Source organism: Macaca mulatta, chromosome 3 (genome assembly GCF_049350105.2).
Source record: "Macaca mulatta isolate MMU2019108-1 chromosome 3, T2T-MMU8v2.0, whole genome shotgun sequence".
Classification (NCBI taxonomy): Eukaryota; Metazoa; Chordata; class Mammalia; order Primates; family Cercopithecidae; genus Macaca; species Macaca mulatta.
This window is the reverse complement of record NC_133408.1, coordinates 43,130,048-43,190,995: the sequence shown is the minus strand read 5'-3', so window position 1 is coordinate 43,190,995 and position 60,948 is coordinate 43,130,048. Positions and strand designations below refer to the sequence as shown.

At 49.8% G+C, this 60,948-nt stretch overlaps 1 protein-coding gene across 1 annotated transcript; it reads left to right on the top strand.

Annotated features, from left to right (window-relative positions):
* The first annotated feature begins 4,825 nt into the window (after positions 1-4,825).
* On the top strand, positions 4,826-55,531 carry MMD2 (monocyte to macrophage differentiation associated 2). Its single transcript, XM_028845530.2, has 7 exons — positions 4,826-5,068; positions 37,726-37,807; positions 41,347-41,507; positions 45,631-45,705; positions 50,244-50,345; positions 51,536-51,605; positions 53,921-55,531. Exons 1-7 carry the CDS (start codon positions 5,022-5,024, stop codon positions 54,122-54,124), a joined length of 741 nt encoding a protein of 246 aa, XP_028701363.2. The 5' UTR covers positions 4,826-5,021; the 3' UTR covers positions 54,125-55,531.
* Positions 55,532-60,948: the final 5,417 nt, after the last annotated feature.

Here is a 60,948-nt window from a genome sequence, read left to right as displayed (position 1 = left end):
GATCTGCTTGCCTCAGCCTCCCAAAGTGCTGGGATTACAGGTGTGAGCCACTGTGCCTGGCCTTTAAATTAATTTTTTTAGAGACAGGGTCTTGCTCTGCTGCCCAGGATGGAGTGTGGTGGCACGACTGTAGCTCACTGCAGCCTCAAACTCCTGGGTTCAAGTGATCCTACTTCAGCTTTCCAAGTAGCTGGGACTACAGGTGTGCACCACCACATCTAGCTAATTTTTAATTTTTTGCAGAGATGGGGCGCCACTATGCTGCTGGTCTTGAACTCCTGGCCTCAAGTGAATTCTCCCACCTTGGCCTCCCCATGTGCTAGGATTATTGGTGTGAGCCACCATGCCCAGCAAACCTGCAAAACTTTCAGCTGCCATCAACCTGGCCCTGGTGGCTACTGGTGCTACCTTGAGACGGAGAGCAGGGATGGAGGGAGGGTTTTGGCCAGATGAGTTTGATGGAGCTGATCTACTCAGTGTGAGTTGCCCCTGAGGCAGGGGCCTCGGTTTTCACCTGGAAATGAAGGCATGGTCACCCACTCCCAGAGGTAGTGGAGAGAGAAGCTGAGGTGACCAGGCTGGGCCAAGCTGGAGCCCTCAGAAGTGGCAGGAGGTGAGTGTGGCTAAAGGGAGACAGGGTCATTAGGAACACAGTCAGGTAAGCACAATCAGGAGAGCAGAGGGGGAGACTTCTGTCTGGAGGGGCAGACCTGCCGCCTGCCGCAGGCTTGTCCCCCAGCTAGTGCCGGCCCCGAGCCCCATCCCTGCCTTCTCCCTCATCACACTCCAACCTCGCCTCCTCCTGAGCAGGAGTCAGGCTCTCAGTTGCCATAACAACTGGATCCCGGCAGTAAAAATAGTAACTAATTTTTTATTCAACTTCTTTTGCTCTTGGAGAAAAAGAAAATCCATTTCTAGGCTTGAGTTTCACTTCGGGGGTCCCCTCTGGGGCCCTAAAGATTCCACTGCCAAGGTCTGCTTGAAGGTCAACAGCAGGCTGGGGCCAGGAAGAGGGCGGCAGGCCGTGGACGCTGGACAGGCCCAGCCCCAGCCTCCTGGGAGCTGTGGGTACCAGTGGCTGCCTGGACCTGGCTGGGGCAGAGGTGTCGCTGGTACCTGGGGACAGGTGTGTCCCGGTGCAGTGGACAGTGAGGTCTGGACCTGCGGGGTCAGAGCAAGGGCCATAGAGGTCAAGGTCAGGGCAGACGCCATGGTATGCAGGATTTGACTTTGCTTACTACTTCTGTTTGACTTCCATCTCCTGGAGGTCTGAGAAATCACCAGAGCAGGAGTTCTGTGTCGGGAAATCAGCCCAGAGCCCAGGTGGGCTCCAGGGCAGTCCTGCCCCCACAGGCCCTGTGACCTTGGGAAGGTCCCCAGACCATGAGCCTCAGTTTCCCTCATTGGCAGGAGGGGATAGGAGGCACCTGTCTGTCCTACCCCAGGTCTCACTTGTTTCGTGACTTGTGATGCACAGCATCCCAGCTGGGACACGAAAATGCAGATGCCAGACGCACAGCGGAAACAGGGCTTAAAGAATGTGACTCCTCCTCACTATGCACCAATGCCTAAAAAGTCATTTCTTCTGTTTCATTTCCCTCCTCCTCCTCTTCCTCCTCCTCCTCCTCTTCCTCCTCCTCCTCCTCCTCTTCCTCCTCTTCCTCCTCCTCCTCTTCCTCCTCCTCCTCCTCTTCCTCCTCCTCCTCTTCCTCCTCCTCCTCTTCCTCTTCCTCCTCCTCCTCTTCCTCCTCCTCCTCTTCCTTTTCCTTCTCCTCCTCCTCTTCCTCCTCTTCCTCTTCCTCCTCTTCTTCTTCCTCCTCCTCCTCTTCCTCTTTCTCCTCCTCCTCTTCCTCCTCTTTTGCTTCTTCTTCTTTCTTCTTCTGTTTTTCTTTTTGAGACAGAGTCTTGCTCTATCACCCAGGCTAGAGGACAGTGGCACAATCACTGCAGCCTTCACCTCCCTGGTTCAAGCGATTCTTATGCCTCAGCCTCCCAAACAGTTGGGATTACAGGTGTGTACCACCACCCCCAGCTCATTTGTTTTATTTTTAATAGAGATGGGGTTTCACCATGTTGGCCAGGCTGGTCTGAATCTCCTGACCTCAGGTGATCCACTTGCTTTGGCCTCCCAAAGTGTTGGGATTACAGGCGTGAGCCACTGCGCCTGGCCCTTGTCTTTTTTTTTTTTTTTTTTTGAGACAGAGTCTCACTCTGTCACCTAGGCTGGAATGCAGTGGTGCCATCATAGCTCATTGCAGCCTCCAACTACTGGGCTCAAGCGATCTTCCTGCTTCAGCCTCCTGAGGAGCTGGGACTATAGGCACATGTCACCATGCCTGGCCAATTTTAAAATTTTTTGTATAGATGGGGTTTCACCATGTTGCCAAGGTTGGTGTTGAATTCTTGGCCTCAAGCAATCCTTCTGCTTTGGCCTCCCAAAATGCTGAGATTACAGGCATGAGCAGTGGCTTGCCCTGACTGGCTTAAAAAAATAGATAGGTAGATACATCGATAGATAGATAGATATGTGAGGCTGGGACGGAGGCTGAGATTCTGGAGGCAGAGGTTGGAAAACCTGGAGTTCTCATGTCCCAGGGTGGAAGAGTGTCTCGGCTCCAGGAGAGAAAGAGACCATTTACCACTTTCTTTCTTTCTTTTTAGATGGAGTGTCACTCTGTCACCCAGGCTAGAGTGCAGTGGTGTGATCTTGGCTCACTGCAACCTCCGCCTCCCGGGTTCAAGTGATTCACCTGCCCCAGCCTCCTGAGTAGCTGGGACTTATAGTCCCACAATGGTCTCAATCTCCTGACCTCGTGATCCGCCTGCCTCGGCCTCCCAAAGTGCTGGGATTACAGGCGTGAGCCACCACGCCTGGCTGCATCTGCCACTTCTAATCCATCATCAGGGTGGTCTGGTGGGCTTTGCCTCCTAAGCATTCCTGACCCCTCTTCTGGTCCCCAGCTCAGCCATCCCCCATCCCACCCCTAGCCCTCAGCCCTGCCGTGGCCTCTGAAGGCATCTACTTATAACCCTCTGGTCCTCCCCAGCGGGAATACCAAAATAAATTAGATGGAGTCAGCAACACCTGTAATCTCCACACTTTGGGAGGCTGAGGCTGGCGGATCACCTGAGGTCAAGGGGTTAGAGACCAGCCTGGCCAATATGGTGAAACGCCATCCCTACTAAAAATACAAAAATTAGTTGGGCATGGTGGTGCATGCCTGTAGTCCCAGCTACTTGGGAGGCTGATGCACGAGAATCGCTTGAACCTGAGAGGCAGAGGTTGTAGTGAGCTGAGATGGCGCCACTGCACTCCAGCCTGGGTGACAGAGTAAGACCCCATCTCAAAAAAAAGAAAACAAGATGAAGTCCTTTGTCTTTTTCCCACTTCTGGTCCTAGCTCCCTGGGGGCAGGGGGAGTGGGTGGGGTTATCTTCTGAATGTTCAGCAAGATCTCAAATAAAGCATTGCTATATTAATAAAAAGGAACAGGGGCTGGGGCTTGGGAAGGAGGGTGAAGTGTGCGTGCAAAGGAAGGGCCTTCAATCTGTGGACCAATCCTTGGGTTCCCCAGGTGTGGCTGGCATGTCTTTGGCATGGAAGGCTTCTTCCCTTCATCAGCCCCCAAGGGTTCCAAGCCTCCCATAGGGTGACTGGTTTTCCAAAACCTAGAACCTGGCCCAGGTCTCCTAAGGGAGAAAGTTGCAAATGACCCTGTCGGGGGGGTCACCAGGGTCCTCAGAATCATGAAGTCTTGGGGGAAGAGGGTTTTCCTGGAGCCCCTGACCCCTTCCTGGGCAGGTCCCATAGGGTCCCTCGCGCCTCGCAGGGACATGGCAATAGGGAGCGGGGTGGTGGGGGGAGCAAGCAAGCCACAGGTAGGCGGTAGGTGGGGGCCCAGCTACACTGGGGACAATGGGCGCAGTGTCCCCTGTCCCTCCAGCCCAGCCGGGGCCAGCAGCCCTTCTAGCCCTGGAGGCCTTTTTCTTCTCACTGGAAAAAGTACTGGTGGAGGACAGCCGGGGGAAAAAGGGGCTGGATTGGGAAGTCCCCTATCCACTTCCCACTCCCTCCACCCCCTACTGACCCCACTTTCCAGTCCCCCTACCCTCAGGTCCCCCACTCCCCACCAACCCTCTCACTTCCCACTCCCTCCACCCCCAGGCCACCCCGCTCCACCCAACACCCCCACTTCCCACTCCCCTAACCTCCAAGTCTCCCTCTACCCACCAACCCCCGACTCCTCCCCAACCTCCCACTTCCCACTCCCCCACCCGCACTCCCCACCAACCCCCCTACTTCCCACTCGTCCCACATCCATTCCCACTCTCCTTACCCCCGACTTCCCACTTCCCCCAACCCCTCCAGCACCCTCAGTTCCCACTCCCGTCCCCTTCCCCCTCCCCCACTCCCTCAGCCCCCCAACTTTGCATTCCACCCCCCACACCCCCTTCCCAATCCTTCCCGCTCCCCCTACTACCACTTCCGGCTCCCTACCCCACAACCCCCTCTTGCCCGCTTCCAGCAAGGGCACGGGGGAAAGGGGCCGGGGCCAGGGCCGCCCAAGGCCTGGGCGATGGGCGGCTCGCGCGCACGGCCAGGACCCCCCGCCCCGCCCCCCCTCCTTACGCCCACTTCCTCACCCCCACCTCTCCCATCCCCCATCTCCCCACGACCCTCCTCCACCCCAGCGGAGGCGGCGGGGTCGCGGGAGGGAGGGGGCCGGGCCCAGGCGATTGGCGGCGCGTGCCCCGGAGCCCCCCCCTCCGCGCCCCCGTCATCCCGCCCGCCCGCCCGCAGGCCCGCCCCGCCCCCGCCACCATCTGCTTTGGCTTTGGCGTCGGCGGCTCCCGGCGCCTCCAGCTCCAGCTCGGGCTTGGGCTCCGGCTCCGGGCGCGGACCAGGTCCCCTTGGCCCCCGCCGCGCGCCCTCCAACCTGCTGCTGCGGCCGCCGCGCCCCCCAGGCTCTGCCAGCTGCCAGCTCTCTGAGCTCGAGGCCGGATTCCCATGGAAGCGCCGCGATGTTCGCCCCCAGGCTGCTGGATTTCCAGAAGACGAAGTACGCTAGGTGAGCGGCGGCTGCGGGGGTCCGCGGGGAGGTAGGGAGGGGCGCGCGGCGGCGGGGACCGCGGGAGCCACCTTGGTACTCGGGCCGCGCCGCCCGGAGCACTCGAGGGGATCAGCGGACCCCTGACCCCGCCCGAGAAAACCAGGACCCAGGCAGCCTCGTCTTGGCGCTGGGATGGAGTAACCGGGATGCCCGCGCCTCCTCGCTGGGTGCTGTTGGACAAGTCGCTTCACTTATCTGAACCTCATTTCCACGTTTGCAAAACGGGGATTATGCGAGTCCCCGTGTCCTGGGTCCCCGTGAGGATTAAGCGAGCTGGCACTTGCAAAGCACTTTGCACAGCGCCTGGAGCCCAGCCAAGTTACGCTCGGGCAGTTACGCTGGGTCTCTCTTGGGCACTCTTGTTCATGGCAAAAGGCATTGGTACCACCTCTGTCCACCCTTCCAGCAAGTCGGAGGAAAGAGTAAGTGCTCTTTTCAGATGAAGAAACTGAGGCTCAGGAGGGGAGGGGGCACCTGTACATCCAAGTCTTTTCATAGTGTGAACTCCGTGGTCCCCTCAGAACCTCGGTCTCTTCTGTAAAATGGTGATAGCAGCAACTGTGAGAGCTGAATAGAAGTTAGGCTCCTGTTGCTCGAAATTCCAGTGAAGAAGGTGGGTGTGGGGAGGGGGTTTCTCCTTATTACATATCTTTAAGATTTTTTTGGGCAGTGTGCTTGCCTGGAAGCTGGCATGAAAAACCCCTCCTAAAGTTGCTCCTCGGTCCCCAGTGGTCTTTGGGGAGCACAGACTGTTCTGGTGGGAGCAGCCCCCGGGGCCTCTTTGGAGGGGGCACCAGGCTGTCCTCCAGGTCACCTTTCCCCCTCTGCCACCGAGGGTCTCCTGCCTTCGTGAACAGAGGGGCCTGGTGTGTGCTGAGGCTCCAGTGGATGGTGAGTGGGAGATGGGTTGGCAGTATTTTTCCTACTCACATCAGTGTGGCTTATTACTTGCAACTGGTTGTTGAGAGTCCCCTGGTGCCCCTGAAGTCTCTATGAGTTCTGGTCGGATTGAGCACAGCTTAACAACAGAAGCTCAGGGCTAGAATGGTGTCCAGGGTAGGGAAGGCTAGGGGACAGGATGGAGCCCTTCCTTCCCCCTCAGTCTCACCCTCTCTTTCCCCCAGGGGACATGATGAGTCTATCTTTCCTAAACTTGGGGAATCCCACCCGGGGAGGTGATGCACTTGGGAAGGACTTGAGGATGAGTTCCTGCAGATTTGCTGTTGGCCAGGTTGTGGGACTGGACTGGACTTACCTTTTTTTTTTGAGATGGAGTCTCCCTCTTGTTGCCAAGGCTGGAGTGCAATGGCATGATCTCGACCCACTGAAACCTCTGCCTCCTGGTTTCAAGCGATTCTCCTGCCTTAGCCTCCCGAGCAGCTGGGACTACAGGCACCTGCCACCATGCCTGGCTAATTGTTTGTATTTTTAGTAAAGATGGGGTTTCACGGTGTTAGCCAGGATGGTCTCAATCTCCTGACCTTGTGATCCGCCCGCCTTGGCCTCCCAAAATTCTGGGATTACAGGCGTGACCCACTGCCTCCCGCCTTTGTTTTTCTTTCTTTGAGACAGGGTCTCTCTCTCTCACCCAGACTAAGGCTGGAGTGCAGTGGCACAGTCATGGTTCACTACGGCCTCAAATTCCTGGGCTTGAGCGATCCTCCTGCCTCAGCCTCCAGAGTAGCTAGGACTCCAGGTGTGGACCACCACCATACCCAGATAATTTTTGTATATACATATTTTTTTTTGAGACGGAGTCTCACTCTGTTGCCCACTCTGGAGTGCAGTGGCATGATCTCAGCTCACTGCAACCTCCGCTTCCCAGGTTCAAGTGATTCACCTGCCTCAGTCTTCTGAGTAGCTGGGACTACAGGCGCCCGCCACCACGCCTGGCTAATTTTTGTATTTTTAGTAGAGGCGGGGTCTTGCCATGTTGCCCAAACTGGTCTTGAATTCCTAGGCTGAAGAGATCCTCTCACCTCGGCCTCCCACAGTGGATACTTGGACTTGTAAAGGCTGACTCCAGGGAATTTTGTGAGACGTAAGTTGGTGAACTGTTCACGGGAAAGGGAGAAACCCTGGGTTGAAGGCTGCTGACATGGACACGAAGGGAAGGAACTCTGAAGTCTCAGCAACCAGCCCGGTCCTGTCCCACACCTGCTGTGTGACCTTGGTAGATGTCTCAACCTCTCTTGACCCCAGTAGGTTGATTTGTAAAGTCAGGAGAGCTGGTCTAAATGGTCTCTAGATTTGGACACTTATGCTGGCTGCTCTGGAATTAGAATAGGGATCTGGAGCTGGTCAGTCTTTCACGCTTGGGCCAATGCAGCTTCTATGGGTGATGGGACCAGGAAGAAAATGGATTGCGTGGATTAGTTCTATTTCTGTTCCCTTCCTCATTGTGCAGTCCTTACAACTGTACGGTCTGCAAATTAGGTCCGTAATAAAGGCTTATTGATTAAGTGATTTTTTTTTTTTTTAAAGATAGGATCTTACTCTTTTGCCCGGGCTAGAATATAGTGGTGTGATCATAGCTCACTGCAGCCTCAAACTCCTAGGCAAACATGATTCTCCTGTCTCAGCCTCCTGAGTAACTGGGACTACGGGTGTGTACCACCATGCCTGGCTAATTAAAAAAAAAAGTATTTGTACAGATGGGGTCTCACTATGTTGCCCAGGCTGGTCTTGAACTCCTAGGCTCAAGTGATCCTCCTGCCTTAGCCTCTGGAAGTGTTGGGATTATAGGCATGAACCCCTGCACCCAGCTGATTGAATGAATTTAATGACATAATCCAGGGCTGTCCATGAGAAATATACAAGCCACAGATGTGGCTTTATTTTATTTATTTAGTTTTGAGATGGAGTCTCACTCTGTCACCCAGGCTGGAGTGCAATGGCACAATCTCAGCTCACTGCAACCTCCACCTCCCAGGTTTAAGCGATTCTCCTGCCTCAGCCTCCCAAGTAGCTGGAATTACAGGCACCCACCACCACGCCCAGCTAATTTTTGTATTTTTAGTAGAGGTAGGGTTTCACCATATTGACCAGGCTGGTCTCGAACTCCTCACCTCAAATGACCCACCCACCTCGGCCTCCCAAAGTGCTGGGATTACAGGTGTGAGCCACTATGCCCGGCCAGCTTTAAATTTTCTAGTAGACACTCAGTTTAATGTGTGCTTGATATTCTATCTTGTTATAAGAAGGTAAAAATAAACAGGTGAAATTATTATAATTTTTAGAATATATTTTAGTTTACTCTTTATATGCAAAGCATTATTATATCAACATGCAATGAATATGAACACATTATTTATGAGATATTTTACATTTTTTCACCACAAGTCTTCAGCATCTAATGTGCATTTTATACTTACAGCCAGTCTGAATTTGGACTAGTCAATTCCAAGTACTCAGTAACCACATGTGGATTGTGTCTACCATATTGGTATCTTCTGTGGTGAGAGATGAGTATTCCAAATTAAATGCTGTGTGACATTGTAAAAAATGCTCTCTTCTTGGAGTCTCTGTTTCTCAGTGGATGGTAGGGCCAGCTAACCCCTAGGTTCTAACCTAGAGTCTTTGATGTAAGTAACCACCTGGTCACCTGGAATGGTTTTTGTACACCAAGAAACATTCGTATCATAAAGCTGTAAGAATTAAGACAGTATCGTGTTGGTGCATGGTCGGGCCAATTGACCAGTGGATAAGAATAAAGAGGCCTGAAATAGATTTATGCATGTAAAGGCATTTTAAGCTATATGTGGTAGCACATGCCTGTAATCCCAGCTACACCTGAGGCCAAGGCTGGAGGATCACTTGAGGCCAGGAGATTGAGAACACTCTGGGCAACATAGCAAGACCCCATCTCAACTTTTAAAAAGGTATTTTATTTTTACCAAAGATGGTGTTGCTGATAAACCTAGGCAAGGATGGTCTATTGGATAAATGGTACTGAGACAATTCACTATTCAGATGACAACAGTGGAACAGGAACCCTACCTCACACCATACAGAAAAGGCACTTTCAGAGGGATGAAAGATGTAAACGTGAAATAAATAAAAAAGTTGAAAACTTTGAGAATCTGTAAAAGAATAACTTTTGAACTTTGGGGTAAGTAAAGGTTTCTGAAGGCACATAAAGTACAAATCATAAAAACAAATTGATGAACTTGGCTACATTAAAAATTAAGTTTCAGCCTGGGCAAGGTGGTTTATGCCTATAATCCCAACATTTTGGGAGGCCGAGGTGGGAGGAGCGCTTGAGTCCAGGAGTTCAAGACCAGTTTGGGCAACATGGTGAAACCCCATCTCTACAAAAAAATACAATTAGCTGGGCATGGTGGAGTGCGCCTGTAGTCCCAGTTACTCAGGAGGCTAAGGTGGGAGGCTTGCTTGAGCCTGGGGATCGAGGCTGCAAATGAGCTGAGACTGAGCCCCTACACTCCAGCCTGGGTGACAGAGGGAGACCCCGTCTCAAAAAAAGAAAAAAAAATTAAGTTTCTGTTAATCAAAAATGCCATGAAGAAAGTAGAAGACAAGTCACAGTGTGAAGGACATATTTGCAACACATTTAACCAACAAGTAATTAATATCCAAAATATAGAGAGAATAAGAAATAGCAAAAGACAACCCAATAGAAAGTGTAAAAGACATGGACAGGGATTTCTTGGAAGAGAACACAGGTGAGCATGTGAAGAACTGCTCCCTCTCAGTGGTAACCAAGACAATGTCAAATGAGATACCACTTTCATATCCAGTGCATAAGAAGCCTAACTGTCTGGGTGCAGTGACTCATGCCTGTAACCCCAGTGCTTTGGGAGGCTGAGATGGGAGGATCTCTGGAGTCCAGGAGTTTGAGACGAGCCTCGGCAACAAAGTGAGATCCCTGCCTCTACAATAAGAAAAAAATTAGCTGGGCATGGTTGTGTGCCTGCGGTCCCAGCTACTCAGGAGGCTGAGGTAGGAGGATCCCTTGAGCCCAGGAGTTCAAGGCTGCAGTGAGCTATGACCGCGCCACTGCACTCAAGCCTGGGTGATAGAACAACTCCATCTCTAAAAAATACAATAAAATAAAAGGCAAAATGTAAATGTAAGATGAATAACTATAAAAATTTAAAGTCCAAAGTAGTTCAGTAAAACCGAAATATTTTATGAAAATGAGATTGAGGCCAGGTGCGGCGCCCCATGCCTGTAATTCCAGCACTTTGAGAGGCCAAGGCAGGTGGATCACCTAAGGTCAGGAGTTTGAGACCAGCTTGACCAACATGGCAAAACCCTGTCTCTACTAAAAATACAAAAATTAGCCAGGTGTGGTGGCAGGCGCCTGTAGTCCCAGTTACTGGAGAGGCTGAGGCAGGAGAATTGCTTGAACTCGGGAGGCAGAGGTTGCAGTGAGCCAAGATCTTGCCACTGCACTGCTCCAGTCTGAGTGACAGAGTGAGACTCCGTCTTAAAAAAGAGAGAGAGAGAGAGAGACTGAATCGCACGAAAATGAAACCACTCAGGCCGAGGGTTCAATGTCCATCTAGTTGCCAGCGTAAAGAATTGGAATCTGGTTTTATACAAGTCAAGTGTTGCCCAACACCTGCAGGAGTTCAGGAGTTGTAGGAATGTGTTGATATTGATGGTGTTTCCAGCTGCCGTGTGCACCTGTTGGAAGTAGCCAAGGTGGTGCTGACCAAGACAATTCCCCGCCCTCCTGGAGCCACATTCTTCTGTGGGAAGCATACAACAGATAATAACTATGTGATAACACTTCAGATAAGAATATGGCCAGCTGAGGTGGGGAGCTGTAGGGATTGAGGAAACAGGGATTAAGATGCCTTCTTTGGCTGGGTATGGTGTCTCATGACTGTAATCCCGGTGCATTACTTGAGGCCAGGAGTTCAAGACCACCCTGATCATTATATCAAGACCATGTCTCTAAAAAACCAACCAACCAAGCAAAAAAACAAACAAAAAAAGGCCAGGTGTGGTGGCTCAGGGCTGTAATACCAACACTTTGGGAGGCTGAAGTGGGCAGATCACTTGAGGCCAGGAGTTCAAGACCAGCCTGGCCAGCATGGTGAAACCCTTCTCTACTAAAAATACAAAAATTAGCCAGGTGTGGTGGTGGGTGTCTGTAATCCAAGCTACTTGGGAGGCTGAGGCAGGAGAATTGCTTGAACCCAGGACGCGGAGGCTGCGGTGATCCGGGATTGTGCCACTGCACTCCAGCCTGGGCGACAGAGCACGACTGTCTCAAAAAAAAAAAAAAAAAAAGATTCTCGTACAGAGCACGCAACCAAGATCCCCATATGTACAGTTCACAATAGGGTTCATGCTCCTATGAGAATCTAAAAAACAAACAAACAAAAAAGGATGCCTTCTTGGTAGTACTGACTGTGAGGAAATGCATGCAGAGTGGTATACAGTAGATGCCAAATAAACAATGGACTGATACCATGCAGTGTTGGGGCAGTGGCCGCCCTGCCCTTGCCTGGGGGGAGCTGTTCTTTCAGCACCAGCAGGTCTCCGCGTGTTTCTTTCCTCCTTGACTGAACAGCTGAGTTGACGAATATGCAGGAAGAAATAGGAATTGAGATTTGCCTGGAAACCCCACTTCATCAGCAGTGCAGAAACGCATCTTCACATTCATCCAGGCACAGCCCACCCTTCCAGGCTTGTCCCAAGTCCCGGGCCTTTCAGGATCCTTCAGGAATGAGCAGGCGATGGCTCCACAGGTCCTTCAGCTTTGCATATATCTCCCCAGCCAGACTGCAAGCCACTCAGAGCAGGAGTGGGCTGGGGCTATTCAAACCCTCTTTTGTCCCCCAAGGGGCCAGCGTGGTCTGGCATGTGGTGGGCATCCCTGGCTTGTCCACTACCCACAGCTGGTTAGTTGGTTAATTGATGCATTCACAAACCTTGCATCAATGAGGCCGGGCAAGATGGCTCATGTCTGTAATCCCAGCACTTTGGGAGGCTGAACTGGAAGATCACTAGAGCCCAGGAGTTCAAGACCAACCTGGGCAACTTGGTGAAACCCTGTCTCTCCAAAAAAAGGCAAAAAATTAGCTGGGCATGGTAGCACGTACCTATAGTCCCAGCTACTTGGAAGGCTGTGATGGGAGGATTGCTTGAGCCCAGGAGTTTCAGACCTGTCTGGGCAACATAGCAAGACCCTGCGTGTATAAAAAATTTAAAAATTAGCCAGGTGTGGTGGCTCCCGCCTGTAGTCCCAGCTGCTTTGGAGGCTGAGATGGGAGGATCACCTGAGCCTAGGAGATTGAGGTTACAGTGAGTCATGATGGTGCCACTGCATTCTAGCCTGGGTGACAGACGGAGACCTTGTCTCAGGAGGTGGGGTGGGGAAGAATGAGTTGGGCTAGTTGCTGGATGGGCAGAAACCACAGGTGTCCATGACAGGACAGAACAAGCCTCGGAGGTTGCAGCATGCAGGTGGGCTCTTCAGGATGAATAGGAGTGTTCCAGGGTGAGGGAAGGACATTGAAAAATGAGGGCATGGCGGGGTGAAGTGCAGGAACCCAGGGCAGGGTCTGGTGAGGCTGCAACACAGGCTGGGTGTGGAGAGGATACTGAGCCTGTTCCCAACGGGCCCCGGGCACACCCAACCACTGTTCCATGGGCTCTATGGCACCATTAACCGCTTTTAAACTGAGGGCAGCATGACTTGGGCTCCAGAGGGAAGAAAATAAAGGGATGGAAGCTACTTTCGAGGTTGCCGTCACAGTTATCAAGGGAGTAGCTCTTGGGATTCCAAGGATAGGGTTGCAGGCGGGCTGGAGCTGCAGGTGCCTCGTGGGGTCAGGGCTGCCCTTCACCTCTTGTACTGTGAGAGTTGCCTATGGACATCAGGCCCCTAGACCCACAAACCCTTCAGGGCACTCTCTTATGCAATGAGATCAAAATAAGGAAATTTAGGCTGGGCACTGTGGCTCATGCCTGTAATCCCAGCATTTTGTGAGGCTGAAGCGGGTGGGTCACCTGGGGTCAAGAGCTCGAGACCAGCCTGGCCAAGATGGTGAAACCCTTTAGTAGAGACCTTTAGTCTCTACTAAAAATGCAAAATTAGCCGGACGTGGTGGTGCATGCTTGTAATCCCAGCTACTTAAGAGGCTGAGGCACAAGGATTGCTTGAATCCGGGAGGCGGAGGGTGCAGTGAGCTGAGATCACGCCACTGCACTCTAGCCTGTGGGGCAACAGAGTGAGACTCCAACTCAAAAAAAAAAAAGTTAGCTTTAAAAAGGAAGGAAATTCTGGCACACGTGGCAGCCTGGATGGACCACGAGGACATTCATTATGCTAAATGAAATCAGCCCCAAGGGGACAAATACTGTATGATTCCACTTATCTGAAGTCCCTCGAGGAGTCAAATCCATAGAGACAGGAAGTGGAGTGGTGGCTGGCAGAGGCAGGTGGGGGTGGGCAGGGAATGGGGAATTAGTGTTTAATAGGGACAGGGTTTCAGTTTTGCAACATGAAAAGAGTTCTGGGAATGAATGGTGGTGACGGTGGTATAAGAAGGTGAATGTAGGTCTGGGCACAGTGGCTCACACCTGTAATCCCAACACTTTGGAAGGCAGAGGCAGGCAGATCACCTGAGGTAGGGAGTTCGAGACCAGCCTGACCAACATGGCAAAACACCGTCTCTACTAAAATTACAAAATTAGCCAGGCGTGATGGTGCATGCCTGTAATCCCAGCTATTCGGGAGGCTGAGGCAGGAGAATCGCTTGAACCCAGGAGGCGGAGTTTGCAGTGAGCTGAGATTGCGCCATTGCACTCCATCCTAGGCGACAAGAGCGAAACTCCATTTCTCTCTCTCTCTCTCTCTCTCTCTCTCTCTCTCTCTCTCTCTCTCTCTCACACACACACACACACACACACACACACACACAAAAGAAGGTGAATGTAATTAATGACAGCAAATTGTATGCTTAAAAATGGTTAGGATAGGACATTTGATGGATGTTTTACCACAGTGAAAAAAATTATTCTAAAAATATCTAGCCGGAAATGGTAACGTAGGCAGGTCATTTGTTAAATATGAGAGAGGAGATGGGGGAAAAGGGAAATTTAACATTGATGCAAAATTGTGATCAAATTGTCTTAGCTTGTTCACACTACTCTTATAAAATGCTATAGTACTGTTCAGCCATAAAAAGACTGATATTCTGGCTGGGCACAGTGGCTCATGCCTGTAATCCCAGCACTTTGGGAAGCTGAGGTGGGCGATCAGATCAGGAGTTCGAGACCATCCTGGCCAATACGGTGAAACCCCGTCTCTACTAAAAATACAAAAATTAGCCGGGCGTGGTTGCGGGTGCCTATAGTCCCAGCTACTCGGGAGGCTGAGGCAGGAGAATCACTTGAACCCGGGAAGAGGAGGTTGCAGTGAGCAGAGATTGCGCCACTGCTCTCCAGCCTGGCAACAGAGTGAGACTCCATCTTAAAAAAAAAAAAAAAGGCTGAGATTCTGTCATTTGCAACAACATAGATGGAAGTGGAGATCATTCTGTTAAGTGAAATATGCCAGGCACAGAAAGACAAACATTGCACGTTCTCACTTATTTGTGGGATTGAAAAATCAAAACAATTGAACTCTGGACATAGAGAGCAGAAAGATGGTTACCAGAGGCTGGGAAGGGGAGTGGGCAGGTGGGAAGGAGGTTGGGATGGCTAATGGGTACCAAAAAATAGTTAGAATGAATGAATAAGGCCTAATATTTGATAGCACAGCAGGGTGAGTATAGCTGATAATAATTCAACAATAACAATTTTATTTGAGACAGAGTCGAGAGTGCAGTGGTGTGATCTCGGCTCACTGCAACCTTCACCTCCCAGGCTCAAGTGATTCTACTTCCTCAGCCTCCCGAGTAGCTGGGGTTATAGGTGTGCGCCACTGTGTCCAACTAGTTTTTCTATTTTTAGTAGAGACGGGTTTTGCCATGTTGGTTCAGCTCACTGCAACCATCTTTTGTACAAAAGAATACAAAAATTAGTTGGCAGTGGTGGTGAAACCCTGTAGTCCCAGCTTCTCTGGAGGCCAACGTGGGAGGATCACCTGAGCTTGGGAGGTGGATGTGTGAGACGTGACCGTGCCGCTGCACTTTAGCCTAGACTAGCTGGCTTATAAACCACAGAAATTTATAGAACCTAAAAATAATTTTGGAAAGAAAAAAAAACACAAAAATTTATTTCCTACAGTTCTGGAGGCTGGAAGTCAAGATCAAAGTGTCAGCACAGTCAGATTTGTTCCCAGGTGGTAGATGGTAGACTTCTTACAGACTCACGTGGCAGAAGGAGCTCTCTGGCCTCTTCTTCTAGGGGCACTAATCCCATTTGTGAGGGCTCCACCCTCATGACCTTGTCATTTTCCAGAGGCCTGGCCTCCTAGTACTATCACATTGAGGAGTGAGGATTTCAACATGTGGATTTTTTTTTTTTTTTTGTCAGTGTCACTCAGGCTGGAGGGCAGTGGCGCGATCTCAGCTCACTGCAACCTCTGCCTCCCAGGTTCAAGTGATTCTCCTGCCTCATCCTCCCGAGTAGCTGGTACTACAGGTGTGTGCACCACCATGTACAGCTAATTTTTGTATTTTTAGTAGAGATGGGGATCCCCCCGAGGCTGGTCTCAAACTCCTGGCCTCAGGTGATCTGCCTGCCTCAGTCTCCAAAAGTGCTGGGATGACAGGTGTGAGCTACCACACCACACTTAAGGTGTGGATTTTGAGATGATGCCAACATGCAGTTCATAACACTTGTACAGAGTTTGATATGGTTTGGATCTGTGTCTCTGCTCCAATCTCCTATTCCCCGATGTTGGAGGCAGGGCCTGGTGGGAGGTGATTGGATCATGGGGGCGGTTTCTCATGAATGGTTTAGCAGCATCCCCCTTGGTTGAGATAGTGAAGGAGTTCTTGTGAGATCTGGTCGTTAAAAAGTGTGTAGTGACTGGGCGCGGGGGCTCACACCTGTAATGCCAGCACTTTGGGAGGCCAGGGCAGGCAGATCACCAGGTTAGGAGATCGAGACCATCCTGGCTAACACGGTGAAACCCCATCTCTACTAAAAATACAAAAAATTAGCCAGGCGTGGAGGCGTCCCCTGTAATCCCAGATACTCACGAGGCTGAGGCAGGAGAATCGCTTGAACCTGGGAGGTGGAGGTTGCAGTGAGCTGAGATCACACCACTGCACTCCAGCCTGTGCGACAGAGTGAGACTCTGTCTTTCTGCGTCTTCCCCTGGAGCAGAAGCCACCACGCTTCCTGTGCAGCCTGCAGAATCATGAGCCAATTAAACCGCTTTTCTTTTTATTTTTTATTTTTTCGTTTTTTTTTTGAGACAGAGTCTTGCTCTGTCACCAGGCTGGAGTGCAGTGGCACGATCTCAGCTCACTACAACCTCCACCTCCCGGTTCCAGCGATTCTCCTGCCTCAGCCTCTGGAGCAACTGAGATTACAAGCACGCACCACCACACCCAGCTAATTTTTGTATTTTTAGTAGAGACAGGGTTTCACCAAGTTGGCCAGGCTGGTCTTGAAGTCCTGACCTCAGGTGATCGGCCCATCTCGGCCTCCCAAAGTGCTGGGATTGCAGGTATGAGCCACCACACCCAGCCTAAACTGCTTTTCTTGATGAATTACCCAGTCTCAGATATTTCTTTCTTGTAGTGCGGCACAAGCCTGTCGTCCCAGCTACTGGGGAGGTGGGAGGATCTGTTGAGCCCAGGAGTTCGAGACTGCAGTGAGCTATGATTGCACCGCTGCACTCCAGCTTCGGCAACAGAACCAGACCCTGCCTCTAAAAATAACAAGAAAGAAAGGCCAGGAGGATTATAGGCCATGCGGTGTACTTCGTCTCACTGGGCGATATCTGGTAGACCTGCCTCCCGTGGTGCTAGGTTGATCCATGGGGACTGTAAGGTAACCCCTGGGATGAGAGATCCTGAGGTCCTTTTCACCATCCTGTTACTCAGCAGCCTCTCACCTGGTGGTCTTGGCATCCATTGGTTATCATTGTCTGAATCCTTTGTTTCACTCACGCGGTTGCAATTTTATGCTTTTTCAAGATCCCCCCTTAGTGAAGACTCTGCACCCCCACCTCCCTTCAGCATCACCGGACTCAGCTTTTTAAAGTACTTGGATTTTCATCATTATCTTAGGTAAAGCCAAGTTTTCATTTCTTTCAGAGAAAGGCCGCAGAAACAAATTGATCAGTACGTGTTTGGAGCGTGGCTATTCTTAGGATGCATGGATGGTGTTTCGACTCTGTGAAGCTCCTGGGATTGTGTGCACAGGGTGGGGTGTGTGTGTGTGTGTGTGTGTGTGTGTGTGTGTGTGCATTTTGCCCCAGAGAGGTGTAGGTCTCCAGAGGAATCTTCTCTAAGCAGGCAGCTGCTTTACATAGGAATGAATGCCGAATTCTGGTCTTTGGGAAAGGAGTTGGGCTGGAAACTGGCTTGAACCTATTTCAGAGCTCTCTGCTTTGGAATTTTCATTCCTCTGTCCTGGAGGAAAGAAGGAAAGGGGCCGGGTGCGGTGGCTCACACCTGTAATCCCAGCACTCTTTGATGCCAAGGCGGGCGGATCACTTGAGCTCAGGAGCTGGAGACCAGTCTGGGCAACATGGTGAATCCCCATCTCCACTAAAAATACAAAAGTTAGCCAGGTGTGTTGGTGCACACCTGTAATCCCAGCTACTTAGGAGGCTGAGGCAGGAGAATCGTTTGAACCCTGGAGGTGGAGGCTGCAGTGAGCCAAGATTTCACCACTGCACTCCAGCCTGGGTGACAGAGTGAGGTCTCCAAAGGAAAGGAAGGGAGAAAGCGGAGGGAAGGGCCGGGTGAGGTGGCTCATGCCTATAATCCCAGCACTTTGAGAGACCAAGGCGGGTGGATCATGAGGTCAGGAGTTCAAGAACAGCCGGGCCAACATGGTGAAACCCCGTCTCTACTAAAATATACAAATTAGCTGGGCATGATGGAGGGTGCCTGTAGTCCCAGCCACTCCGGAGGCTGAGGCAGGAGAATTACTGGAACCTGGGAGGCAGAGGTTGCAGTGAGCCAAGATTGCGCCATTGCACTCCAGCCTGGGTGACAGAGCAAGATTGTCTCAAAAAAAATAAAAAGAAAGAAAGGGGAGGGAAGGAAAGAGAGAGAGGAAGAAGACGAAGAAGAAAGAGGAGGAGGAAGGAAGAAGGAAGAAAAAGTAAAGGGAAAGAAGAAGGAGAGAAGGAAAGAAAAAAAAAAAAAGAAAAGAGGAGGAGGAGGAAGAAGAAGGAGAGGGAGAGGGAGAGGGAAGAAAAGAAGAAAAAGAACAAAGAACATCCTGGCTAACAGAGTGAAACCCCATCTCTACTAAAAATACAAAAAAAAAAAAAAAAAAAAAATTAGCTGAGCATGGTGGCAGGACCCTGTAGTCCCAGCTACTTGGGAGGCTGAGCCAGTAGAATGGTGTGAACCTGGGAGGCGGAGCTTGCAGTGAGCTGAGATCGCCCCACTGTGCTCCAGCCTGGGCAACAAAGCTAGACTCTGTCTCACAAAAAAAAAAAAAAAAAAAAAAAGAAGAAGAAGAAGTAGTAGGGTTCAGTAGGACTCAGAGAGACTGTCTCTCGTATTCTGAGCTCTGCGATGGCACACTGGACCCATGGCCGCTGGCCGGGGTTGGACTATTTTGGTGGAGAATGGCCATTCCAAGGCCTCCTTGATCTTCTACCAGTCCTTTTTCAGGAATACTAGGAGTGCTGAGAGGGTTGAAAAATGGAGAGCATCGACCACTCCGGAGCCTGCTCCACAGATCCAGCGTGGGGTGAGCTGACCAGGTCATGCCTCTTGGTTCCAGCAGGAGGGTGGGCTCTCCCCTGGCTCCCCTCATCTCTGGAACTAGAGCCACCTTTGCTCCCTCCAAGTAAGCCCAGGGCTAATGTTTCCTAAGATTTGCTAATATCTTTCAGAATGGATTCCAATTTTTTTTTCTTGCTCTGTTGCCCAGGCTGAAGTGCAGTGGTTTGATCATAGCTCACTACAGCCTCAAACTCCTGGGCTCAAGCGATCCTGCCTCCTCAGCCTCCCCAGTAGCTGGGACTACAGGCACGTGCCACCATACCCAGCTAATTTTTACATTTTTTGTAGAGAGGGACTCTTGCATGTGGTAGTGTGCACCTGTAGTCCTCAGCTGTTTGGGGAGCTGAGGTGGGAAGATTGCTTGAGCTCAGGAGTTCAAGACCAGCCTGGGCAACATAGTGAGACCCCCATCTCTACAAAAAATAAACAGAAAATTAGTTGGGGGTGGTGGCATGCACCTATAGTCCCAGCTACTCAGGAGGTTGCGGTGGGAGGATCACTTGAGCCCAGGGGTTTGAGGCTGCAGTGAGCTGTGATCATGCCACTGCACGTTGAGTGACAGAGCAAGATCCTGTCTCAAAAAATAAAGTAAAATAAAATAATCAGTCAACAACAGTGATTTGTCTTCAAGCTGCCCTCCTCTTTGGCTCTCAAGGCAGTTTGTGAAGTGTCTAGGACAGGAATTTTCCATAAGGGCTTCAAGCTCAGGGAGGTTAAGTACCATTTCCTGGGTTGCACAGCCAGGGCTGGACTGCAGGGCTAACATGCTGGCCACTGGACTCCAAATCTAGAGGTTTTCTGTGGCCACAATGTGCGTGGTCAGCCTAAACTCTCCCCCTGCCCTTTGACACAAGCTAGGTAATGGGCACTGCTAGGGGGCATCAGGGCAGAGCAGTTGGGTCTCAGTCTTCTCTTCTGTGAAATGGGTAGGGTGTGAGTTGAAAAGGGCAGGACCGACTGGGCACGGTGGTGGCTCACGCCTGTAATCCCAGCACTTTGGGAGGCTGAGGCGGGTGGATCACGAGGTCAGGAGATCGAGACCATCCTGGTCAACATGATAAAACCCCATGTTTACTAAAAATACAGAAAAAAGGCCAGGCGCAGTGGCTCATGCCTGTAATCCCAGTACTTTGGGAGCCCGAGGCAGACAGATCACAAGGTCAGGAGTTTGAGACCAGCCTGGCCAATATAGTGAAACTCCATCTCTACTAAAAATACAAAAAATTACCCGAGCGTGATAGCAGGCGACTATAATCTCAGCTACTCAGGAGACTGAGGCAGGAGAATCGCTTGAACACAGGAGGCAGAGGTTGCAATGAGCCAAGATAGCACCATTGCACTCCAGCCTGGGCAACAAGAGTGAAACTCCATCTCAAAAAAAAAAAAAAAAAAAAAAAAAAGAGGTATAGACAGGATGGAAAGTGTAGTGGGAATTAGAAATGTCCGCCTAGGGCTGCGTGTATGGCTCATGCCTGTAATCTCAGCACTTTGAGAGGCTGAGGCAGGAGGATTGCTTGAGGCCAGGAGTTCAAGACCAGCCTGGGCAACATAGCAAGACTCTATTTCTAATTAATTCAAAAACATTTTTTTAATTAAGAAAAAATAAGAAAAGAAATGTCCTCCCAGGCAGGGCCGGGTGGCTCACACCTGTAATCCCAGCACTTTGGGAGGCCAAGGCAGGAGAATCACATGAGACCAGGAGTTTGAGACCAGCCTGGCCAACATGGCAAGACCCCCCCATCTCTACAGAAAAAAAATAAAAATTAAAAATGAGGCCGGGCATGGTGGCTCACGCATGTAATCCCAGCACTTTGGGAGGTTAAGGCAGTGGATCACCTGAGGTCAGGAGTTCAAGACCAGCCTGGCCAACATGGCAAAACGCTGTCTTTACTAAAAATACAAAAATTAGCTGGGCATGGTGGCACGTGCCTGTAGTCCCAGCTACTCGGGAGGCTGAGGCAGGAGGATCACTTGAACTCAGGAGGCAGAGGCTGCAGTGAGCTGAGATCATGTCACTGCACTTCAACTTGGGAGACAGGGTGAGACTTCATCTCAAAAAATAAAAATAAATAAATAAATGACCTCCCACCAGCAACAGGAATGTGGCACCACAAATGTATCTTTAAAGTGTCCTTTGGCATGGATTATTTTGTCACCTCAAGGACTCTTTAAAGACACATTTCTGGTGCAAAATTCCTGGTGCTGTTAGGAAGACATTTATTTATTTCTTTATTTGAGTCAGGGACACCAGACCCCCGTGACATGCAATTTACCTACATAACAAACCTGCACATGTACCCCTGAACCTAAAACAGAAGTTTTAAAAAGTATAAAGAAAAATATAATAAAATGCATTATTTGACTGTTTAAAAAAAGTGTCTTCTTTTTTTTTCTTTTGAGACAGAGTCTCACTCTGTCGTCCAGGCTGGAGTGCAGTGGTAACATCTCGGCTCACTGTAACCTCTGCCTCCCAGGTTCAAGCGATTCTCCTGCCTCAGCCTCCTGAGTAGCTGGGATTACAGGCACCCGCCACCACGCCAGGCTCATTTTTGTATTTTTAGTAGAGACAGGGTTTCACCATGTTGGCCAGGCTGGTCTTGAATTCCTGGCCCCAAGTGATCGACCTGCCTCAGCCTCCCAAAGCGCTGGGATTACAGGCGCGAGCCACCACGCCCGGCCAGAAGTGTCCTTTTTCTGCTATTGCCTGAAAAGTTACCAACTCTCAAAGTAAGGCTGTCTCTGACTCGCCAACCTGGGACACTCTGATTGGCTGCTGATGACGTCACAGGAATCTCTGGAAGATGATTGGTGGGTGAGAGCCCCTAGGGGAGGTGGAAGGAGGGCTTGATGGTGAGGGATGATGTCTGTGGCCTGTTCACAGAGGCCGACCCAGGAGCTAGCTGAGGACGAACAGGTGGCAAAGGGGCCCCTATCTTTGTTGGGGCGACCTCTCCTTCTAACCCCACTCAGAGCAACCAGTAATGACCTGATAGTATCTGGGAGCCTCCTGAGGCTGGGAGATGGTTCTGGCTTTGGAGATACGGACCCTTCTTATCCCACAGGGGAAGAGATTTCCTGGCTAGCCACAGGGTGGGTGCCAAGGCTGGGAGCTAGTCTCAGATCTGTCGGGTCAGTACCCCCAGGCCCAGGGGGCCGTTCACATGGAATGCCACCACAGTGCACCTGAATGCTCTCTCCTGCAGGTCATGCCAGAGTCCCCCGCCTCTGGCACGAGATGCAAGCCCGGGCCCCTTCCATCCCTTGCTCAGATTCCCCTTCCTGTTCCCATCACTGTCTGCCCCAGGATTTCATTTCATGACCATTCCCAGGTGGCACCGGTCCAAGGACTGTTTCCCAAAGACTGAGCCAAGATACTGCCGGCCTTTCAGGAGGAGCCTTGAATTCATGAATGGACACAAAGAAGCGGCCAGGGCCAAGCAGAGAGGGGGAGAGAGGCTTAGCACAGCCGGGGCCAGCTTGGCCCTGTGCGGTCCTTTGCCTCTGTGGGACAGACGGACAGAACCCCCTTTGTGTAGGAGCCTGGGCAAATCTCTCTAGTCCTCTGTCCAAGGGACTCAGGGTCGCCACCGACAGGCACCAGCCCAGCCTGCCAGGGGTGGCTGCAGCCGCGGTCCCGGGCCTGGGCTCATTCATGAAAGAGGTCAGGCTTCTCTCTGGGGGCGGTAGACCCCAGCTGGGTCAGGCTAGAAAGAGAGGGAGGAATTGCAGAAGCTGAGCTCTGAGACTGGGCCTGGCTCCTGCCAGACTGTGGAGGAGGGAGCCTGGGGTACTGGGGCCTGCCAGACCCTGCACCCAGGTCAGGATGCTCAACATGCCAGGCCCTGGGAACCCCTTCACACCCCGTTAGTCAGTCCTCACTACCATCAAAGGCAGCCACTCTCCTGGCTTCATCAGACCTTCATCAAACCTGCCTGCCTGTTCTTGAAGTTTATAGAAATAGATTGGGCCAGGTGCGGTGGCTCATGCCTGTAATGCCAACATTTTGGGAGGCCAAGGTGGATGGATTGCTTGAGGTCAGGAGTTGGAGATCAGCCTGGCCAACATGGTGAAACCCCATCTCTAGTAAAAATGCAAAAAAAATTAGCCTGTTGGTTCTGTGCACCTGTAGTCCCAGCTACTCAGGAGGCTGAGGCAGGAGATTGCTTGAACCTGGGAGGCAGAGGTTGCAGTGAGCAGAGATTGTGCCACTGCACTCCAGCCTGGGCAACAGAGCAAGACTCCATCTTAAAGAAAAGAAAGAAAGAAAGAAGGAGAGAGAGAGAAAGAGAGAGACAGAGAAAGAAAGAAAGAAAGAAAAGAAAGAAAGAAAGAAAGAAAGAAAGAAAGAAAGAAAGAAAGAAAGAAAAAGAGAGATTGGAAGTGTATGCACCGCCATTTAACATTTGTCTCCAGTCTGCAGAGTGTCCTTATTTCTTCTGAAAGCTGTAATTCATTCATTCTCATTACTATCTAGTGTTCCATTGTGTGAATATTTCCATGCTAATTCTACCATGGGTGGCATTTGGGTAGTTTCCAGGACTTTTTTTTTTTTTCTGAGACAAGGTCTCTCTCTGTCACCCAGGCTGGAGTGCAGTGACACGAGTACAGCTCACTGTAGCCTCAAATTCCTGGGTTCAAGCTATCCTCCTGCCTCAGCCTCCTGGGCAGTTGAGACCACAGGTACACACCACCACGCCTGGCTAATTTTTAAATTTTTTTGTAGAGAAAGGGTCTTGATATGTTGCCCAGGCTGGTCTTGAACTCCTGGCCTCAAGCCTCAGCCTCCCTAAGTGCTGGGATTATGGGCGTGAGCCATCGAGCCCAGCCATCCCTCCCCAGCTTTGATGCAACTTGTTTGATGTCATCTGGCCTTGAGTGTTGATTTCAAAACTTGACTTTATTTAAAATGTTTTTTATTCGATTAGATTTTAAAAAGATCACTGAGGTAGTATACGAACATTGTAGCTGGTCAAGTAACACAGAAATATAAATAAAATAACATTTCTCATGCCCGTTTCCCCCAGTCTCTCCTCTGCTACAGCCAGCGGTTGGCTTTGCTTTCTTTCATACCTTCTGCCTTTCCAAGTCCTGGCCCTGCCCCTTGCTGTGTTTCGAATGTTTGTCTCTTCAAAAACTCATTCTGAAACTTAATCCCCATTGTAACAGTATTAAGAGGGTGGGAAGTTTGCGGTATTTGAGGGGTGGGATCTTTGGAAGGTGATTAGGATTAGCTGCGGTCATGAGGGTGAGGCATTAGTGGCTTTAGAAGAGGAGAAAAACAGACTTGAGTTAGCATATACAGGCCCCTCACCACGGGATGCCCCACACTGCCTCGGGATTCTACAGCATCCTCAGCAGCAAGAAGGCCCCCCCCCAGACACAGTCCCTAGACCCTGGATTTCCCAGCCTAAAGAGCTGTAAGAAATTAAATTGTTGGGCCAGGCATGGTGGCTCATGCCTGTAATCCCAGCACTTTGGGAGGCTGAGGCGAGTGGATCATGAGGTCAGGAGTTTGAGACCAGCCTGACCAACATGGCAAAATCCCGTCTCTACTAAAAATACAAAAGTTAGCCGGAAATAGTGGTGGGCACCTGTAATCCCAACTATGGAGGGGGCTGAGGCAGGAGAATCTCTTGAACAGGGAGGTGGAGGTTGCAGTGAGCTGAGATCACGCCACTGCACTCCAGCCTGGGAGACAAGAGCAAAACTCCATCTCAAAAAAAAAAAAAAAAAAAAAAAAAAAAGAAAAAGAAAAAAGAAAATAGAAAAGAAAAATAAATTAAATTGTTTTCTTAGGATCAGGTGATGTGGCTCATGCCTGTAATCTCAGTGCTTTGGGAGGCCAAAGGAGGAGGACTGCTTGAGGCCAGGAGTTTGAGACCAGCCTGGGCAACAATAGTGAGACCCCATCTCTACAAAACAATGTTTAAAAATTAGCTGGATCGGGGCCTATCATGGGGAGGGGGGAGGGGGGAGGGATTGCATTGGGAGTTATACCTGATGTAAATGACGAGTTGATGGGTGCAGCACAGCAACATGGCACAAGTATACATATGTAACAAACCTGCACGTTATGCACATGTACCCTACAACTTAAAGTATAATAATAATAAATAAATTAAAATAAATAAATAAATAAAATAAAAATAAAAATTAGCTGGATGTAGTGGTGCACACCTGTAGTCCTAGCTCCTCGAGAGGTTGAGGCGGGGTGGGATCACTTGAGCCCAGGAGTTCAAGACCAGCCTGGGCAACATGGCGAGATCCTGTCTCTACAAAAAGTTAAAAATTAGCTGGGTGTGGTGGTGCATGCCTATAGTCCCAGTTACTTGGGAGGCAGAGGCAGGAACATCGCTTGAACTCAGGAATTGGAGCCTGCAACAAGCTATGATTGTGCCAGTGCATTTCAACGTGCATGACAGGGTGAGAACCTGTCATTATTTTCTCTAAAAAACAAAACAGCAAAAAGTAATTTATAATTTATAATATCCTTCCTTCCTTCCTTCCTTCCTTCCTTCCTTCCTTCCTTCCTTCCTTCCTTCCTTCCTTCCTTCCTTCCTTCCTTCCTTCCTTCCTTCCTTCCTTCCTTCCTTCCTTCCTTCCTTCCTTCCTTCCTTTTCTTTCTTTTCTTCCTTTTTCTTTTTCCTTCTTTCTTCTCTCTCTGTTGCCCAGCTGGAGCGCAGCAGTGCGATCTCAGCTCACTGCAACCTCCACCTCCCAGGTTCAAGTGATTCTCCTGCCTCAGCCTCTCAAGTAGCTGAGATTACAGGTGCACACCACTGTGCCTGGCTAATTTTTTTATTTTTAGTAGAGACGGGATTTCGCCATGTTGGCCAGTCTGGTCTTGAACCCCTGACCTCAGGTGATCCACCCGCCTCAGCCTCCCAAAGTGCTGGATTACAGGCATGAGCCACCACGCCCGGCCTATAATAGTTTCTTTATAAATTACCCAGTCTCAGGTATTCCAGCAGAAGATGGATTAAGACACCCTTTAAAGACTATGTGGGCTGGGCATGGTGGTTCACGCCTGTAATTCCAGCACTTTGGGAGGCCGAGGCGGGTGGATCACTTGAGGTCAGGAGTTTGAGACCATCCTGACCAACAGGGTGAAACCCCGTTTCTACTAAAAATATAAAAAATTAGCTGGGTGTTATAGTAAGCACCTGTCATCCCAGCTACTTGGGAGGCTGAGGGAGGAGAATTGCTTGAACCTGGGAGGCAGAAGTTGCAGTGAGCTGAGATCGTGCCATTGCACTCCAGCCTGGGTAACAGACTGAGACTTTGTCTCAAAACAATAAAAATAAAAATAAAGTAAAATATTCTATGGCAAACATTTCATGTATAATTTTAGCATTTTTTAGGCTGGGTGTGATGGCCCATGCCTGCAATTCCAGCTCTTTGGAAGGCTGAGGCAGGAGGATTGCTTTAGCCCATGAGTTCACAACCAGCCTGTGCAACACAGTGAAACCCCATCTCTGCAAAACAAATTAATAATGAAATAAACATAACACTTTCGTTGTAGTTACATGAGTAAAATGTGAATACAATCTTATAAAGATTCAAACAACACAAGTCAAATGAAAGACTCTTTATCTCCCACCCAATCCTAAAAATTAAATAAGGGAGGGGGGCAAAGTCTTCTGTGACCAGCACCCCCAAACTCACCGATCTCCCTGTTTTCTTTCAAGTCTATTTCTATGCATTTATGTTTCTAAAATGTTGGGGTGTGTGTGTGTTTTACACTAATGAAATCATGTTGTGTATATAATTTTATTACTTGATTTTTTTCATTTGATTTTGATGAGCATCTTGGCATTGTATGTGGTTACACTTTAAATTTTTTTTTCCTGTTTTTTTGAGACAGAGTTTCATTCTTGTCACCCAGACTGGAGTGCAGTGGCACGATCTCAGCTCACGGCAACCCCTGCCTCCCAGGTTCAAGTGATTTTCCTGCCTTAGCTTCCCGAGTAGCTGGGATTACAGGTGCGCACCACTAAGCCTGGCTAGTTTTTATATTTTTAGTAGAGATGGGGTTTCTCAATATTGACCAGGCTGGTCTCAAACTCCTGACCTCAGGTGATCTGCTTGCTTCGGCCTCCTAAAGTGCTGGGATTGCAGGCATGAGCCATCGTGCCTGGCCAAAAACTTTTTATTTTGAAATAATTATAAATGCACAGGTAGTTGCAAAAATGGTAGAAAGATCCTGAGTATCCTTTCTCCAATTCCCCTAGTGGAAGATCTTATGTAACTCAACTACAGGGTCCAAAGCAAGAAATTAATATTGGAGCCATTCCACAGTGCCTCATGGTATAGCACCATTAACATATACAATTTTTTTGATTTTTTTTTTTTTTTGAGGCGGGGTCTCGCTCTGTTATTCAGGCTGGAGTGCAGTGGCTCAATCATGACTCACTGCAGCCTCAGCCTCTCTGCGCTCTAGTGATCCTCCCACCTCAGCCTCCTGAGTAGTTGGGAGTATAGACGCATGCCACCACGTCCGACTAATTTTTTGATTTTTTTGTGGAAATGAGGTCTCACTGTCTCTGCCCATTTTTTAAATGCTAATAAAAATAAATAAATAAATAAACTTCTAAACATGCCAGTATCCAGGTTTTACCCCAGATGGAATAAACTGAAATCTCTGGGTGTGGAGCCCAGTTGTCAGTATTTTATTATTATTTTTTGAGACAGGGTCTCACTCTGTGGCCCAGGCTGGAGTGCAGTGGCACGATCATAGCTCACTGCAGCCTCGACCTCCTGGCTCATGTGATCCTCCCACCTCACCCTCTCAAGTAGCTGGAACTACAGTCATGCAAACACCACGTATAGCTAATTTTTTTTTTCTTTTTTCTTTTTTTGAGACAGAGTCTTGCTCTGTCTCCCAGGCTGGAGTATGGTGGCGCGATGTCAGCTCCGTGCAACCTCCGCCTCCCGGGTTCAAGAGATTCTCCTGCCTCAGCCTCCCAAGGACCTGGAGTTACAGGTATGCACCACCACACCTGGCTAATTTTTGTATTTTTAGTAGAGACGGGGTTTCACCATGTGGGCCAGGCTGGCTTTGAACTCCTGACCTTAGGTTATCCGCCCGCCTCAGCCTTTCCAAGTGCTGGCATCACAGGCGTGAGCCACCGTGCTCGGCCTTAAACCATATTCTTTATGACACCTGCAGGCTAGGTAATATCATTCCCTTTTACATACCCGGAAGCTGCAGCCCAGAGACGTTAAGTAATTTTTCCTAGCTCACACAGCGGTTAACTGCCCATGCAGGCATTTTCTGCCCAACAGTGCCAAGCTCCAAAGCCTGTACCTACTCAAGTTCAGGGTGAGAATTCATCATTCTCTCCTCGTCTCCTGACAGCATCTGGCTCTGGGTCCTGGCTTGGTTTGGGAGTCCTCCACCACGCCATGGCCGTGTGCTCAGCTAAGCAGTAAGGGTTGGCTACAAAATGAAGATTCTGTTCTCCAGGGAGGAGGAAGAAAAGGCCACTTCCCTCCTTTAGTTTAACCAGCCACGGCCTGCTAGAAACATTGGCTTTTTCAAGACAAGTTTCCCACAGTCAAGGCTGCCTCTCTGACTGCCAGCTCTGTTCTAACAGTCTTAATTTTATCTATCCATTTCACTTGTTAAAAATGCATCCAGACCAGTCCCAGTGGCTCACACCTGTAATCCCAGCACTTTGGGAATCAGAGGCAGGAGGATCGCTTGAGGCCAGCAGTTTGAGACCAGCCTTGGCAACATGGCAAAACCCCATCTCTGCTAAAAATAAAAAAAAATTAGTCGGGTGTGGTGGTGGAAGAAATATAAGCATTGTGGCCTGGGCATAGTGGCTCATGCCTGTAATCCCAGCACTTTGGGAGGCCGAGGTGGGCAGATCACTTGAGGTCAGGAGTTTGAGACCAGCCTGGCCAACATGCCAAAAACTCGTCTGTACTCAAAATTCAAAAAATAGCTGGGCGTGGTGGCGGATGCCTGTAATCCCAGCTACCTGGGAGGCTGAAAGAGGAGAATTGCTTGAACCCAGGAGGGAGAAGTTGCAGTGAGCTGAGATTGCGCCACTGCACTCCAGCCTAGGAGACTGTCTCAAAAAAAAAAAAAAAAAAAAAAAAAAAAAAAAAGGCATTGTGGCTGGGCACAGTGTCTCATGCCTGTAATCCCAATACTTTGAGAGGCTGAGGCCAGAGGATCACTTGAGTCCAGGAGTTTGAGACCAGTCTGGGCAACATATCAAGAGCCTATCTCTACAAAAAATTTAACAATTAACCAGGCATGGTGGTGTGTACCTGTGGTCTCAGCTACTTGGGAGGCTGAGGCAGGAGGAATGATTGGACCCCGTAGTGCGAGGCTGCAGTGAGCTATGATGGCACCACTGCACTCCAGCCAGGGTGATAGACCCTATCTTAAAAAAAAAAAAAATGCATTTATTATCCCTCAACTGGAGAATGGATGAACAAACTCTGGTTTGTCCATGAGAAGCAATACTGCTCAGCAGTAAAAAGGAAGGGACGTGCAATACCAGAGAAGAATCTCAGATGCTCCTGCTGAACAACAAAGCCAGACTGCAAAGGGGATGCAGGAGCAAAAACAGAGATGGGAGAATCGAGAAAAATTACCAGGAAAGATAACGTTACATTTAGGAGGAGCCATTTTCTTTTAGTATAAAACAAATTTACCTTCAATACATTTTGTTTTATTTTGAGACGATCATGCTCTGTCACCCAGGCTGGAGTGCAGTGGCATGATCTTGGCTCACTGCAGCCTTGACCTCCTGGGCTCAAGCGATCCTCTTGCCTCGGCCTCCCAAGCAGTTGGCACAACAGGCACATGTCACCACACCGAGGTCATTTTTTAATATTTGTAGAGATCGGGTCTTGCTATGTTACCAAAGCTGGTCTCAAATGATCCTCTCGCCTTGGCCTCCCAAAGCGCTGGGATTACAGGCGTGAGCTACTGCGCCCGACCACAATACGTTTTAAGAGAAGATAAGTAAATCCCTCTTTGGCATTCAGTGTACAGTTTCTTTTCACCTAAGAATGCACTTTCGACTTTATACAACAGATTCTCTTTAAACATTAAAAAAAAAAAAAAAAGTTGTACAACTACTGTGTGACTCTGCGTATGTGACATTCTGGAAAAGGCAAAGCACAGAGGCCAGGCCCAGTGGCTCACGCCAGTAATCCCAGTGCTTTGGGAGGCTGAGGCAGGTGGATCACCAGAGGTTGGGAGTTCAAGATCAGCCTGGCCAACGTGGGGAGACCCCTCCCATTTCTACTAAAAATACAAAAATTAGACAGGGGTGGTGGCACATGCCTGTAATCCCACATACTCAGGAGGCTGAGGCAGGAGAATCACCTGAACCTGAGAGGTGGAGGCTGCAGTGAGCTGAGATTGTGCCACTGCACTTCAGCCTGGGTGATAGCAAAACTCCATCTCAAAACAAAACAAAACAAAACAAAGCACAGAGGACAGGGGGCAGGGTCTTGGCTGCTGGGCTGATGCTGGGCAGAGGTTTCAGGTGCAAAGAGGAGGGCAGGAGAGAATTCTGGGGGATGGTGGATCTGTTATTCATCTTGATGGTGGCGGTAGTGGTTATAGGACTCTCCGCATTTGTCAAAACTCACAAAACTATAGCAAAAAAAGAGGAAATTTTACTTTATGTAAATTAGAATGGAAGTGAAAATATGAATTCACTTTTTCTTAAAATGCCCGACTAGGGGTTTAGGGAGGAAAGAAATGAGGTTTCAAGGAGCTAAAGGGAAAGTACTCGGGTCTTCAGGGTGGTGGGAACGCTGTTTCTTGGTCGTTTGCCCATGGCCCTGTCTCCGGGCCTCCCTCTCTCCTCTCTGCCAGCATTCAATGGTCACAGTGACTGAGAGACAAGGAGAGTCTTGTGGAACTCAGAAATAAATAAATAACTGTCCGTCCCAGGTCACCACGGCAACCGTGACATCACCCTGGGACCCGTGTGGCTGGCACCCTTGGTGGTTTCCTGGTGTTTGTTACAGGAGCAGGGGGAGCCAGGGCTGCAGACCTGCACCTGGTGGCAGGTAGAGGGGGAGACCTCAGGGGGAGAATAGGTTTCCCACCTTGGAGGCCGGTGCAAGCCGCACCCTCACAGCTGGTCTCCGGACTCCCTGCCCAGTTGGTGGGAAGCATAAATTGGCCTGGCCTCCTGGAGGGCTTTTGGGCAGAGTCTCTCTAAATGAGTACTGTGAGGCCTGGCATGGTGGCTCATGCCTATAATCCCAGCACTTTGGGAGGCCAAGGGAGGACGATTGTTTGAGGTCAGGAGTTTGAGACCAGGCTGGACAACAGAGCAAGACCCAGTCTCTACAAAAAATTTAAAAATTAGCTGGGTGTGGTGGCATGCACCTGTAATCCCAGTTACTCAAGAGGCTGAGGCAGGAGGATTGCTTGAGCCTAGGAGTTTGAGACCAGCCTGAGCAACATAGTGAGACTCTATCTCTACAAAAATTAAAAAATGTTAGCTGGGCATGGTGGAGTGCACCTGAGGAGGGAGGATCCCTAGAACCCAGGAGTTCAAGCTTGCAGTGAGCTGTGATCACACCACTGCACTCCAGCCTGGGTGATAGAGTGAGACTCTGTTTCAAAAGAAAAAGGTAAAGAGGCCAGGTGCAGTGGCTCATGCCTGTAATCCCAATACTTTGGGAGGCTGAGGTGGGAGGATTAACTGAGGTCAGGAGTTTGAGACCAGCCTGGAAAGCATAGTGAGACTTCACTTCTACAAAAAAAAAAAAAAAAAAAAAAAAAAAAAAAAGTTAGCCGGGTGTGGTGGTGTGCGCCTGTAATCCCAGCTACTCGGGAGGCTGGGCTTGAGCCCAGGAGGTCGAGGCTACAGTGAACTATGACAGTGGGGCCACAGAGCAAGACCCTTTCTCAAAAAACAACAAAAACCAACAGCAAAGGCCTGGGCGTGGTGGCTCACGCCTGTAATCCCAGCACTTTAGGAACCTGAGACAGGTGGATCACTTGAGGTCAGGAGTTCGAGAACAGCCTGGCCAACATGGTGAAATCCCATCTCTACTAAAAATACAAAAAATAGCCAGGTGTGGTGGCAGGCGCCTGTAATCCCAGCTACTCAGGATCTGAGGCAGGAGAATCGCTTGAACCCAGGAGGCAGAGTTTGCAATCAACCGAGATGGTGCCACTGCACTCCAGCCTGGGTGATAGAGCAAGACTCAGTCTCATTTAAAAATAATTAAAAATAAAGAATAAAACAAGCACGATATGCTTGTTTGTGTCCGAGGGCTGAAATCACAGGTGATCACACACCAGCGGCTTACAACAGCAGATATTTCTTCGCATTGCCATAATCTCTGCTTCCAACATCACATGGCTGTCCTCCCCGTGTGTCTCTGTCTTCATTTGACGTTGTCCTCTCTGTGTCTCTTTCGGCTTTTTTTTTGGAGATGGAGTCTCTCTCTTGTTGCCCAGGCTGGAGTGCAGTGGCACGATCTTGGCTCAGCACAACCTCTGCCTCCCAGGTTGAAGTGATTCTCCTGCCTCAGCCTCCCGAGTAGCTGGGATTACAGTTACCCATCAGTATGCCTCGCTAATTTTTGTATTTTTTTTTTTTTAGTAGAGATGGGATTTTGCCATGTTGGCCAGGCTGGTCTTGAACTCCTGACCTCAGGTGATCTACCTGCCTCTGCTTCCCAAAGTGCTGGGATTACAGGTGTGAGCCACCATGGCCGGCCTGTTTCGTCTTCTTAGGGAACCCTACTCATATTGGATGGGGGCCCACCCTAATGCAGCCTGGCCTCATTTTTTTTTTTTTCCGAGATTGAGTCTCACTCTGTTGCCCAGGTTGGAGTGCAGTGGTGCAATCTCGGCTCACTGCAACCTCTGCCTCACGGGTTTACGCCATTCTCCTGCCTCAGCCTCCTAAGTAGCTGGGACTACAGGCACCCGTCACCATGCCCGGCTAAGTTTTTGTATTTTTAATAGAGATGGGGTTTCACCGTGTTAGCCAGGATGCTCTCGATCTGCTGACCTCATGATCTGCCTGCCTCGGCCTTCCAAAGTGCTGGGATTACAGGCGTGAGCCACCACACCCAACCCTGGCCTCATCTTAACTAATGAAATCTGCTCCAATCCTGTTCCCAAATGAGGTCCCCTTCTCAATACTGGGAATTAGGGCTTCAACACTTGAATGCTGGGAGGACACGGTTCAACCCATATCACTATTTTTGTTGTTATTACTTATTAGTTAATAAGCCAATCCTGGCGGGGTGCGGTTGTTCACGCCTGTAATCCCAGCACTTTGGGAGGCTGAGGCAGGCAGATCATGAGGTCAGGAGTTTGAGACCAACCTGGCCAACATAGTGAAACCCCGTCTCTACTAAAAATACAAAAATTAGCCGAGTGTGGTGGCATGTGCCTGTAGTTCCAGCTACTAGGGAGGCTGAGGCAGGAGAATCGCTTGAACCCGGGAGGCAGAGGCTGCAGTGAGCTGAGACAGTGCCATTGCACTCCAACCTGGGCAACAGACCAAGACTCCATCTCAAGAAAAAGAGACTCCATCTCAAAAAAACAGAAAACAAAACAAAAGAAAAAACCAAACATAAGCCAGTCTTGGCCACAGGCAGCTTCCTGGCCCACCTTGAGGAAGGTGGGTGGATGGGTGGCATATTCTGGGCTCCTGGGGAGGCTTCAATGGGGTCCCCAGGGTGGGTCCTCCGTGTTCTCTGTGACTATAATTCCAGTTTTCAGTCTGCCCCTGCAAGGGTGCTGAGGCCATGGGAGATGGGACATTGGTGTCTCTTTAGCTTGGTGCAGAAGCCTGGCCCCAGGGGTCTTAGTTTTCTCAACTGTCGAATGGGCTCAGTGTGACCCTGGTGTTGAAGTCACTTGACTGACTGTGGAATCACGTGACCATGGAGTCCCAGCTGGATGCAGGCAGACAGCAGTCACCTGGACCATTGGACCCTTGGATTCACCCAGGCACCAAGTGTCCCAGGGCAAATCAGAGTGTCAGTGCCTGGCAGACTTCCCTGCCCAGCTTTCACTCCTGCCCTGCCCTCACCAGCATACATGAAGCCAGCATACACAATGTGCTTCATAAATGAACCCTGAACTATGCTAGCATAGAGCTAGCACACAGAAGGTGCTCAATCAATGCCCCAGGGTCTGTACTAGCATGGAGCCAGCACACAGAAGGTGCTTAATAAATGCTTCATGAACTACACTTAGCATGGAGCCAGCACACAGAAGGTGCTCAATAAATGCTCCATGAGCTGCATTTATCATGCAGCCAGCACACAGAAGGTGCTTAATAAATGCTTCATGAACTATACTTAGCATGGAGTCAGCACACAGAAGATGCCTAATAAGTGCTCCATGAGCTGTACTTAGCATGAGGCCAGCGTACAGAAGGTGCTCAATGAATGCTCCATAACTGTACTTAACCTGGATCCAGCATACAGAAGGTGCTTAACAAATGCACCATGAGCTGTATTTAGCATGGAGCCAGCACACAAAAGATGCTTAATAAATGCTTTATGACGGTGGCTCAAGCCTGTAATCCCAGCACTTTGGGAGGCCGAGGCGGGTGGATCACGAGGTCAGGAGATCGAGACCATCCTGGCTAACATGGTGAAACCCCGTCTCTACTAAAAATACAAAAAACTAGCCGGGCGTGGTGGCGGGCGCCTGTAGTCCCAGCTACTCGGAGGCTGAGGCAGGAGAATGGCGTGAACCTGGGAGGCGGAGCTTGCAGTGAGCCGAGATCGCGCCACTGCACTCCAGCCTGGGTGACACAGCGCGAGACTCCGTCTCAAAAAAAAAAAAAAAAAAAAAATGCTTCATGAACTGTACTTAACACGGAGCCAGCACACAGAAGGTGTTCAACGAATGTTCCAGGGTCTTTACTAGCCTGGAGCCAGCACACAGGAGGTGCTTCATAAATGCTCCATGAGCTGCACTTAGCATGGAGCCAGCACACAAAAGGTACTTAATAAATGCTTCATGAACTATACTTAGCATGGAGCCAACACACAAGGTGCTTAATAAGTGCTCCATAAGCTGTACTTAGCATAAGGCCAGCATACGGAAAGTGCTCAATGAATGCTCCATAACTGTACTTAACCTGGATCCAGCACACAGGAGGTGCTTAACAAATGCTCCATGAGCTGTATTTAGCATGGAGCCAGCACACAAAAGATGCTTAATAAATGCTCCATGAACTATACTTAGCATGGAGCCAGCACACAGAAGGTGCTCAACAAATGTTCCAGGGTCTTTACAGCATGGAGCCAGCACACAGGAGATGCTGAATAAATGCTCCATGACCTCCTGGTGTGACACCAGCATACAGAAAGTGCCCAATAAATGCTTAGTGCCCCATATATACTGCATGGAGTCATTTGTTCTGAACCATACACTCGTTTGTTTGGGGGGCAGTCTACAAAGTAACCATCAGACATGGGGGGAAGGTTTTTGGTGTGTTTAGTGGAGTTTAACCCATTGGGTGGCTGCTGCTTGGCAACGTTCAGGTGAGCTGATTCCGAGCCTCTGTGGCCAAAGACATGCATGCTGCTGTGGTCCTGGCTGCTGGTCTGACGGCCAGGTGTGTGCAGACCTTACCACCAGCTCTTGGATGCCTCTTTCCTTTCCAGCCAACCCTCGTCTGTCTTCCCATCCTGACCTAAGTCCCCCAGCACAGACTTGCGTCAAGGCATAACCAGACATTGGAGTCAACCGGGGCTGGGTTGAGCCCCTTCCCGCCCTGTGATCTCCTTCCCTCACCTCCCTGCCCTGTAGCTTCTCCATCTGTAAAATGGCCAATAGCTCCACATGGTGCTCCAGTGAGGATTAAACAGAGGTGATAACGCTCTGAAGATTCTAAAAAGACACACAAAACATAGAAATTTTTGTTTTGTTTGTTTGATTTGTTTTGTTTTTTGAGAAAGACTCTGTCTCTGTCACCCAGGCTGGAATGCAGTGGCACGATCTCGGCTCACTGCAACTTCCGTCTCCCAGGTTCAAATGATTCTCCTGCCTCAGCCTCCCAAGTAGCTGGGATTACAGGCCTGTGGCACCACGCCCGGCTAACATTTTTTTTTGAAATGGAGTCTTACTGTGCCCAGGTTGGAGTGCAATGGTATGATCTCGGCCCACTGCAACCCTTACCTCCCTCAAGCGATTCTCCTGCCTCAGCCTCCCAAGTATCTGGGATTATAGGCACACGCCACCACTTCCAGCTAATTTTTGTATTTTTAGTAGAGACGGTGTTTCACCGTGTTAATGAAGCTGGTCTCGAACTCCTGGCCTAAAGTGATTTGCCCACCTTGGCCTCCTAAAGTGCTGGGATTACAGGCGTGAGTCACCACACCTGGCCAGAAATGTTTATTTTTAAGATAAAGTCATGTAGCAATTTCACCTGAGCCCAGCAGAAATAAGTGCGTGTGTTCACCAAAACATGTGCATAAAAATGTTCATGGGCCGAGTTATCCATAATGTCCCTAAACAGGAGTGTCCCCCTGCAGTGGGCTGGATAAGTCACTTGTGGTCTGTTCACCCAGTGGAATACGATACAGCCATGAAAACTACCAGTTGCTGTACCCCAAAATGTGGATGAATCTCAAAAAAAATCACATTAAGCAAAAGAAGCGAGACACAAAACAGCGTGTTCTGTATGAGTTCATTGAGCAAGTTCAAGAACAGGGGAAATAAATCCAAGATGACAACGGCAGAGGGTGGTTTCCCTGGGGAAAATGTACCCATGGGAGGGGGCACTGGGCACTTTCTTGGGGGTGAGAAGTGAGCCGTAGCTCTTCCTGGATGGTGGTTGTGTGGGTCTATGCATCTGTAAAAATCCTTCGAGCTGACCCCTTGCAGAGCTATATTGTTGGTAAGTTGTACTTAGAGAAAATAAAAAACAGGAAATGAGGCCAGAAGCAGTGCTCACGCCTGTAATCTCAGCACTTTGGGAAAGCCAAGGTGGGAGGATCGCTTGAGCCCAGGAGTTCGAGACCAGCCTGGGCAACATGATGAAACCCTGTCTCTATAAAAAATACAAAAAAAAATGTAGCCGGGCATGGTAGATTGTGCCTGTAGTCCCAGCATCTCAGGAGGCTGAGACGGGAGGATCGCTTGAGCCCAGGAGGTGGAGGCAGCAGTGAGCCATAGATTGCACCACTGCACTCCAGCCTTAGTGACAGAGTGAGACCCTTTGTAAAAAAAAAAAAAAAAAGGCCAGGCATGGTGGCTCACACCTGTAATCCCAGCACGTTGGGAGGCTGAGGTGGGCGGATCACCTGAGGTCAGGAGTTCGAGACCAGCCAACATGGTGAAACCCCATCTCTACTAAAAATACAAGAATTATCCGGGCTTGGTGGCACACACCCAGCTACTCAGGAAGCTGAGGCAAGAGAATTGCTTGATCTCGGGAGGCAGAGGTTGCAGTGAGCCAAGATCACGCTACTACACTCCAGTCTTTTGACAAAGTGAGACTCTGTCTCAAAAAAAAGTAAACAAAGAGAATGCCACATTTAGCATTTAGCAAAATTTTGTAACAAACACCACACTGGGGATTAGGCACAAAATATTGGGTAACCCAAAACCATTTAATGATCAGAAAGAGTGAGGGAGGGGAGGGAAGAGGAGGGGGGATAGGAAAATGGAGGAGTGCTCTTCTTTTCCTACTGGTAGGAAGTGAGGTCTTCAGGCTTCCTGGGAATTCGGATGGCACCTCTTCCCCAGCAGAGCTTCCTGGAATTCTCCCTCTGGAACTCTCCCTCTCCTTCTAGGTTCATGAACCACCGAGTCCCTGCCCACAAGAGGTACCAGCCCACAGAGTATGAACATGCGGCCAACTGTGCCACCCATGCTGTGAGTTGCCTTTGGGGGGTTCAGGGCTGAGATGGGGACACTTCCAGGGAGGGGGGTGGGGGAAGGCAACTCCTTCACGTATGTCCCAAGTGGCCCATTCCTCGCGTCTTCTGTGGCCCTCAGGCCCTCAGAAGAGTGAGTGCGTCTCGAGGGAAGGCCACTGGGGTAAATTGGGCTGCAGTGCTGGGCTTGCCTCTGTCTTGCTCTAAGAACCTTTGATGGGGCCGGGCGTGGTGGCTCACGCCTGTAATCCCAGTACTTTGGAAGCCTGAGGCAGGCAGATCACCTGAGGTCAGGAGTTTGAGACCAGCATGGCCAACATGGTGAAACCGCATCTCTGCTAAAAATGCAAAAATTAGTTGGACATGGTGGCAGGCACCTGTAACCCCACCTTTGAGAATTAATTCTCAAACCCCCCACCTTGACCTGTTCGACCCCGGGGTGTATTGTGTGTTTGGCCTGAGCCCAGGGCTTTCACGACGAGCTGCCGGTGTAATAGAAAGGAGTGGCTGGTGCTGATTTGAACTTGGTGTGTGCCAGGACCACACTGAGTTCTTTTTTTTTTGAGACGGAGTCTCACTCTGTCCCCCAGGCTGGAGTGCAGTGGTACGATCTCGGCTCACTGCAATCTCTACCTCCCGGGTTCATGCCATTCTCCTGCCTCAGCCTCCCGAGTAGGTGGGACTACAGGCACCTGCCACCAAGCCCGGCTAATTTTTTGTGTTTTTCTTTTTTCTTTTCTTTTCTTTTTTTTTTTTTAAGACAGAGTCTTACTCTGTCACCCAGGCTGGAGTGTGGTGGTGCAATCTTGGCTCACTGCAACCTCTGCCTCCTGGGTTGAAGCAGTTCTCCTGCCTCAGCCTCCCGAGTGGCTGGAATTACAGGCACAAGCCACCATGCCTAGCTAGTTTATGTATTTTTAGTAGAGGTGGGGTTTTTGGCCAGGCTGGTCTTGAACTCCTGACCTCAGGTGATCCTCCTGGCCTTGGCCCCCCAAAGTGCTGGAATTACAGGTATGAACCACCACACCTGGCCAGAAATGATTTTTTAAAGTTATAATTTCATCGTCTACAGCAAGGCTTCTATCTTCCCTGTTGATGTTCAGTCTGTCATGTGCAGATGGACATGTAGGTGGCTGATGGCCTCTTATTAAGGAGCCATCCCATTCTGGTGCGTTGCTGTTGACCTGTCCCCATCCAGCCCCGACATCCAGGTGCCCAGCCTGGATGTCGGGGAAGCTAGCAGGACACCTCCTTCCTTTGGGACTCACCTGGGCTGATTTTGCAGACAGATTGCTTTTCAGTGAGTCCTGGAGGATGCACATTGTTGGGACTGAATTCTCACTGCCTACTTTTCTTTAAAAAATGTTTAAAATTATTTATTTCTTTTGAGACAGAGTCTCTCTCTGTCACCCAAGCTGGAGTGCAGTGGTGTGATCGTGGCTCAGAGCAGCCTCTGCCTCCTGGGTTTAAGTGATTCTCCTGCCTCAGCCTCCTGACTAGCAGACAGGCACCTGCCACCACGCCTGGCTTTTTTTTTTTTTTTTTTTTTTTAAAGTAGAGACGGGGTTTTGTCATGTTGGCTAGACTGGTCTCGAACTCCTGACCTCAAGTGATCCACCCACCTTGGCCTCCCAAAGTGCTGGCATTACAGGTGTGAGCCACTGCACCAGGCCCTGACTTGCCCACTTCTTCCCAAAAGGGCTCTTCCAGCATTCCTTCCTTCCTACCTGCCTCCCTCAGTATATATTTGTTAGGTGCCCACCGTGCACTGGTGACCCTGTGCAGCTCGTGTTGTGTGGGGGAAATAATGATTAAGTAAGTCTATCATATAAGATGTGGGGGCTGCCAGGGAGAGAGGGCACCAGGTGCTATAGACAACAGGAGAGGCCTGCGTCAGTCAAAGGACAGAGCAGGTGCTCCTACCAGAGTGATATTAACCAGCTGCTGAAGGATGACTAGGAGCCAATCTCCCAGGGAGTGAAGGGAACAGCATGTTGAGGACAAGGGAACAGCATGTGCAGAGCCCCCGAGGCAGGAAAGTGTTGGGACAACTGGACAAAGGCCAGGAAGGCCAAGGCATAGTGACTTGGGGCAGAGCAGGAGGGAGAGTAGGGAAAAGCAGAGTAGAGGGGCTGGGAAGGGCCAGGCCATGCACCTATAAAGGCAGAGGATTTGGAGATTCCATTCTCTCCAGTGAATCATGGTGGACCATCCACTACTTAAAAATAAATTTTTTTTTGAGATGGAGTCTTGCTCTGTCACCAGGCTGGCGTGCAGTGGCACGATCTCAGCTCACTGCAATCTCCACCTTCCGGGTTCAAGCAATTCTCCTGTCTCAGCCTCCTGAGTAGCTGGGATTACAGGCGCGTGCCACCATGCCTGGCTAATTTTTTGTATTTTTTAGTGGAGACGGGGTTTCACCATATTGGCCAGGCTGGTCTTGATCTCCTGACCTCGTGATCCACCCGCCTCAGCCTCCCAAAGTGCTGGGATTGCAGGTGTGAGCCACCGCACCCGGCCACCATCCACTATTTAAACCCGTTTACAAACTGAATGGTACCTGGGCGCCTGTGCTGCTCAGGGCTGGGCTCTTCCTTCAGGGCAGTCCAAGCAGATGAGGTCAGGACATCTGTGATGATGATGTGTGACATGTGGCACATCATACTTCTCTGTGTGGTGTCCCAGAGAGGGGCTGGGGTGTGGTGGGGGCGGCCACTCCCTGTACGTGGTCTTTGACTGTTTCCTACATGGACCCCTTTGAGATATTTGAATCAAGTATCTAGACCTGCACTGTCCAGGTTGGCAGCCACTGGCCCCATGTGGCTGTTGAAATTGACACCTGAGGCTGGGAATGGTGGCTCACACCTATAATCCCAGTCCTTTGGAGGCCAAGGTGGGAGGATCGCCTGAGGTTAGGAGTTCAAGACCAGCCTGGGCATTATAGCCAGACCCCATCTCTATAAAAAATGTAAAAATTGGCCAGTTATGGTGGTGTGTGCCTGTAGTCCCAGCTACTTGGGAGGCCAAGGTGGGAGGATCACTTGAGCCCAGGATGTTGAGGCTGCAGTGAACTGTGATTGTACCATTGCACTCTAGCCTGGGGGAGGAAGGAAGGAAGTAAGGGAGGGAGGGAGGGAGGGAGGGAGGAACAGAGAGAGGGAGGGAGGGAGGAGAAGGAGGAAAGGAAAAGAGAAAGAAAAGAAAAAAGGAAAGGAAAGAAAAGTGGAAAAGGGAAAGGAGAGGAAGGAAAGAACGGAGGACGGAAGGAAGGAAGGATGGAAGGATGAAAAGAAGGAAGGAAAGGAAAGGAAGGAGGGAGGAAAGGAAGGAAGGAAGGAAGCAAAGAAGGAAGGAAGGAAGGAAATTTACACTTGAATCCATTAAAGTAAAATAAAATGATTCCATTCTTCAGTGGCACTGACCACATTTCAAGAGACGAGTGCTGCCACGTTGGGCAGCTCAGCCGGGGAAGGGGCAGGAGGCGTGCTCTGAGCCGCGCAGCTGCTGCACCTGTCCCCGCCGTCCCTGCCCCTCCAGTTCTGGATCATCCCCAGCATCCTGGGCAGCTCCAACCTGTACTTCCTGTCAGACGATGACTGGGAGACCATCTCTGCCTGGATCTACGGCCTTGGCCTCTGCGGCCTCTTCGTGGTGTCCACCGTGTTTCACACCATCTCCTGGAAGAAGAGCCACCTCAGGTGCCTCCTGCCCAGAGGGGACCCATGCCGGGTAGGGGGTCGGGGCAGGGGGACCCATGGCGGCCCGGGGGGTGAACCAGGACATCCAGTCTGCCTAGTGACATTCTCTGCTGAGCTGGGAGGGGCTGGGGTAGGTGACCCACAGGCTGGCTTTGCAGGAGGCACAGGCCCTGCCTTACACAGGCTGCAGTTGGGTCTCTTTGGGGCAGACCACCTCGCCCAGGGGAGCCTGGTTTGCTCACCTATTATTATTATTTTTTTTGAAATAGAGTCTCACTCTGTAGCCCAGGCAGGAGTGCAGTGGTGCTATCTCAGCTCATTGCAACCTTTGCTTCCTGGGTTCAAGCAATTCTCCTGCCTCAGCCTCCCGAGTAGCTGGGACTACAGTGTGTACCACCACATCCAGCTAAATTTTGTATTTTTTTTTTTTTTGGTAGAGATGGAGTTTCTCCATGTTGGCCAGGCTGGTCTCAAACTCCTGACCTCAGATGGTCCACCCACCTTGGCCTCCCAAAGTGTTGGGATTACAGGTGTGAGCCACTGCGCCTGGCCAACACTGTGCCTGGCCAACTTTTTTTTTTTTTTTTTTTTTTTGAGAAAGAGTCTCAATCTGTTGCCCAGGCTGGAGTGCAGTGGTAGAGTCTTGGTTCACTGTAGCCTCCACCTCCAGGGCTCAAGCAATCCTCCTGCCTCAGCTTCCTGAGGCACTGAGATCACAGGTGTGTGCCATCATGCCTGGCTAATTTTTGTATCTTTTTGTAGAGATGAGGTTTCACCATGTTGCCCAGGCTGGTCTCCAACTCATGGGCTCTAGTGATCCACCCGCCTCAGCCTCCCAAAGTGCTGGGGTTTCAGGGATGAGCCTTCACGCCTGGCTTGGTTTGCTCGCTTCTGAGAGGAGCAAGAGAAAAGCCCTTGCTGGCTGCAGGGTGGTCATGACGGGCCAGCTCCCCTCTGGGCTTTGTTCCAGGCAAGCTACAGGTGCCATTCCCTAATCTTTTCACTAATTCTGCAATGTAGGCATTAGAATCCCTGAGTTTTACATTTTCGATTTTTATTTATTTATTTATTTTTTATTTTTTTTGAGATGGGGTCTCACTCTGTCACCCAGGCTGGAGTATGGTAACGGTTCATCTCGGTTCACCTCCACTTCCAGGGCTCAAGCGATCCTCCTATCTCAGCCTCCTGAGTAGCTGGGACTACAGGCATGCACCACCGCATTTAGCTAATTTTATGTATTTCTTGTAGAGATGGAGTTTCATCATGTTGCCCAGGCTGGTCTTGAATTCCTAGGTTCAGGCGATCTGCCCTCCTTGGCCTCCCAAAGTGCTGGGATTACAAATGTGAGCCACTGCGTTTGGCTAGTTTTGATTAAAAAAAAAAAAAAATTACAGCGAGGCCAGGCAAGGTGGCTTATGCCTGAAATCCCAGCATTTTGGGTGGCCGAGGTGGAAGGATCACTTGAGGTCAAGAGTTTGAAACCAGCCTGGCCAACATGGTGAAACCCTGTCTCTACTAAAAATACAAAAATTAGCGAGGCACGGTGTCTGACACACACCCATAATCCCAGCTACTCAGGGGGCTGAGGCACGAGAATTGCTTGAACCTGGTAGGTGGAGGTTGCAGTGAGCTGAGATAGTGCCACTGCACTCTGACTTGGGCAACGGAGTGAAAATCTGTCTTTAAAAAAAAAAAAGAAAGAAAGAAAGAAAGAAAGAGAGAAAGAAAGAAAAGAAAAGAAAAAGAAAAAGAAAAAGAAAAGAAACCTTATTTGCTCAAGGTTGCATAGCAGCCACATTCAACCCAAACTGACTCTAGGAATCCAGGCCCCCCATAAAGCTGTATGCCACTCCCTTTAATTTCTAGGAAGACATGCAGTTGAGCCGTGCATACAATCATTTGTCAAATTTGTTCAGGGCTGCACTTTGCTAGACAGAACCACAGTTTGTACAGGTCAGTGATTGCTTTGTAACGAAGTATGCCAGAGCATTGTGGCTTAAAATAACAAGAAACACTTACTCTCTCTCAAAGCCTCAAGGGGTTAGGAATTTGAGAGCTTTAGCTGTGTGGCTCCAGTCCGTGGTGTTTCCTGTAGTCAGAGGTTGGCTGGGGCTGCTGTCATCTGATGGCTTGACTGGGGCTGGAGAGTCTAAGCCCCCTCACTTGGCTGGTGAGTTAGTGCTGGGTTGTAGTGTGGCTGTGTCTTCACAGCCACATGGGAGCTTGTTTCCCCCAAACTTAGCAACTTAACAGAACAAGACAGAAGCTGTAATGTCTTTTATGATCTGGCCTTAGGAACCATACACCATCATTTCTGCAATGTCCTAGTGGTTCCCTGAGTTTACCTTATTTGTTTTGGGAGGGGAGAGTCCCAGTGTGTGAATACCAGGGGTGTGACTCATTGGGCACCACTGTGGTGGTTGGCACCATGACAGTCCCATGTATTGAGGGTTATCGCTCACTATACAAGGTGAGGTCATCATAAAAATGGTTATTTATTTATTTTTATTATTTATTTATTTATTTTGAGACAGAGTTTCACTCTTGTTGCCCAAGCTGGAGTGCAATGGCATGATCTTGACTCACTGCAACCTCCGCCTCCCAGGCTCAAGCAATTCTCCTGCCTCAGCTTCCCTAGTCGCTGGGATTACAGGCACTCACCACCACGCTCAGCTAATATTTTGTATTTTTAGTAGAAACAGGGTTTCACCATGTTAGCCAGGCTGGTCTCAAACTCCTGACCTCAGGTGATCCCCCACCATGGCCTCCCTAAGTGCTGGGATTACAGGCATGAGCCACCACACCCGGCCAAAACAGCTGGTATTTATTGAACACTTACTATATACTGCACTGAATATTAGCTAATTTAATCCTCCCTACAGCCCCGTGTCAGGTTGCTGTCATTCTCCGTATTTTACAGAGAAGGAAGCTGAGATCTAGAGCGAATAGGTAACTTGCTCAAGGTTATGTACTCCTGAAGAGTAGAGCTGGAATTCAAACCCAGGCCTTCTGGCTCCAGAACTCGGATCTGAACCACTAAGTTCTTCCAGCATTAGAATGTCAGCTCCCAGACAGTCTTGAGGGGCACGGAATTTAGTAGTTTTTGGAGTGTTTTTTTTTTTTTTTTTTTCTGAGACTGGATCTAACTCTGTTCCCCAGACTGGAGTGCAGTGGCACAAACATGGCTCAGTGTAGTCTCAACCTCCCAGGGTCAAGAGATCCTCCTGCCTCAGCCTCTGGAGTAACTAGGCGTACAGGCATGCACTCTTATGCCTGGCTGATCTTTCTAATTTTTAGTGGAGATGAGGTCTCACTATGTTGCCCAGGCTGGTTTCCAACTTCTGAGCTCAAGCAATTCTCTTGCCTTAGCCTCTGAAAGCTCTGGAATTACAGGTGTGAGCCACTCTGTCTGGCCATTTTTGCACATTCTCCACAGAATTCTTTCCCCATTATAAATCTTTGGAAAAACCCAGTATATAAAGCAGAAATGCATAATGGCTCTGATTAAAGTATGGGAGGATGGCCGGGTGCAGTGGTTCACGCTTGTAATCCCAGCACTTTAGAAGGCCGAGGCAGGTGGATCACTGGAGGTTAGGAGTTTGAGACCAGCCTGGCCAACATGGCGAAACGCCGTCTCTACTAAAAATACAAAAACTAGCTGGGAATGGTGGTAGGTGCCTGTAATCCCAGCTATTTGGAAGGCTGAGGCAAGAAAATGGCTTGAATCCGGGATGCAGAGGTTGCAGTGGGCTGAGATCGTGCCACTGTACTCCAGCCTGGGAGACAGAGTGAGACTTTGTCTCAAAAAAAAAAAAAAAAAAAAAAAAAATGTGTGAAGGAGGATGTCCGATCCTTACTTGCAGGGGCACAAGGCCTTCAGTGGAATCCCGGAGGCAAGGTGTCTCCATGCAGCCCTAGGGTGATGATAAGGAGCCTTGTTTGAAGACCACTGCCCTGGTCACTTACAGATGGGGATTCTGAGGCCCAAGGGGTCCTGGCTAGATAGAGGAACCCAGCCCCGCTAACCTGTAGGCAGGCACGATCAGCCCAGGGCATAGTTCTGGGGGCACTGGCCCTTCCCTCTGTGCAGGGGCTGTGACCGCCGGCTTCTCTGCCACCCTAGGATGGTGGAACACTGTCTACACATGTTCGACCGGATGGTCATCTATTTCTTCATAGCGGCTTCCTACGCACCCTGGTGAGTACTGTCCCACCGCTCAGCAAATGCTTGGCAGCCTTTCTTTTCATTGTTTGAATTTATTTTTCTATTTGGCTGGGTAATATGTTGACCTGGCGCAGAGGAGTTAGGTGAACAGCTTTCCGCCACACTTTTCTCCTTCCTGGAAGCAGCTGCTTATACCCACTTTCTTGCGTGTCCTTCTTGAGTTATTTTATGCAGAAAAAGCAAATATATACATCATTTTTTTCTTTCTGAGAATTCTGAGACAGAATCTCACTCTGTCACCCAGGCTAGAGCGCAGTAGCGAGATCTTGGTTCACTGCAACTTCTGCCTCCCCGGTACAAGCGATTCTCCTGCCTCAGCCTCCTGAGTAGCTGGATTACAGGCGTGCGCCACCAAGCCCAGCTAATTATTGTATTTTTGGTAGAGACGGTGTTTCACCATGTTGGCCAGGCTGGTCTTGAACTCCTAACCTCCAGTGATCTCCCCACCTCTGTCTCCCAGAGTGTTTGGATTATAGGTGTGAGCCACCACGCCCATCCAAAAAAGCAAATATTAATATGTACATATGTATGCATGTGTCTATATATATGCACATATATATAAATATGTGTAATAGACAGACATGCATACACATGCATATATATATACATATATACTTATATTTATATTTACTTAATATTTAATTTATTTAATATAGCTTTTAAATTAAAAAAAATTTTTTTTTAGAGACAGGGTCTTGCTCTATTGCCTATGCTGGAGTGCAGTGTTGTGATCATAGTTCACTGCAGCCTCCAGCTCCTGGGCTCAAGTGATCCTCCCGCCTCAGCCTCCCAAGTAGCTGGGACTGCAGGTGCAAGCCACCATGCTTGGCTAATGTTTTTATTTTTGTAGAGATGGGTCTCACTATGTAGCCCAGACTGGTCCTGAACTCCTGGCCTCAGGCCATCCTCCTGCCTCGGTCTCCCAAAGTGTTGGGAGTACAGGCATGAGCCACTGCAGTGGCCACATTTTATAAGTATATATTTATTTTGATTTTATTTTTTGTTTTGTTTATGTTTTTTGAGATGGAGTCTTGTTCTCTTGCCCAGAATTTTCACCATAAAATTCACTTGGATTCTGAAGTTAAGATAAATTATGTAAAGCACAGGGAAATTGGATTTTCAGCCGGGCGTAGTGGCGTGATCTCGACTCAATGCAACCTCCACCTCCCGGTTTCAAACGATTCTCCTGCCTCAGCCCCCTGAGTAGCTGGGACTACAGGCATGTGCCACCACACCCCGCTAATTTTTGTATTTTTAGTAGAGATGGGGTTTCACCACGTCAGCCAGGGTGGTCTCAAACTCCTGACCTCAGGTGATCCGCCTGCCTCGGCTTCCCAAAGTGCTGGGATCACAGGTGTGAGCCCCTGCGCCCAGCCTGAGTCTCTCTTCTTTACCTTTACCCCGGCTGTGATTGACTGGGCACTGCCCTGTGCCAGGCCCTGTGCTGGTATCTGAGCGTATTGTCACAAACAGAACCCCCAGCTCCCTCTCTTTATGGGGGAAAAAGAAACAAACCAAAAACCAAATAAATACTGAAGATTTTACATAATCAGGGAGAATACAGACATTTTCAAAAAGCCAAAATTAGAGCAATCAGAGAGAAGCTGATGGAAATGAAAGAAAGAGACAAATTCTTCAGGCACTGAGACTGAAAAAATAAATTATTTGCAAAGTGAAAAAAACAAGCTGGCTTCTGAATGTGACCACAGCACCATTTAATGCTGACACACAGTGGAGACACTTCTAATCATTTCCCAAAGATAGACTTCGGAATAAACTATCAAATGGGGTTGTCATGCAGCCATAAAAACAATAGGCACCATTGTCACACGTGAAAGAAGTCCAAGAATCCCATATCCATGAATAGTGTTTGAAAGAAACTAGTTTGTGATGGCGTGTGCCTGTGTTCCCAGCTACTCAGGAGGCTGAGACAGGAGGATCGCTTGAGCCCAGGAAATCGAGGCTGCCGTGAGCTATGATTGTGCCACCACACTCCAGCCTGGGAGAGTGAGCCCTGTCTCTAAAAAAACAAACAAACAAGAACCCGAAACATGTAATTTTAAAAATCCAACTTTTTTTTTCCCCCCCGAGATGGAGTTTCACTCTCATCGCCCAGGCTGGAACTCAATGGTGTGATCTTGGCTCAGTGCAAACTCTGCCTCGCGGGTTCAAGCAATTCTCCTGCCTCAGCCTCCCAAGTAGCTGGAATTACAGGCTTCCGCCACCACACCCAACTAATTTTTGTATTTTCAGTGGAGATGGGGTTTCACCATTTTGACCAGGCTGGTTTTGAACTCCTGACCACAGGTGATCCACCTGCCTTGGCCTCCCAAAGTGCTGGGATTACAGGCATGAGACACTGCGCCCGGCTGAAAATTCAATTTTTTTGTGCTACATAATTTATCTTAACTTCAGAATCCAAGTGAATTTTATGGTGAAAAAACATTTGTTTGAATTTCAGCAAAATTTTTAAGTGTCCATTTTCTTCTTTTAAAGTCAAGTTAAAATTAAATGTAATACTTCTAATTAAAAATGATGTGCATAACTTAATTCTCACCCTTTCTCCTTTCCCTTCATCCCGTCCTATCCTTCTACCTGGTGGCCTATTTTTAGGTCTACTTGGAAGGATATCTCGAATGATGTTCACTGATGGTTATTTTAGGTAATGAGACGGGTTATTATTTTTTACTCTTAAACTTTTCAGTGTTACTTAACTTCTTTATAATGACAGACTCCATGCAGGTCACTTTTTTTGGCAGAAGTTGTACGTAACACATTCTCATTTCAGAAATTTATTCCAGGCCAGGTGCGGTGGCCCACGCCTGTAATCCCAGCACTTTGGGAGGGTGAGGCGGGCAGATCACCTGAGGTCAGGAGTTCGAGACCAGCCTGGCCAACATGATGAAACCCCGTCTCTACTAAAAATACCAAAATTAGCCAGGCATGGTGGTGCATCTGTAATCCCAGTTACTCTGGATGCTGAGGCAGGAGAATCACTTGAACGCGGGAGGCAGAGGTTGCAGTGAGCTGAGATCACGCCCCTGCACTCCAGCCTGGGTGACAGAGTAAGACTCCATCTCAAAAAAAAAAAAAAAAAAAATAGAAATTCATTCCAGAAAAAACCTAAAGGACCCTCTTCTGCAATCATCACCACTATTAATTACACCTTTCCAGACAAAACCACATGGGACGAGGTTCAGATCTTTTTCTGTGCATTGACAGTTATCTCTTTTGTTTTGTTTTTTTTTTGAGACGGAGTCTCGCTCTGTCGCCCAGGCTGGAGTGCAGTGGAGCCATCTCGGCTCACTGCAAGCTCCGCCTCCCGGGTTCACACCATTCTCCTGCCTCAGCCTCCCGAGTAGCTGGGACTACAGGCACCCGCCACCATGCCTGGCTAATTTTGTTTTTGTATTTTCAGTAGAGACAGGGTTTCACTGTGTTAGCCAGGATCATCTCAATCTCCTGACCTCGTGATCCGCCCGCCTTGGCCTCCCAAAGTGCTGGGATTACAGGCGTGAGCCACCGTGCCTGGCCGACTGTTCTCTCTTTATACATACACACAATATTAGTCATCTCATTCTTGGTTCATACCCCCTACCTACCAAATACCTCACAATATAGCTTAGAGATCTATCTATGTTGGTAAAAACAGATCTTCCTCATATTTTTCATTTTTAAATTATTATTATTTAAAATTTTTTTTGAGACAGGGTCTCACTCTGTTGCCCAGGCTGGAGTGCAGTGGTGTGATCATGGCTCACTGCAGCTTCGCCCTCCCAGGCTTAAGCAATCCTCCCGCCTCAGCTTCTCAAGTAGCAAGACCCTGTCTCTTAAAATAATTATTAACAAAGGATTGGAGGCCAGGCGCGGAGGCTTAGGTCTGTAATCCCAGCATTTGGGAGGCCAAGGTGGGTGGATCACCTGAGGTCAGGCGTTCGCGACCAGCCTGGCCAACATGGAGAAACCCCATCTTTACTAAAAATACAAAATTAGCCGGACGTGGCGGTGGGTGCCTGTAATCCCAGCTACTCGGGAAGCTGAGGCAGGGGAATCGCTTGAACCCAGGTGGTGGAGGTGGCAGTGAGCTGGGATTGTGCCACTATACTTTAGCCTGGGGCACAGATAGAGACTACATCTCAAAAAAATAAGCGAAACAAAACAAAACAGCGTTGCTTTGGTTAGCTGCTGGAACTGCAGTGATGGAGAATGCACAATTCCCGCCAAACAGGCTTTACCTGTTCATCATCCTGCCAGTTTGAGGTGCTGCTTACCTTTTCTTCTAGATATTATCAATTTTACTAATTTTCCTCTAATCATTGCTTGCTGCTTCAAGTTATCTAGCGCACTTTCTGCCTGTTCACCTGTCTTCCTGTGAGCGCCCATGTCCCAGCCGCGAAGTGACGGGTGACAGGACTTCCTTGGGGTCCATTTCCTGTGACAGGCCAGTCCTCAAGGGCTGGGGTCTTGGTGGGCCCTCCTCAGGGCCATGGCCTTGGCTCTCTCTCTCCCAGGCTGAACCTTCGGGAGCTGGGCCCCTGGGCCTCCCACATGCGCTGGATGGTCTGGATTATGGCTTCCGTGGGCACCATCTATGTCTTCTTCTTCCATGAGCGGTAAGCCGGGCCTGGGGGCTGCAGGGTGGCGGGATTCCCTTAGATGCTCCAACCTCCTGGGCAGTACTCCTGGGCAGTTGAGAGCCCAGGATGATGCCATAGTCGTGAGAGCACAGCGCTGGCTGTCATGCCATTCAGGCTCATGGGTGGCCACCAGGTCTTGCAGCCCCTAGGGTCAACTTGAAGTTATCAAAAAGACATCATAGGTGGCCAGGCGTGGTGGTTCACGTCTGTAATCCCAGCACTTTGGGTGGCCGAGTGATCTGCGAAGAAGGAGGATCACTTGAGGTCAGGAGTTTGAGACCAGCCTGACCAACATGATGAAACCCTGTCTCTATTAAAAATGTGAAAATTAGCCGGGCATGGTGATGGGCGCCTGTAATCCCAGCTAACCAGGAGGCTGAGGCAGGAGAATGGTTTGAACCCGGGAGGTGGAGGTTGCAGTGAGCCAAGATTGCGCCACTGCACTCCAGCCTGGGCGACAGAGGGGGACTCTGTCTCAAAAACAAACAAACAATAAAAAACACAGGTTCCCAGCCCCATTGAACCGGGGTGGGGTGGGGGTGGTCACATGCCATCTGCCCTCCCTAAATTATTAGAGATGAAGGGAGAGGTCCTGAAAGAGCCACACTCTCTGTATCCCCATTCTGCCGAGTGATGGGGATGGAAATAATTCAGTGGGATTATTATAGAAACAGGATGATAGAAGCAAAAGAGAATAACAGACTTTCTGCAGTCTCAGAGCCCAGGAACCTCTGGAAGTCATTTAGTCCAGGGACAGCAAAGAGGCTTCGGTTGCTGCAGCAACCCAGCTCGATTGGAAGTGGCTGCTTGGGCCCTATGGGAAGAGATGCTGGGATCGAATAGTGATGTCTGCCATGGGCTGAGCATAGGAAGTGCCCGTGTGTGCTATGCCCAATGTTTGTAATCCCTGCTGTGGCACCAGCATGCATTTCACAGATGTGGAAACTGAGTCTCAGGGAGGGAAAGTACCCAAGGTCACACAACTGCCAGCACCTGTTGGATGTAGCTGGGTGAAATCTGAGCCAAGTCGTGCTGGGCAGAGAAAGCGTCCTTTCTTCTCACTGTTCTGGTCAGAGTGTTCCCTCTTCCCCAGGAACACGGAGCTGTGTGCGGTTTCCTTGTGGGGAGGCATGTCCTAAGGCTGGCATGGCTTGTCTTCCTGCCAGGTACAAGCTTGTGGAGCTTCTCTGCTACATCGTGATGGGCTTCTTCCCTGCCCTGGTCATCCTCTCCATGGTAAGTGCTGCCAGCCCTGCATGGATGGGTCCCTGCAAGGGACCAAGAGTGTCTGGGCTGGACTTGGCTGTTGAGATTGTCACACTCTCCTATGGCAGGTGGGGAAACTGAGGCCTGGCATGTCTTGTCTAAAGAGGCAGTAGGCCAGGCACAGTGGCTCATGCCTATAATCCAGTCCTTTGGGAAGCTGAGGTGGGAGGATAGTTTGAGTCCAGGGGTTTGAGACCAGCCTGGGCAACACAGCAAGACCCATCTCTAAAAAAAAAAAAAAATTTGCCAGAGGTGGTGCACACCTATAGTCTCAGCTACTCTGGAGGCTGAGGCAGGAGAATCTCTTGAACTCAGGTTGCAGAGGTTGCAGTGAGCTGAGATCGCACCACTGCATTCCAGCCTGGGCTACAAGAGTGAAACTCTGTTTCAAAAGAACAATTTTTTTTTTTTTTTTTGTAGAGGCAGGATCTCCTTATGTTGCCTAGAATAGTCTTGAATTCCTGGCCTGGTGAGGGCTTGGCAGGTTCTTCTTGCTCAATTCCCTCCTATCCTATGAGTGTTTCTTTTTCTGCTGCTTCTTCTTTTTTTTTTTTTTTTTAGAGATGGGAGTCTCACTATATTGCCCAGGCTGGTCTCGATCTCCTGGGCTTAAGCCCACCTTGGCCTTCCAAAGTGCTGGGATTACAGGCGTAGCTACCGTGCCCTGCAGAGAGTTTCTTTTATTAAGAGCAACTCATGTTAATAGTACTCACATCCGGGGGCCAGGACTACTACTTTTTTCCTACCATGTTTTTTTTCTCTAAATATTTTTTGCCATGAAGCAAAACAAAAATTATTTTCTCTACCTCTCTCTCTTTTTTTTTTTTTTTGCCATGCCATTACTTTAAAAACTTGTGGTAAAATATTCAGTTCAGTGGCAGTAAGCACAGTCACATTGTCATGCGACCATCACCACCAACCATCTTCAGAACGTTTTGCATCTCTGCAAACTATAACTCTGTCCTGTCCTCATTATTTTATTTTATTTTTTGAGACAGAGTCTTACTCTGTCACCCAGCATGGAATGCAGTGGCATGATCTTGGCTAACCGCAACTTCCAACTCCCAGATTCAAATGATTCTCATGCCTGAGCCTCCTGAGTAGCTGGGATTACAGACATGCGCCACCACTCCTGTCTAATTGTTGTATTTTTAGTAGAGACGGGGTTTCACCATGTTGCCCAGGCTGGTCTCGAACTCCTGACCTCATGATCTGCCCTCCTTAGCCTCCCAAAGTGCTGGGATTATAGGCGTGAGCCACCGTGAGGCGCCTGGCCTCGAGCTCGTTTTGTTTATCCATTCATTCCTTGGTGGACCCCTGGGTTGCTTCCTCCTTTTGTTGTTGTGATTATGCTGCTATGAACATGGGTGTGCAAATATGTGTCAAGACCCTGCTTTCAATTATTTGTGTATATACCCAGATGTATTACATTTTTACAAAAGATAAGCTATAGGCCAGGCGTAGTGGCTCACACCTATAATCCCACCACTTTGGGAGGCCAAGGTGGGCAGATCACCTGAGGTCAAGAGTTTGAGACCAGCCTGGCCAACATGGTGAAACCCTATCTCTACTAAAAATACAAAAATTAGCTGGGCATGGTGGTGCACACCTGTAGTTCCAGCTACTCAGGAGGCTGAGGCAGGAGAATGGGTTGAACCCGGGAGGTAGAGGTCGCAGTGAGCCGAGATCTTGCTACTGCACTCTAGCCTGGGCAAAAGAGCAACTGCATCTTAAAACAAAAACAAAAACAGGTAAGTTATACAAATATTATTTGAGGCTGAGTGTGGTGGCTCGCCCCTGTAATGCCAGCACTTTGGGAAGCCGAGGTGGGAGAATCACTGGAGGCCAGGAGTTTGAGACCAGCCTGGGCAACATAGTGAGATGCCCCCATCTCCAAAAATAAAATAAAATTAGCCAGGCATGGTGGCACCATGGGATATCTATAGTCCCAGCTACTGAGGAGGCTGAGGCAGGAGGATTGTTTCTGGAGTTGGAGGCTACTGTGAGCTACGCTTGTACCACTGCACTCCAGCCGGGGCAACAGACTGAGACCCCGTCTCAAAAAAAAAAAAAAAAAAATTGGTGAGATTTTAATAGAAATGGGACATCTAAGAACTAGTCTGGGGAGAATCGCTGGCATATCAGTGTTGAGGCTTCCCACCTGGGAGTCTGGGCTGGTTTGCCACCTGTGTGTCTGTTAGTTTTGGGTGGTGGGGACTGGCTGGTACTTCCAGCCACAGTGGCTGCCCCTCTGACCTGTGCCCCACCCTTGTCCTTGCCGACAGCCCAACACCGAGGGCATCTGGGAGCTGGTGACCGGAGGGGTCTTCTACTGCCTGGGCATGGTCTTCTTCAAGAGTGACGGGAGGATCCCCTTTGCCCACGCCATCTGGCATCTCTTTGTAGCATTTGGTGCTGGTACCCACTACTATGCCATCTGGAGGTACCTCTATCTGCCCAGCACCCTGCACACCAAGGTGTCCAAATGAGGTGACCCAGACTCCAGAGGTCACTTGGGCTTTAGGAGTGCAGCACCACAGGAAGCGTTTTTGCCAACGTTAACCCAGAGCACAGCGCGAAGGCCTGTCTTCCCTTCATTGGGTAGAGTTCTTGATGGCTCTGAGGTGACTTCTGGTGATGACCAGATCGTCCCTCGAGTCCCCAGCGAGAAAGCAAGCATTTAGCCATTCTCACAGAGGAGAAATTAACCCTGTAATGTGTTTCTATTTTAGATGAGTGTTTCCTAATACAAGCAACATTAACATCTTCAGAAAAGGAAGCAGGCGTGGTCCTGGAAAATTGGGGAATGACGGGCCAATCTGTGTTTCAAAGGTCCTGAGGAATCTGGCAAGGAGTCCTGTGGCTTGTTCATACCTGGGTGGCCAGGGCCTCCCTCTCTGCTACCAAAGTCCAGGTTGGCGAATTGTCTCCCGTTCAGGGAAAGGGGACAGCCCAGCTTGTAGATGAGGGATGGTGAATGGCTGTGACCATGGCAGACATCACCAATCAAGTGCAGCACGTGGGTGATGTCAGAATTCTTCCCAGCACTGTGTTCTGGGCAGCCAGTACCAATCAATTTGGCACTCATGATGCGACCTCTTTGCCCTTCCTGTCTGGTGTGCTCTGAAATGGGATCATGGCCAGAGTAGCTGAAAATCTCCAAATGGGCATTTGCATGCCTATCTCCTCATCTCCCCTTCCCTTTTGGGAAGCTCCTGGAGTAGGCAGTTTGGGGGCAGTAGAGGGAAACTGAGGCACACACCCACGCAGCCCCTGATGTTCTGTTCCACCGTAGTTGGTTCTCAGTACAGTTGGGGATGAGGATGCTGTTACTTGGCCATTTCTTCCCATCTCCAAAAATCCACAGACATTACAAGAGCCATTCATTCATAAGATGGGGCAAACAGTCCCTGGGCACTTGCTCCCTGTTCCATACTTAAGGTTTGTGATACCAACCTTTGGATTCTGTCTTGGTGCCAATCAGTGGCTGTTAGAGGCTACTCAGGTGTACCCCAAAAGGAAGGCACATGGATCTAGGGAGACTGTTCCAGGTCCCCTCAACCTCTGAAGTGCCCAGTACCCCAACAACAAGGCTTCTGGGGACCTGTTCTTCAGTCCCCATCAGGGCGGGGCCAGCATCTTTGTCCAATGCTGCCTGGACATTTACTGGGGAGGTGAGTAGCAGGCCCACCTCCAGGATCTGAATTGGAATCTCAGATTCTCTGGATAAAGAATCTGTCTCAAATCAGGAGGTCCTCATTCTGCGACTCCCAACCAGAGTGGAGTGGGCACAGACAGAATGCCTTATGCTTATCTACAGCACATTCCAGTGGGTTCCAGGGCTCCTGCACCTGGAACCCCATATGTCCAAGCCAGTATTAAATTATCTCGACACATTTCACAGACCAGACTGCCTCCATGCTGGGAGATGCTGGATAGCTTTTGTCCTCCTGCCCGTGTATGTGCGTGTATATGTGCATGTGTGTGCACACGTGTGTCTACACAAGCATTATATGTCTACACAGGCACTCCTAATGCCTGGAAGCTGTCTTCGGTAAGCCTGCCCTGTGGAGCTCACCAAATATTTCCCACCAGCTGGGGTCAGGGCTGGAGGTCAGTGGGGAAACTTTTGCAGGGGAGGGCTGGTTGGAGAGAGACTTGCTCCCAAATGAGGACAGAGACACTGAAAACTTGACCTCTGCCTGGGCCTGGGGCTGGGAGAGAGGGTTCTGGGGGTTCTGGGGTGCTGTTTAGGAGACCTCCCAAGGTATGGCACCATGTCAGGCCAAGATAAAATCCTGTATCAAGACGCTGATGGACACCAAAGCACCTTCTGGGACCAGAGACTTGGGACTACTTCTCCTTCTTCTTTGCTTCCTTCTTTCCTCCTCCTCTTCCTCCTTCCCTCCCTCCTTTCCTCCCATTCCTCCCCTTCCTCCTCCTCCTCCCCTTCCTCCTCCTCCTCCCCTTCCTCTTCCTCCTTCTCCTCCTCCCCTTCCTCTCTCTTCTTCTTCTTCTTCTTGTTGTTGTTGTTGTTTTTCTTCTTGTTCTTCCTCCTCCTCCCCCTCCTCTTCTCCTTCTCCTTCTCCTTCTTTTCTTCTAAGATACTTTGGCTTATTTTCTTATTTGGATGACTTGGGACTTCTTTAGTGGCCCCATAGCAGCTGCTGACTCCTCAGTCTGACACCTGCACCTCCTGTGCCCCCTCCTCCTGGGCATCTGGGCTTGCATTTCCCCAGGACAGCTTGCCCCTTCATGCCCCTGGATCTTTGGAGGTGCTGGTCCTGCTGGTGGGAACTGTTGATCTCCTTGTCCACCCAACTTACTCCTACTCATCCTTGAAAGTTCAGCTCAGGCATCAGCATTGGGGAACTTCTGGCCTTCCTCTGACTTAGGGGCTTTCCTTCTGCTCCCTGTCATGCTCCCTGCCCCCCCGCATCACGGCTTGGAGCCTCGTCCTTCATCATGCAGCTACTTGCGCCAGTCCCAGACCTGGGAGCCCCTGGAGGGAGGGACTGTGTCTTGCTGGACTTGGGATCAAATCTAGCATGACCCCAGCATTGTGGGAGCTTTCATCAATTTCCTAACCTCTCTGAGCCTCAGTGTTCTCAGCTGCTAAATGGGTATAGTAAGGCAGCACTTTATGGGCTGCTTGAAGATGCAGTAGGATAACAAATGCACAACAGCATCTGCTCTCCTCATTAGTTCTGTTGATCCTGAAGATCACACGATTTCAGGGGTGTCAGCCAAAGGAATGAATCACTAATGGTGGAATTTCCAACTGTAGATAGTCTGGTGAGAACATGGAGGGCATTCTGAAAGGCTTTGGCCACATTTCCACCCCTCACTTCAATTCAGGACATGCTTCCCATAAACACTTTCTCTTCCCCAGCATCATTCTGGAAGTGATTTTCCCAGGATTCCACTTCACCCAAGCCCAGACCTTGGATGTCCTCTGAATGCATGCTAAGTAGTGCAGGAAAGGAAAAGAAGCTTCCTAGGCCATTCTCTCCAGTGGGCAAGGCCCTGTCCTGGGAGCATTCTAGGCTGTGCACTGGGTGTGTGATGTAGAGAGGGGACAATGGGCGCGGTGGCTCGTGCCTGTAATTCCAGCACTTTGGGAGGCTGGGGTGGGTGGATCATCTGAGGTCAGGAGTTTGAGACCAACCTGGCCAACGTGGTGAAACCCCGTCCCTACTAAAAATACAAGAAGTAGCCAGGCATGGTGGTGTGTACCTATAATCCCAGCTACTTGGGAGGCTGAGGCAGGAGAATCACTTGAACCCGGAAGGTGGAGGTTGCAGTGAGCCAAGATTGCACCACTGCACTTCAGCCTGGGTGACAAGAATGAAACTCCATCTCAAAAAACAAAACAAACAAACAAACAAAAAGCGGGGGGAAAGCATGCACCGGAGATTCAGACAGCAACACTCTCTTCCTTTCCATCCCCGGGGCGGCGATGTTCCCGGTGACCCAGCAGAGCTGTGGTCATGCCTCAGGGAGTCAGGAGAGCAGTTGGCAGCAGGCTGGCCTGTGTGACATTCTGGGCTCATTGGCATCTTCACCTGAGCTCAGTGGGCACTGCCAGGGCAGGATGAGTGAAAGCAGGTGGGAGTGAGGCCGGGTCCTGCTCAGCGGACTCACATTTGGGAGGGCAGCTGCATCAGTGGCCCCCAACACACTTTCCACACCCCGGCTGCGTGCCCAGCTGGGAGGACTTGCCTGTAAGGCCCAGACAGAGTTTGGCTGGGGCTGCTCCCAGGACCGACAGCCTCCCGGCCAGGGAAGGATTTGAGTCAGTGTCACAGACCAGAGCTGTCTTTCCCACTGGATTGGAAGCTCAAGGTGTGGTGTGAGCGGCGCTGAGCCTTCTCCTTTCCATCAGCATCAGGCTCCTCAGGGGAGAATCCTAGGATGGCGTTTGAGGGTGTGGAGGGAGACATAGATGGGCCCAGAACGGGAGATCTAAAGCCACCTTGGTCGTGGGCGGAGGCTCGCACAGGGGGATGACAGCACTGAAGGCTTGCAGAACACTTTTACAGTCCCCAATTTTCAGCTTCCCAAACTCTTGTTTGTTTTTGTTTTGAGTCGGAGTCTTGCTCTGTTACCCAAGCTAGAGGGCAGTGGCGCAATCTCGGCTCACTGCAACCTCTACCTCCTGGGTTCAAGCGATTCTTCTGCCGCAGCCTCTCGAGTAGCTGGGACTCCAGGTGCATGCTACCACGCCCGACTAATTTGTGTATTTTAGTAGAGACAGGATTTCACCGTATTGGCTGGGCTGGTCTCGAACTCCCAACCTCAAGTGATCTGCCTGCCTCGGCCACACAAAGTGCTGGGATTACAGACGTGAGCCACCATATCCCAAACTCTCTTTTCCATATCAGTTTGCAAAAGCTGCAGAGCATTTTCCTCCACCGATGCCTGAGCCCCTGCTACTGGGCTCAGGAAGTGGGAGGTGGGGCAGCTTGGGGTGCTAAAGGTGCTGACACTGGCTTCATGCACTGCAGGTGCTGAGAGGGGGCAGGTAGAGGTCAAAGGGTTGGGAGATGGGCACCTGTCAAATTTGCCACCATGTACAGTGTAACCAGATGCCGAAATGCAGGCTCTGGGGACAGCATCTGTAAGATTCAGAAAGAGCCAGTGACAATTCCAGCACCTGCTTCCAATGAGCATGCTGATGTCACAGGCTTGGTATTCAGCGGGTGTGACAAGAAGGAGCTGGAAGCTGGGGCAGGCAGAGGCTCAGCTGTGTGGGTCTCTTCCGTGTGCCAGTCTCCCTTGGTGGTTTTACAGATGCTGTCTTCACCGATTCATACACACTTCCCCCGTGGGGTAAGGATCATTTGCTGACATTGCAAAGCGGGAAGGCAAAGCCCAGAGAGGTTTGGTGATTTTCCCAAGGGCACTGAGCTTCTAACCAGCAGAGCAAAGCACTGAAGCCAGGACTATCTAATACCCAAGCCTCCCGCCCTTGGCCAGACCTGGCTGCTTGCAAGGAAACCCACTGCCTCCAAATCTTTTGCCCAGGGAGGAAAGCTGACCTTTAAAAATATTAAAGACTATTTTTTTTTGGTGGGGCGTGGTGGTTCATGCCTGTAGTCCCAGTACTTTGGGAGGCCAAGGGGGGTGGATCACTTGAAGCCAGGAGTTTGAGACCAGCCTGGCCAACATGGTGAAACCCCGTCTCTACCAAAAATATAAAAAATTAGCCGGCTGTGGTGGCACACGCCTGTAATCCCAACTACTCAGGGGGCTGAGGCAGGAGAATACTTGAACCTGGGGGGCAGAGGTTGCAATGAGCCGGGATTGTGCCACTGCACTCCAGCCTGGGTGACAGAGCTAGACTCCATGTCAAAAGAAAGAAAAAAGAGAATAATTGTTTTAAACCCTCTGGTGTGTAGCATTGTCAATTTCCATGGTGTAAATACTCATGCCAGGGTCAATTTTGTGCTGCCAAACTGGCATTGCCGAGGATGGAAAGCAATGTATGTAATTGGTCGCTGCAAATGCTACAAGCCAGGTGCAGGCTTCTCCTGCTCCGCCACTTCCCAGCTGTACCTCTCATGAAGCCTGGCCAGGGAAGCCAGGGATGTGACGTTGGTGACAACAAACCCCGCCCCAAAGGGGCCCTGTGCAGTGCCAGCTCTGTGACGGAGATGCTTAGAAATGGTATCATAGGAGTCCAGAATCTGGTGCCAGTCAGACCTGACCCAAATCCAGCTCTCCACAAACCAGTGTGCAAGACCCTTGGGCCTGTCCCTTATCTGCTCTGTGCCTCAGTTTCCTAATTTCTCAAATGGAGATCACGATCCACAAGTGCTTTACACAAATCAGGGTTTCAGTTTTTTCTGTTTGGTTTTTAAATTTTATTTATTTATGTATTTTTTGAGACCGGTTCTCTGTCACCCAGGCTGGAGTGCAGTGGCGCGATCTCGGCTCACTGGAAACTCTGCCTCCCGTGTTCAAGAGATTCTCTTGCCTCAGCCTCCCAAGTAGCTGGGATTACAGGCGTACACCACTACGCCCGGTTAATTTTTGTATTTTTAGTAGAGATGTGATTTCACCTTGTTGGCAAGGTTGGTCTCGAACTCCTGACCTCAAGTGATCCACCCACCTCGGCCTCCCAAGGTGCTGGGATTACAGGTGTGAGCCACCACACCCAGCCTATATCCCACTTTTTTTTTTTTTTTTTTTTTTGAGATGGTGTTTCACTCTTGTCACCCAGGCTGGAGTGCAGTGGCACAATCTTGGCTCACTGCAACCTCCACCTTCTGGTTTCAAGCGATTCTCGTGCCTCAGCCTCCTGAGTAGATGGGATTACAGGCACCCGCCACCACACCCAGATAAGTTTTGTATTTTTGTAGAGATGGGGTTTCATCATGTTGGTCAGACTGGTCTTGAACTCCTGACCTCAAGCGTCCACCCGGCTTAGGCTCCCAAAGTGCTGGGATTACAGGCATGAGCCACTGTGCCCAACCTCCACTTTTAAGGTATTTTTTCATGTTATTTCAAGCACTTTGTAAAGATTATTTTAAAAGTCTACATTGAATGGATGTGCCAGAATTTATTTAGCCACTCTTGTAATTCAGGATGTATTTGTATCTGTATACATAGTCTGCAATGAGAATCTTTTGACGTAAAGTCAACCCCTCCATATCTCAGGTATTTTCCCTAGGCCACACTAAGAAATTAGGTATAACTTGCCTTCTGCTGTCTGTGCCCCAGCCAGGGCTGCCATTCTGCCTGCTGTCACTGGACTGACCATTCTCCACAGTTAACACCTGTCCCCATCCCTGGGGAGTCTGGGCATCCA

Excerpts from the sequence above, each read along its gene's own strand:
- MMD2 (XM_028845530.2), top strand. The coding sequence starts at position 5,022 with ATGTTCGCCCCCAGGCTGCTGGATTTCCAGAAGACGAAGTACGCTAG. Across the intron at positions 5,069-37,725 it reads CAGAAGACGAAGTACGCTAG|GTTCATGAACCACCGAGTCC; the intron begins GTGAGCGGCGGC and ends CTCTCCTTCTAG. Across the intron at positions 37,808-41,346 it reads CCAACTGTGCCACCCATGCT|TTCTGGATCATCCCCAGCAT; the intron begins GTGAGTTGCCTT and ends CTGCCCCTCCAG.